The sequence below is a fragment of the Lacerta agilis genome, chromosome 6 (assembly GCF_009819535.1).
Source record: "Lacerta agilis isolate rLacAgi1 chromosome 6, rLacAgi1.pri, whole genome shotgun sequence".
Classification (NCBI taxonomy): Eukaryota; Metazoa; Chordata; class Lepidosauria; order Squamata; family Lacertidae; genus Lacerta; species Lacerta agilis.
This window is the reverse complement of record NC_046317.1, coordinates 53,221,177-53,293,265: the sequence shown is the minus strand read 5'-3', so window position 1 is coordinate 53,293,265 and position 72,089 is coordinate 53,221,177. Positions and strand designations below refer to the sequence as shown.

The 72,089-nt window shown below is 43.5% G+C and overlaps 2 protein-coding genes across 3 annotated transcripts in view; one reads left to right on the top strand and one right to left on the bottom strand.

Annotated features, from left to right (window-relative positions):
- BTG2 (BTG anti-proliferation factor 2) overlaps window positions 1–3,213 on the bottom strand; it is a 4,912-nt gene extending 1,699 nt beyond the window's left edge. The window contains exons 1-2 of the mRNA XM_033152719.1: window positions 2,826–3,213; window positions 1–1,187 (exon numbers count right to left, since the gene is read on the bottom strand). The exon at window positions 1–1,187 is cut by the window's left edge and continues 1,699 nt beyond it. Of these exons, the coding sequence (XP_033008610.1) occupies window positions 850–1,187; window positions 2,826–3,000 (513 nt within the window). The 5' untranslated portion in view covers window positions 3,001–3,213 and the 3' untranslated portion in view covers window positions 1–849. The remainder of the gene's footprint in view (window positions 1,188–2,825) is intronic.
- Window positions 3,214–55,921: 52,708 nt separating this feature from the next.
- Window positions 55,922–71,734, top strand: LOC117048648 (chitotriosidase-1-like). Of its 2 annotated transcripts, none has more exons than XM_033152717.1 (11): window positions 55,922–56,015; window positions 57,574–57,603; window positions 58,758–58,959; window positions 59,525–59,581; window positions 61,653–61,818; window positions 63,593–63,717; window positions 63,930–64,020; window positions 64,542–64,724; window positions 66,251–66,367; window positions 69,891–70,026; window positions 71,166–71,734. In XM_033152717.1, exons 1-11 carry the CDS (start codon window positions 55,991–55,993, stop codon window positions 71,429–71,431), a joined length of 1,398 nt encoding a protein of 465 aa, XP_033008608.1. In that variant the 5' UTR covers window positions 55,922–55,990; the 3' UTR covers window positions 71,432–71,734. The 2 variants fall into 2 exon arrangements, with proteins under 2 accessions (XP_033008608.1, XP_033008607.1); XM_033152716.1 differs by having other exon boundaries at window positions 71,163–71,734.
- The last annotated feature ends 355 nt before the right edge of the window (window positions 71,735–72,089 follow it).

Below are 72,089 nucleotides of genomic sequence, written 5' to 3'. Positions count from 1 at the left end.
TGGCCTGGCCATTGCACTTTTTTTGTTATGGGGGTTGACTGCTAGAGTAACCAGCCAGTGATGCAGCCCAGATCCAGGTTCTCCTCCCCAAGCAAATCTCCTTACGATTTTAGAAACCACACATTTGGGTGCCAACTGGAATTTTGCATGAGCATGAGGTACAGGATGCAGTGCAGAAAGAAATCAAGTTTTGTGCAAAAAGATGGGCTGGCACTTAAGAAACTCAACACCCAATAGACCAAAGAAAGTGGCTATCATTGAGACTGTGTGTTTTAGTAAAATGCTTTAAGCCATGAAAAAGCAGAAGGAATTGCTCAGATTGGGATAGTGGGTGAAGCTGGTGGTGAAGCAGAACTTGTATATCAGTTTAATAAAAATGAATGGACTTTTAAGGAAAACTGTCACAGCTAGAATGAGGCCATGACACCCCCATCTCAACATGTAGGGTTCATGACTTAAGTACTACCATCCTGGCCTTTAGATTCACAGTTGTTGTAGCACTTACCCCATAGTTAGTCACTGCTGAAAAGTGCTGTGCCCTGCCCCACCCCCCTTTTGTTTCCAACCCTGCATTTCCCAGGTAGGTAGGTCAACCCTCCAGAATTGTCATCCAACACCAATTAGGTAGATATTGGCTTTTTTTTTTAATAGACTCGCAAGCTTGCAACAGCTTTTAAAAAGGCACCTCAACACCACTCCACGGAAGAGTGGTGCCTACTATTTGATTTCATTTTGGATTTTCTCTTTAAAAAAAAAAATATAAATAGCTCTTCATTTTTAAAAAAATACATCCTCAGGTGAGGTATACAGTAGCCCATGTCTTGGCAGTGTAAGGACAACGGGGAGTGCTTAGCTGGAGACTGTCATCATGTAGCTTTTGGAAGGGCTGGTGCGCCCCAGCATCATCTGATTTTTGCAGGTGAGCATCCCATAGGAGCTCACAGGTGCTGCAGGTGCTTCATATAGAACACAGATGGATCCATCCTCACCAATCCGGTAGGATACCTCATAAGGGTCCACCCAGAGTGTGAGTTCACTGGGCAGGAGCTGATATAGCTGCTGGAGGTTGAGTCCAATCTGGCTAGCTGCCTTATTGATGATAGGGTCCATTTTATGGTTGATACGGATGCAGCGATAGCCAGAACCTTTGAAGGGTTTCTCAGGGAACCAGTGATGTTTATAATGCTCTGCAAGGGCACAAAAAGAAACACCAAGAATGGTAAGTGACCACAGTGAATGGCTGCTGAAACACACGAGACATTTTACACAAAGCAATGTACAGCTGCTAGCTTGGTGTATTTGGGCTCCCATCCTATGCCTTCGGTTTGATCCAGACTTTGACATCAATCATCCTGACTTCAACTTCCATATGCTCTCAATCTTTTCTAGTGCTCCAAGTTCAGAAATTCATTAAGGCAAACCTTTTACACAAACCAAGTCCTAGCACCATAAAAGGTTTGTTCTAATAAGCTCCTTTGAGTTCAGATGGGCTTTTTTTCCACTGACAACTCAACCATCATTTCCCATGAGGAATATAAAAAAGGAGTTACAGGAATAGTTGTGGACAAGTTCTGAGGCTTGGCAGTAAGGAAGCTTTTTTTTGTCAGGAGTACCAGGAACCTAGAAGCCAAGCACTGAAGATTCCAGGAGGTTTAACTGAATGCATTAGCCAGAGTACTTTACTAATCACTTAAAGCTCCTTGGCAGACAATGTCATTAGCATGTATCCCTGGCAATCCTCACCTCTGTACCCCAAGCTGATGTACAAAATTAATTTGTTAGAAAAACCCTTCCAATTGCATTATATAGTCAGTAACACAATGGAAGGGCAGTGATTAAGACAGCCTTCTCAATAGAGGCTACTCAGTTGCTAGCAGCTCCTGAGTGTTAGTCCCACTAAACTAGGTGGAGATACATTTCTGAGTAAATGTGTCTGGGATTGCACTTCAGGAGAGGTAAATTATCCAAAAAGCACAAACACCATGGCTATTAAGTTTGTGGCAGAAGAATTACGCCTCTACTTCAAGCAGCTGTAGAACAAACTTAACTATAAGCCAAGATTCGCTACAACTATTGACACTAGTTGCTTCAGACAAAGCCATGTAGTTCCCAGGAGCTCAGTAAAGGGTTTCAGATCTCCTCCACGGAACCCATTAACTAGCATGCCCTTCTGATCCTCCCAGTTCTTTGGGGCAAAGACTGCACAAAATGAACTTCCTAGTGGCTTCTGCTACTATCAAGCTTCCTCTTTGACAAGAACAAAGAGCTCTCCTCCCCCCACACCCTTGTAGCTCAAAAAAGTTTTTGTCTGATGTCATAACATTAACGTGGGGAGGGGGAGAGGAAGAGAGAAAGCACAGGCAACAGATTGTGTAGATGCTTTCCAGTTTGAATTTTTTAATTATTATTATTAGGCTACAGCAATGATATACCCAGTTAGAGAATGCTTTGCTACAAACAAAAAAGTCTCCCACCGAAGCGGAGGCAATTCTCGCCAACCACTGCATCTTTACGCAGCTATAGGTGAGGAATGTTAAAAAAAAAAAAAAAAGTTTTGCGTTTGGCTTTGGGAGGTGGGGTGGGGAGGAGAGACACACAACCTGAACTAAGTGACCCAAGACTTTTCCTAGAGATGCTGACATCTAGAAAACTGACGGGGGTGGGGAGGAAAGACAAGAGGAGATCGCAGCAGACCGGTGGGTGTCCCTCACTTGTTCAGCGACGGGGAAAAGTAACCTGGCCCAGGAAACTGACCCCACCATGAGACCAAGAAATACTGTAAATAAATCCCCGCTTATCCTTTGGAGGGTGCTCCATCCTCTCACCTGTGAGCGCCGCTTCCAGGGCCCCGCTGAAAACCTGAAGCTGCTGCTCGCTAACGCAGCCGCGGGTGCGGAGGAGGCTGGACACGAAGCCCACGGCGGCGGCGATCTCCGGCACCATGTCCGCCCGGCTGCAGTTGCTAACGCAGCTCCCATTCCAGCGCTGGATTTGGCTCATGGCTGGCTTAGTGGCGAGGTCGGGGCGGTCCCTTTAAGGCTCCGGGCTGTTTTTAAGAGAAGGTGCGGGTCGGCAAGAGGCAATGGCAGCGCAGCCTGGGCTCGGTCCGTTCCCTGCGCGGTTGTCCGCGGAAGCCGCCGCGGCTGCTGCTTAACGATGGTCTTTGGTGGAGGTTCCCTTCGCGTCCGCCACTCTTCCCAGCCCGCTGGTTGGCTTCGATGGGCTCGGGCTGCGCGCAGGGCTCTTAATACGCTTGGAAACCGAGGCGTCACCAGCCCGCACGTTCCCGATTGGCCGAGCTCTTCCCCCCCCTCTCCGGAATGCAAATGAAGCTGTGACCTCAGCAGGGTGGAAGTTTTGACGCGAGTGTACTGGGAAAGCCAAGCCCCGAGAACATGGCGGCGGCGGCGGCAGCTGGGCTCCGTTTGGTGGGGGAGGCTGTGCTCGGAGGCTATTTATAGGGCTTTGCCTAGTAGGGGAGCTGTAGGATTAAGGGAAAGAGATTGCAGCTTGCCAAGCAAATCGGAAGCACAAGGAAGAGGGGGCAGCTAGTCCCCCACCCCCAAGAAGCCCAGGGAAGTCTGGCTTTTAAAATCAGATCTGTGTCCCAGATACACATAAACGTACTTAACAGTACATCCTGTGCGTGTTTACTCAGAAGTCAGATTTAGGCTGCTGCTGTTTGTTTCCTCCAGGATACGGTTATCTGTGAGGGCATCTACTCGGGAGGAAACTATGGATGGAAGGATCTGCCCATTTCAGTTTTCTCACTTTCTCATTTTGCAAGCATAAATTCAGTTCACGTTTCTGCGATGTTTCTTTAAAACAACAAAAAACTCAATAAAAATGTGCAACATTTTTGTGTTAATTTCTCCTGATAAACACATTTTTGTATTGTTGCCATTTGTCTGTTTTGAGAGGCAATGAAGGAGTGTGCCTAGGAGTGAAGTCAAACCACTGGAGATAGTGCCTGCTGTGGCAAGGCATAGGAGAGACATGTTTTATTGCACTTGTGTCAGATGAAGGCATCTGCTTGTGCTGATGCAGGTGTACCATGGCTGACCCTCCAAGTGTCCAAATTTTCCAGGGACATCCCTGATTAAGAGCAGCCGCCCTGGTTTCTAAATTGATCCCAGAATGTCCCACTTTTCACTGGAGAAATGTTAGATGGAATGGTAAAGGTAAAGGGACCCTTGACCATTATGTCCAGTTGCGGACGACTCTGGAATTGCAGTGATCATCTCACTTTACTGGTCGAGGGAGCCAGCGTACAGCTTCCAGGTCATGTGGCCAGCATGACTAAGCTGCTTCTGGCGAACCAAAGCAGCACACGGAAACGCCGTTTACCTTCCTGCTGGAGTGGTACCTATTTATCTACTTGTACTTTGACGTGCTTTCAAACTGCTAGGTGGGCAGGAACTGGGACCGAGCAACGGGAGCTCACCCCATCGCAGGGATTCGAACCACCGACCTTCTGATCGGCAAGCCCTAGGCTCTGTGGTTTAACCCACAGTGCCACCCGCGTCCCTCAGATAGAATTGTAGGATGTCCCTATTTTCATCGGAGAAATGTTGGACGGTATTCCATGGTGTTTCATCTCTCTGCTCTTCTCCCAGCAGTCATTCTTCCTCTGTTTTTGCAAGTAATTCCACCCATTATAACGTGTTTGTGTGTGTAGTCTTCACTAATACTGTATATTCATGTTTAGGGACACTTTCCCCCAGTATATCCATTTTTGTACACATGGGTTGGTTGGAGAACAGCAAACTTTGAAGGATGGGTGTGTTTTGGTTCTCGTATAGTTTTGGAAATTGTGAATTGGATAAGTTCAGCTTTAAATGTGAACTGAATCAAATTTCCCTCCTGTTTCAAATGACAAGCTCACGGGACGCAGTGTTCCCGATGCCTGTTCTCTAGGAACATTGCCTTGAAACAGAGTCAAAGCTTTGAAAAAAAAGAATGCTACATGATATTGTCTTTCCAAGATTATACCTACTTAGTCTGGAAGAAGGGTGGCTGGACATAAGGCTTCCCCACATTATAACATCAACAACAACACCTCCCTGCACATGGATAGCTAGCCCCTCCAGTCTGTTCAAACCAAGGAATAACACAGTTTAGGGTAATAAAACCAGAGGCATTGTTAGGAGGAGGTGGCCCAGGGGCCCAAGCCCTGTGTCTTATGTTGCAGACTCAGATCTCCTGCCTCCCCCATTCCCCCAATTAAACTTTTAAAAAATAATTTGCTTATAAGGCAGCTGGACAGTCTGCAAAGCGCAGTGCTGATGAAACCCCACAGACACCCACCACCTTAATTTCCCAGAGGCATCCATAACATATAAATTAGGGTATGCAAATTGGTGTCTGGACCTGTGCCTTGAGTCCTTTAAGTACCTAGCAGCACTCCTGATTAAAGCCATTATTGGCATTAATGGGTTCTATTGATTTAGCTTTATTACATGTGTATTTCTGCTTTTTCTCCAAGGGGCTCTTGAGTACATGGTTCTCCCATTTTCCTAATGTTATCACCGCAACAACCTTGTATGGTAAATTAGGCTGCAAGGCCCAAAACCAGTCAGAGAGTTTCATGGCTGAGTGAGGATGTGAGCTTGATTCTCTCCAGACTCCAGTACAACAGCTCTCTTTAGCACAGCCGAGGGAATTCCAAATACCACCTCTATTTGTTAGCCACATCCCCATCTGTCTTTATATTTGCTCTTTGTGTGATTTTTCTGTTGTTGTTCTGCACAGATGATTATTTATTTATGTTTCACATTTGTATGCTGCCTTTTATCCAAATATTTCATCGGTGTCATGGGATACATTCCTGAACCCCTGTTCATGCAATTTTTGGCTTTTTAAAAAGGTTCGCCACCCCCACCCACCCACCCTGTTTCTTTTATCCCTCTTTGTACTTTTAATGCTTAAAAAAAAGTTCAGTCCAGTCAATATTTCTAAACTGTACCACTTAACAGGGGAACACAATGAAGGCCGCAGACCAACTCAACCCCCAGCCTTCCAGGCCTTTATTTGCGCTGCTCTGGTTCACCAGAAGTGGCTTTGTCATGCTGACCACATGACCCGGAAGCTGTACGCTGGCTCTCTCGGCCAGTAACACGAGATGAGCACCGCAACCCCAGAGTCGGACACGACTGGACCTAATGGTCAGGGGTCCCTTTACCTTTACTTTACTTCGGCTTGATGCGGGTGGTGCTGTGGTCTAAACCACTGAGCCTAGGGCTTGCTGATCAGAAGGTCGGCGGTTCGAATCCCTGCGGCGGGGTGAGCTCCCGTTGTTTGGTCCCAGCTCCTGCCAACCTAGCAGTTTGAAACAGGGCCGTCTCGTAATAGGGGCTGGGTGGCGCGGTGCACCAGGGCGTCATGACCCCCAGGGGTGCCCCCGCGAGCCCTCCGGCATACCGGGCGCCCCCTCCCCAACCCGCGCCCGCCCCCATGGGCGGGCACTCGTGCGCTGGCGGGCAAGTTGCAAGCCGGCTGCCTTCCGGAGCCCCAGCTGGAGCGCTGGGAAGGGTGCGCAAAGCCCTGCGCCGCTCCAGCGCCACGCCCCTCATCCCCCGCTCACCCACCTCCCTCCCGCGCTGGCCGCCCCTGGGGGATGAGGGGCGTGGCGCTGGAGCTGCGCGGGGCTTTGCGCGCCCTTCCCAGCGCTCCAGCTGGGGCTCCGGAGGGCGGCTGGCTTGCAGCGCCACGCCCCTCATCCCCCGCTCGCCCACCCCCCCTCCCGAGGGGTGGCCAGCGCGGGAGGGAGGTGGGCGGAGAGGCGGCCCACCGGGGGCGCCGAGGGATCGTTGCACCAGGGCGCCCGATCCCCTTAAGACGGCCCTGGTTTGAAAGCACGTCAAAGTGCAAGTAGATAAGTAGGTACAGCTCCAGTGGGAAGGTAAACGGCGTTTCCATGCGCTACTCTGGTTCACCAGAAGTGGCTTAGTCATGCTGGCCACATGACCCGGAAGCTGTACACCGGCTCCCTCAGCCAGTAAAGCGAGATGAGTGCCGCAACCTCAGAGTCGTTCGCGACTGGACCTAATGATCAGGGGTACCTTTACTTTGGCTTGATAGACTGCACTTGATATAAATAGGCATGATAAACAAAACCACCTTGCATTGTCAAACCTTGCATGGTTTCTTTCAGCTGAGAGAGAAGAAGAGAAGAGAGACACTTCTAACAGGCTATATACACATTTGCAGTTTAAAATGCAGCAATGTTGTTTCCCCTGCTTCATTTCAGAATTGCATTTGCACGTTGTGGTGCACACCAGAGAGGTGGCAGGACTGTCTTTACCCACTGCACATCACTCACTTGCTTTTCCGGTGCCTGCAACCCCTCCAAATCCTACTCATGTGCTGTCATATGAGCATGCACAATGGCTGTCTCAAAGGTGCACACCTCGGCTTAACTGTGAAGTGAACGTGGCTTACGTTTTCAAATCAGAAAGAAGCTGCCTTGAGGGGGAACACATCAAACGGCAGTATTTCTCAAGAAACTACAGGACAGATCTGGATTGTGTGCACATGTGGATAACAGCATGCACACACAACTTAAAACGCCAGTGGTGGGAGTGCACTGGAGCCAGAGTAAATGACAATGCACACATAGTCCAAGATTCTCCTGCCTTGACTTACTGCTGACACATTTGCTGCCACCACATCTAACTCTAATGAAAATAATATATAGCCATTTTGATCTTCAACAGGTATTCATAGAGACTTTCAGCATGCAATTTAACTGGATTTAGAAGCAAGAATTTCTGGTTTTAGCCATTAAATGACCACTTGATCTTCTCATATGAGTGATGGGACATCTAATGGGATGTCTAATGTTGATGTGCTAACAAACCTTATGTGATTTTAGTATGTTTCAGTGAAGTGGAGCAGCTGAAGGAAAGATCAAGGCTGTGTACACACCATACATTTAAAGCACGCTTAAGGGAGGGGTTGGTAATAATTTTTATTAAGGTTTTCAGTATTGCAGTGCAGTGCATATGAAAAAGAAAAACAGCACACTTAAGTTAAATGTATGGGATTGCTTGCATTTTCTCTAAACTAAAAAAATCCCCAAATTTTTGCAACCTTTCCTTATAGTGGAGTTGTTCCCGGCCCTTGGTCATTTTGGTTGCCAACCTTTTCCAACTCTACAATACCCTTTTTGAGTTGAGGTGACGAAAGCTAATGGTTTGTCTCACTCCAGACAAACCACTGAATTGTGTCAAAGACGTATGTTCACCATAGGTAGCTTGTCATGAAATTCCATCTTCTACACAACTATTAGAGGTGTGGTGATGGGGGAGGGCTAGCTCCTCTTTTGCATCTGGCTACTCTGGAGAATACCCCCTGCCTCATGATAAGGCTGGCCCAGTTTCCAATAGATCCTCAGTGAGATTCTTGTTTGTTTTCACAATGACATCATGAAAAACCCAGGAGGATCACTGTAAATATGCAATTGCTTAAATTCATCTGGAGTAGAACACAGCAGGCACACCTACAAGTCGTAGTTTTGGACAGGCAGTGGTTCAGGTTTTCAGAAGGTTTCGGAATGAGCTGGTCTTCTTTTCTAAAAGTCTCTACAAAGCTATACATTCTGGGTTGCTTCAGAAGGGTCAAAAATACCCATGTCAGTCAACTGTGGATCAAGTTCATGAAAAGACATGGCAATGTGGTAGCTGTATCTTCCCTTCCCCCACACATCTGCCATGGCAAAGTATCTGCATCATTGGACTGAAGGATCCAAGCAAATCTCTCACTATAGCCAGCTTTGTCTCTGTAGGCTTTGCAATAAACCACTGGATTAAAGTCATGCAAGGGCTTTTTTATTTTTAAAGCATTGGCACACATGGAGAGACATACAGAGACGCAGCTGAAATAAGAACATCAACCGTCACAGGTCGAGGATTGCTGCTATTTAGGTTACATCTCTGCCGGCGAAATCCTCACATTGGGCTTCGAGATCTTCATCGTGCCCTGATGAAGTTTCTCCAGGACGTGTGCAATAAACCCTACGCATGTTGGCTTGGAAGGAAGATCTATTGTATTAAATGTGGCTTACTGCAAGGTGCCCTTTCTTATCTATGGCAATTTCCTTTCTGGGGGGGGGGGGTCTAGTTACACATGGCACTAAATGGGTCTTTGCACAAAAAAGTCTAGTTTGTTGTTTGGTGTGGGCTTTTAAAAAATGCAGATTAACTTGGTTTGCAAGCAACATCAAGCCAAAGCATGGTTTAACATGAACATGCCAGTGTTGGGGTTCCCATAGCAGTGAGTGTATCGATTTTCTCTTCCTCCAGTTCTGCTTTCACTGGCCAAAGGTTGCCTTAGTATGTCATCCAAACCCAGGCTCATGGTTTGTCTCATTTGAGGCAGACCATAAGATATCACCAAGGTTTGTCCTATGGCAGGACTGGGAGAGGAAGAGCAAAGCAGATGCAGACTCCTCTTGCACTTGGGCTAAGCCATCGTTTTGACCAGGGGCTGGCAACCTAAGGCCCATGGACCACAAGTGGCCCATGGGGGTCATTTAACTGGCCCATGGAGCCCCGCTGCCCGCTCAGTCGGCTTCCGTGCGCCGCGCTAAAGCGGCGCGGAGCAGAGCAGGGACCGCCTTCCGCGATGCTGGCCGGCTTCCCATTGGCTGCAGGAAGCTCCTTCAGCCAATGGGAAGCTGCACATGCCTCCTCCGCACTGGAAGGAGCACCGGAAATAGCGTTTGCGCATGTGCACTCTGGCTCACTGCAGCATCTGCGGGACCGTGAACCGGCCCAAGCCACAAAAACTTTGCCGACCCCTGGTTTTGACTCTTACCTGAAAACTGGGCAGTTGCATTAGCAGTGAGGTGATGGTGGGGGTGATGTGTAATGTAACTCTCTACTTTCCTGCTGTAGTCATGAGGAAAATCTTTCTTCTGAGGTTAATATTTGCCTTAGGGGAAAAGTTGTGAAAGGGAAAATTGCAGTATTGTCACAGGGCCTAGAGGCCCTGAAAGTCAATAATAACAGAAGGGAAGAGAGAGGCAGACTTGCATTGTCGTGGGAAAACACACACAGTCTCTGCGCTTTGAAGTGGGCTGCAAGGAGTCAGTTCAGAGATGTGAGGCGGTGGAACAAGGCATTTTCCTAGGTCACTTATATCACAATCCTATGGATGTTTACCCAGAAGAAGTCCCACTGTGGAAATTACTCCCTGCTAAACATCTTTAGGATTTCAACCTGAAACAAGAATTTGAAATGCCTGTGGCTGCAACCCTAACCCTGAGGAAAAAAACCCCATGCAGATAAGTGGGATTTACTTATGAGCAAGTATGCATAAGCTTGTATTGTACATGTGGCCTTACCAGTAAGATAATTAGTAGCTTGCTTTTTTTTTGGTTCCTTCCTTCTGAGACTTACTTGCCGCTGGATACCAGTTGCTGGGAATCACAACTGTCCTCAATGAATATCTGTCTTCAACTGGGAATCTCCCAGAAATTCACTTTACTTGGCTTTTTAAACAAACCACCCCACCCTTGTATGCAGGAGGCAGTGCCTATTTATTTGAGGGTTTCCCCTCTCCTCCTAATTGAAACAATATTAAAACAGATTAAACTCAGTGGGACAGTAAGTATGCCTCTGACTGAATTGTAACGTTGTTTATGGGACAACCCTATGCATGTTTACTCAGAAGTATGTAACATAGAATTCAGTGTGGCTTACTCTCAGGTAAACAGCCTTAGGCTTTGTATACACTATACATTTATAGTATCTTCAAAGCTCATTTCCCTCCCCACCCTCAAGAATCCTGAAAACTAATGTTTACCCCTCGCAGAACTACAATTCCCAACACCCTTAAGAACATCTCCCATAATTGGGGGGTGGGGTTTGATTTGAATGTGCTTTAAAGATATGGTGTGTATGCAGCCTTAGGGTTACTTCTGAGTAGACATGCCTAGAACCATAGCTGTCCACTTTTCCCTTTTCTTGCGAGGAATCCTATTCAGAATAAGGGAATTTCCCTTTAAAAAAGAGAAAAGTTGACAGCTATGCCTAGATCAACAAAACTCTGCTTGCAGGGGATGTGTTGAAGTGTTTATTAAATTTCAAAGTAAAGGAAAGTTGTTGTTGTTTTAAAATATTATTTATTTATTTATTTATTTGTTTATTTGTTTATTTTCAAAAGCAGCTTCTGCTTGAAATTGCCTGGTCATTGGATTGGGTTGCTGTAGGGAGTTTTTTACCCTCAGAAAAATCTGTTAACTACTGTATCTGTTTGCACAGACAAAGCAAACTAACTCTGAAAGCTGGGGGGGGGGGAGGGGAGGGAATCTCATTGCAGTTGTGTTCAGACTTGGATTTCAAGGCTGTGTGATTTCAGTTGTGCTTACTGGCCAAACCAGGTATGAAGCTTGCTTTGCTGGAACTGTGTATAAATATCAAAGATAACATTTGGCTTTCAGACCAGGGTCAGAGCACAGTGGCAATAACAGGTCAGGTCATCAGGATGGTAACAAATAAGGTTGCAATCCTTTAACTTGGCAGTTAGCTCCGTTGAACTAAATAAGTCTTACTTTTGAGTAGTCATGCATAGGATTATAGTGTGAAGGTAAAAGACAGTGGCAGAAAAAAATGTTAAAGAGATTATACATCTTCTGTAGGATCCCTGCCTGGAAGCATTCATTTGAAATAGACCAAATGCTGTTAGTTTGAAACATTTATATGCTGCCTTTTATCAGTGATTTCAATATGATTTACAAATATTACAGCAAAATCCTATGAAGTCTACACAGATGCAGGTCCCATGGAGTTCAACAGGACTTTCTGGCATGTAATTGCATAAAGGACTGCAGCCTTAAACCAGTAAAATATACTCACAAACAAGGGGCTGGAACAAATTCCCCTACAAAGAAAGAGTACAACTTTGGGGTTTTTAAAGCCTACAATCTTATGCAGGCTCATGTGAAAGTTAAGCCACATTGAAGTCAGTGCAGATTACTTTTATGTAGGTCTACATAAGATTCCTCTGTTAGAGAAAGATGCAAGCAAAAGGAGGCATTATAGAGGAGAAAAAAAGCAGACAGTTTTCTCCCTCATAAGAATAAAAGCCAAGTCCTCTAATGAAACTGAACACTGAAAGACTCATGACAGACAAAAAGAAGTACTTCTTGCAGCTCATAGTTAAACTATGAAATTTGTTTCCACAAGATGTAGTAGTATTAGTAGTACTGTAGTGATTTTTATTATTTGTGCCCCATCTGACTGATCTCACAGCAACAGCAGTGGCAAATCGCCACACATATACATGTCATACACTCAATAGTCTGATAGGTGATTTTTGCACACACAGCCGAGTCTGCACCCCCAGCAGGGGCTGGTTCTGCCAACACCAAGGTACGCTTCTGTTCTGAATGTGACAAGTGAGAAGAGTGCTATTGCACTCAGGTCTGGCTTGCAGGCTTCTCACAGGCATTTGATTGGCCACTGTGAGAACAGGATGCTGGATTTGACAGGCTTTGGGGGCTGATCTGCCTAGCTCTTCTTGTATTTTTGCTCAAGACAACCAACAGATAAAAGCACACTTAAAATCTAGAGATAGTAAAAATGCTTTTTGATTTACAAAGGTAGTAAAAATACTTAAAAATGGATTTTTAAGATAGGATGTGACACCTAAAAGACAGCCAATTTAAACTACTCAGTGATCAGGACCTGTAGCCCTCCAGATGTTGCTGGACTACAACCAGGGGTGGAGGAGGGGGGCAGTCCAACCCGGGTGTCATCACTGAGGGGGGTGACATTTGGTACGTCGCTTGCCCGCGACTCCCAAGCCTACCCCACGCCGTCAGGGGAAGGGACGGAGCTGCGCTGCCTTGTCGGCGGCCTTCCCACCTTCCCCCTTCGTTTTGACAGTTTGGGGAAGGCTTGGGAGTCGCAGACGGGTGGCACGCTGTTTTCCCCACTCCTGGGCTGCTTCCTGGGGGGGGGAGCCTCCCCCGAGCTGTCAAAAGGAAGAGGGAAGGGAGGAAGGCTGCTGGCAAAGTGGCGTGGCTCCCCACTGCTGCCCAGGAAGCAGCCCGCCATGGGCAGCTCGCTCCGCCCCCATGGGCAGCTTGCCCCCTGGGACACTTGCTGTGGTGCCCCCCTGGGACGCTCACCCCGCCCCCATGTGCCGGAGCAGGCAGCTCTGCCTCTGACTACAACTCCTAGCCATAGCTGTCAACCCCCCCCCCTGCTGTTTCCCAATGCTATAATAAGGGAATTTCCCACAAAAAAGGGAAAAGGTTGATAGCTATGCTCCTAGTATCGCCCATGCTGGCTTGACTCATTGTGGGAATACGTTTTTAAGGTGCTACTGCACCTGTTTGTTTATGTTTACCTTAAGGTAACCTTCCGTGCTAGGAAGGAAGGACAAAGGATCCAGCAGAGAGTTTGCTGCATGGATCCCTCCGCGTTTGGCCGAAGCGCGCCAATTTAGCCAATGTAACGGCCAGTAGATAGTTTCCCGCCCAGAAACTAGCTTAGTGACAAGGTTGTGATTGGTTCTTGTAAATGTTGTGACGATGTTTGATTTCTTAATAAATAGCCTCCGCTCTCTGTAGCGTGTGTGAAGAACGTGCGAGACAAGCCAGAGAGAAACCGAAAGTAAAACCAGCCGCACAGAGCAGTTGAGAGCTTCTTCACCATTGACTGCAGTCTCTTAGTATTTATTTCTTTTATTTCAAAAACATTTATTTGGCCTTCTAAGTTTTGGCCGCTACCTAGCTTAGCCTATCTTTCTATCCGGAGACCTCCGGAATCTTCAGAACCTTCAGATACCTGCAGAAAACCTTCGGAAACCTTCAGAACTCACGACAACTGTCGTCCCATCTGCTGGCTATCCCCACAACTCATGGAAGTTAGGAGTACAGCAACATCTGGAGGGTCAGAAAGATTCTCCATCCCTGCTGCAGATCAAACCATTTCACTGCTCCTGTGCCTTTTTAAAACAGTCCAATATATAGAAATTAAACAAGCCATGCTTTCCCTATCACTTTCTTCTGCATGGCAAGAAAACATGCTTTATATCTTTGTCTCAGGCTACAGGCAGAGGCACAGTCAAAAAAGCAACCCTAGCAATGGTTTTGTATTTGTTGTTTCGTACATAAAAGGGATGGGGGTGAGTTTGGTTGCAGTGGTGTATTTTTAAAGAGGGAACTTTACTTGACCTTTGCTACCAGGAAAGGACTCTTCATTTTCCTCCCATAAAAATGGAGTGAATAAGGGCAACGTATAATAATGACAGCATTGTCCTAGATGAGTGTTCCAGCACTAATAGGAGCATGTCAACTATACTGGCCTTCATGATGTATATTTTCTGCTTTTGCAATGTGCCCATTTATTCAGCATTAAGGGCAACTAATGGTACAGACATTATAACATTCTTAATCTCAATAATCAAAGAAAACATCCATTCAATACATAGTGCAGCACAGCCATTCATGAGGTATTGATTGATTGTAGGCAGAAGGAATTGCAATAATCACACCCTGCTCCTGTTTGATGTTGACACTGATGTTTGTTATTAGGGATGAACATCCCACCATTTCGACACATATGGCAAAGGTCTGCCTCGAGAAGTGAGAAGTGCCATTTCTCCATGAAACTACTGAGAGAAAACTCTGACCCCTCATGAATTTCAGATCTCTCTGTCTCTCTGCCCTAGTTCACATATGCATATGTACATCACTTAACTACTACACATATTATTAGGTTGGTTCAGACAACCCAGCCCTAGGCACATAAATAACCCATGCAGGAAGATGCAATCAGCAGAGGAGTCAAGCCCTCCTGTCATCCACGTTCAGCCAGCATGTGAAGGAAGACAATGCCTGTAACCAGGAGATATCCTAGAAAGAAGCAAGGGTGAGAAACAGTGCTCTGGAGGGGCGTGTGTGTGTGCATGCGCGCATACACAGACACATTCAGGGCCCTAAAAACTGCAGGTTGATTTGATTCCTATAAGAGATCGTTCATGTGTTTGGCTTAGGGTGGCACACAAAGAACCTGGGTCCTGCCATTTTAATGGTTGCATGGAAAAGAGAATTTTAGCAGGTTTGTTTTTTTTTGCCTTGCAATGTGCTGCCACCCTCTCCTTGTTAGCATCTGCCCACCCTAGTTGAGTTTCGTTAAGCACCCCATAATATTTTGATGATTATGTGCTCCTCCACCCCCGCCTTCAATCTTGCCCTCGACATGACCTATCTTTTACAATATCCTTTCTTAACAGCTAGCCACCCTGGGGATGGAGGCTATTGGGGTTAAGCAGGCCCCAGACAATGCAGAGCCCTTGCAGATTCTCTGCTCAGCGAGTTGCAGGGCTCACATGTTTGTGCTTGCTGTAGGTGGTTTCCTTCTGCATCTGGTTATTTTGAGTTTTGTTTTGTTCTTTTCTCCCCACATCCGCCTTGTAGGTAGCATTTAGCTTTCAGCAGCTGTTGTCAGCAAATCAGGAGGCAAAGCAAAGCTGGTAGGACAGAGATAAGACGACTTGCCTCTAGTAGTAGCAGTAAGATGGGCCTGTTTAGCAATTAACAAACTTCCTTGAATACCCAATTCTTTGGCATATTCCTCTGACGTGTGAGGAAGTTGCTGCATGCTAGTTTTAATCTGGGTGGTGGGCAAAGCCAGAAGCAAAAGCGGGGGCAGCAGTGAACACAAGTTTTATCTATGTACAGTCATAATCACATAGCTCTCACTATCCTCCATTCAGACAAGAAAGGCATATTATTTCTAAATTTGCATAATTTTAGATATATTACCACATGCAAATATTATGCAAATTGGTATCCCCTTTTTGGTGACGCAAATCCTCATTTTAGGCAATTTTAAATGGCCACCTCAACTATAATTACAGGGAAAGTACAATAAAGATCAAGGAAAGAGGTAGATAAAAAGGTCAAAGAATCATTATTTGAATAACCTTCTGTGTACGCTAAACATTAACCCAGAGCCAAGAATGAAGAAATGTCTATGTTGCCTCACACTTGATCGCTGCAGTTCACAAAACTATTGTGTACTCTAGAATCCAGAACAGTGTGTGACAGAGAATTTAATTCCACCTTAAGTGATGCTATCTACTTAACTCAGGGGTGGAGACACAGAGAAGTCTGAATGGGTACTGAGAACACCTGACAGTTCCTAACACCACCCTGGGATTGCTTAGGCTGCACTGGAGGTACCACACCTGGGCGGGTGTTGCCAGGTGACTCTGAATACTTCTATTGTCTGCAGCAGACCTTGTAACCTTTCACAATTATTAATTGTTTACGAGAGCATGTGGCAGAGAAGGAGGTGGTGGCCATAACAAGTGGCCTCCACTTAGAAAGGCAGCCTTTGTGAGTTGCACTGAAGAAGTGGGCTGCTAAGCACATTTTGGATTGAATAAATAGTGGAGTACTAGAAAGAGGCAGTGCTTGAATCTAGGAAGACAGCTCTCATGGGACAAGAGATTGTGTCACGTAATGCCACACGTCATATCATGCCACTTACTTGCATTCTCTCCCACTCTATTTTTATCGTTGAGCTAAGGTTGCTTGCAGATGGTGGCTTCGTATTGCAAATGGGTTTCTGAGACATCACGGACGGGTCATTGGGAATTGTGTGTTGTTGTTTTTAAGGTATTATAAAAAATAAAATAAAAACTGGATTAAATGGGGATGGGGGACAAGCTGGCATTTAGATAACAATGACTTAGTGTGGATGGCAGTGGAAAATATAAAACAACAACAACAAAACCCTTGTGCTTCATACTGTCGGTCACCTGAAATCACAAATGACACGATTTGGGAATTAAAAGCATGTTGTAGGTAGCAAGGCACTGATAAAAGGAAGGCTTTCTTTTCCCCCCTTCATTTTAGCAGCTGGTTCAGTGCAAACCCTTTGGACACCATATTGAATAAGGAGTAAGACCCACCAACTCTAGAAGTTCAAATATATATTAAATCACAAAATGATAGCAGTGATGTGTATTCTAAGCCACTCCTCTGCCCTGATCTGTACCCAACACCTCTTTTAGCCCTTCTGACCACAATACTGCATATTTATTTATTTATTCATTTATTATGCTTAAATTGCACCCATCATAGCAGTTTATATGCGATTCCCAGGCCATCATTTTTCCAGGCACAGATTAGGCTAAAGTAAACTGTGCTTACCTTTAATAATATAAGAGAATCCATGTGCTCTAAGACCTCTGTCAGGGATACAGAGGTGGATTTAGCAGAGTGCAATGAATTCGGCTGTATTGGCCGCAGAGCCTCGGGGACACCACAACTATTATAAAGAACGGAAGGTGACAGGTGGGGGGACACACACACAAAATTTTGGCATCACACAGGGCACCGCTGAAATTTGACACCCCAAGGTCTGCCACTGCATGATGTATACCTGCTGTTATTGCAATTGTTGGACTTTTGTGGCAAGAGAAGAATCTGAGTTTTGATTGTAAGCACCTATGCTGTTCAAAAGGTTCCATGTTCAATTACAAAAAAGGAAAAGGAAATCCATAACAAGGTAGAAACTCTACATCAAGGTGAGAAAACTTTGGCCTGCCAGATGTTGTTGGACTGCCTTTCCTATCAGTCCCTGTAGGCATGGCAAATGGAATCAGGGATGATGGTAATTGTATTCCGACAACATCTAGCGGGCCACAAATTAACTACTTTGGTTCCGTATGAACAACAGGTCAGTAAAATATGTATGATTTTACCAAATGTGTATCTCACATTTTGGTAGCACTATGGCAACTTCCTAGACCAATATTTTGTACTGGCAGTACTATTAGCAAGATATACAATTTGTAAAAATGAGCTAGGCTTGTACAGTCGTACCTTGGATCTCAAACGCTTTGGCTCCTGAACAAATCGGCTCCTGAACTATCGAAACCCGGAAATGAGTGTTTTTGGAAGCCGAACATCTGACAGGGCTTCCGTGGCTTCCAATTGGCTGCAGGACCTTCCTGCAGCCAATCAGAAGCCGCACTTTGCTTTTTGAACGTTTTGGAAGTCGAACGGACTTCCGGAACGGATTCCGTTTGACTTCCAAGGTATGACTGTAATTGCAATTAAGCAAGAAAGATTTAGAGTAGGAGTTCCCAAACTGTGTTCCATCCAGTAGTCTGCAAGATGTACCAGCACATGAGGTGATACAGACAAAACAGCTTATAAGCTGTTTATGTTTTTGTGGCTGAGGTTGCCCATTTTTTCCTTGAAAAAGGGCGCATCTCTAATAGCTGAAGTTCAAAAGGGGCAGGTGTTATGTATTGAAGTTCTCACCCTAGGCCACTAGGGGTGTGTGTATAAAGTTCATTCTGCTGCAGTTCTCACTCAGGTCCACACATGCAAATGAGGGATTGAAAGTGACGTTCAGGGATTGGGTAACTACAGAAAGTTGTTACTGTTACTTGTAGCTGAGTTCTATATACCGTAAGCAGGCTGCTGAGCTCTTCAGTCCAGTTCTGTTCCAGCCTGAGAATAAATAGAGCTGCTTGGAGAATCACTGTGTCGTCTGCTATGTCCAACCACTGTTTAATAGCAGGTATCCCAAGCATGGAGCTGTAACTTTAAAGGGAGTTACAGTACATGTTTTTCTATTGTGTGCATGTGACTATACACACAGAGAGCTTCATTTCTCAAAGCTAAGCATTGCCTCCCAGTCCAAAGTTCAAATGAGTGCACTGTTTTTCCAGTATCTATATGTGGACACCTGTCAGCTTTTGCAGCATCATAGCACACAAATATATATTCCATCCAACAACTTGTCAACTTCCCCATCACCCAGCACTCCTGGGCTTGGTATCAGCTTCATGCCCATTGGATTGCCTTTCCTGTGTTGTTGTTCCTGATGCCCTTGAGGGGGTGTCTGGTTCTGTCTGCAAAGACATATATTTTGCTCCTGTAATCATTATTTCTCACATTTTTATGGGAAACAACGGGCAGCAGTTGGACCCTCCTTTCAAGGGATCAGCATCTCAGCCTTAGACAGGATAGGGAAAGAAAGAAAGAAAGAAAGAAAGAAAGAAAGAAAGAAAGAAAGAAAGAAAGAAAGAAAGAAAGAAAAGCTGGATCGCAATAATCTCAGACTGAAATAGAATACAATGGCAGTCAGCTGGAGACTTGATACTATGGGAAAATCTACTTACAGAACTAAATTGGAAGTGAGAGATGGCAGTACCATACGAAAATCAGGCTCCTTAGAAGATGAAGGAAAGGCAAGCATGATAAGGGTTGGGGGGGGGAGTGAAAATAGCCAGGCTGAATGTGAGACTAGAGTTCGGTGTAGAAATGTGGGGGTGGGAAGCAACCTTTCCAGGCCAAAGGATAAGAGGGGAACTGAAAGCAGCAATAGGCTGGACATCTGGGCTTTTTTATTGCACTTACAAGAGCTGGGTTGCACCAGAATACCTTTCTTCTCTACATTTGTGTGCAATGGCCTTAATGATCACCTCAGAGGGCTGTTTAGGGTTCTGTGCCTCATACTCCCCTTCTTGCTTTTGTTCTCTTTCCAGCCTCCCTATTATAACTCAGACAAACATGCCGTTCACTCAAGAATCCTGAAATAGGCCTCATTCTTCATGGCAACTACCTCCAAGCAACTTGACAGCAATTTCACTTCTTAAACACACACACACACACACACAATGAACCCAGGGCAACAAAGGATACTTTGGGATAGAGGGGAGCACACAAATTGCCTGTTGCAGATCTTGCTGGAGGCATTTCAAGTAAAGCTCAGCTCTTTATTCGTGGCAGCCAGCAAGACAGAGCCAAGACTGCCATTAGCTGAGGTAACAGCAGTGTCCTCTAAAGGGAAAATGAGATATGATGATAGATAATAGCCACAATACCTATGTTCTCCTTCCACTGGCAGAGAGTATGCTTCTCAAGGCTAGTTGTACTGAGATCTTGCTTGTGGACTTCCCATAGGTATCTGGTATATGGCATTTCCAAGTGTACTTCCAAGCATTATCTGGTTGTAAAGTAAGTTGCTATTCTCTCTCTTGTTGCAGATGATGGCAGGGGGTGGGTGGGTCCTGAGATGGAGAGAGAATGGCTTGCCTAAGCTTGTTGTTCAGTCGTGTCGGACTCTTTGTGACCCCATGGACCAGAGCATGCCAGGCATGCCTATCTTTCACTGCCTCCCGCAGTTTGGCCAAACTCATGCTAGTCACTTCAAGACCACTGTCCTACCATCTCATCCTCTGTCGTCCCCTTCTCCTTGTGCCCTCCATCTTTCCCAACATCAGGGTCTTTTCTAGGGAGTCTTCTCTTCTCATGAGGAGGTGGCCAAAGTACTGGAGCCTCAACTTCAGGATCTGTCCTTCCAGTGAGCACTCAGGGTAAGTTTGATCTTTTTGCAGTCCATGGGACTCTCAAGAGTCTCCTCCAGCACCATAATTCAAAAGCATCAATTCTTCAGCAATCAGTCTTCTTTATGGTCCAGCTCTCACTTCCACACTTGCCTAAGCTAACGTAAAGGTAAAGGGAACCCGGTTGACAACCCCTGGTGTAGACAATACTGAACTAGATGGGCCAATGGTCTGGCTCAGAAACATGAAGCTGCCTTATACTAAGTCCTTTTCCTATAATTTTTTTTTGCAATGGGTGAAGCAACTCTGGGGAGAGTTTAAGTTGCAGGTATGTAGATCCACACGAAATTTCAGGACAAGCAAGAAGGAAAGGGTTCCAAATGAAAAACAGTGGCCCAGGGAAGTAGCAGGATCACCCTACTTGGATGGTTGAGCAATAAAATAATAATAATATACCCATAATGTGGATGGGAATACCAAGTTACTGCTTAGTTTTGGCTTAAACTGGAGGCAGAGCTTTTAAAGTCAGTGAATAATATTTCTGACCCTTAACCATTTGTACAATCACAAAGAGCTTTCTACAAAGTTAAGGCCTAGCTCTTTGTGTCTGCTGTATTCAGGAACTACCTCCTGTCCCATCCTTCCCAGGACTTGCCTCTGATCATAGTCTCAGCTCTCAGGATCACCTGCAATGCCCTCTTCTTTTCATATGGATTTGTCTAATGGCCATCCAGCACAGTATAGTTTCCTACTCTGCAGAGCAACAACAGACCACCAGAAATCTGAGCAGCCCTTTTACTTGAGAGTCTTTAAATCTGAGATGCTGTGGACTAGACCTTGGATCCGCTACATGCTAAGTTCTGCCAGAGAACGACATCCCCATTATTTCAGTTTGTGCGTAAAAGATAGGAAAAATAGATTCCTGCCTTGTGTCAGAACATTCTGTGATGTCAACAAAGGCAGCAGGGTCAGAAATACTTTCCAGTGTCTTCTTGGCCCAAGCTGGATTACATCAGGGTCACCGAAAAAATCAACACACACACAAACACACTCACACTCCCAAATCATTGTACATTTGGGACTTCATAACTGCAGTATTTGAGACCAATGCTTACATCCAAAACAAATCATGCATGTCTTTCATTTTTGCTAAGTTATTACAGGGAGTTTAAAAGTATCACAGGGAAGGTCAATTACCAATGGTAACTGCCCAACTTTAATTCTAAAGTGTAACTTGCCCAGCTAGTTAGAAATGGGCAGGGCAGTTAAATCTCATCCATTCAGCTAATAGATAAGCCATTGTGGAGACGCCCACAAGACTCCTGACTGGCTGTAAGCAGGGTAACTCCATGAGCTGTTTCATGCCGTTTCCCCAAGTGGCAGGAAATTCCCAGGGCAGAATTACAGGGTCAGTCAATTTCTTTGAGAAGAGTTTCGGATACTTTGTTGGGGGTGTAAAGCTGCTTATTTACAAACATATCTAGGTTAACCAGGAGGTAAACAACAGGCATATAACACAGGCAGGCACTTCTAATCCTAAAATAGCACCAGTCCCCTAAAACAGGGGGTCCCAAATTGTGATCCACGGACTGAACTTCATTTCGGTGGTCCACAGCATGTCTGTTAATTTGTGACTGAAGAGAGGAGATCCATTGCACTAAATATGCATATTGATTTTTAATTGTATTTCCATTGCTTCTTTCGATTCTTATATTGTAGGGCTGCCATACACCTGGATTTTCCCAAACATTAACGGGATTGCAAAGGTAGAATTGACATCGGGGGGGGGGGGGGGTCCTGAAAGGCGGCGCTTTGTCCTGAACCTTAGGCAAGTCAATAAAAAAAAAATCATATTTTTGGCATTTTAGTGGGGGGGAAAGGCTCAACAACTTTTGTGTTTTCCTAAAAAAGCTCAACAATTTTGGGGTCTTGCACTGTATTTATTATTATTATTATTATCATTATTATTATTTTGTATTACAGTTTGAATTCTATGGAAATCATGTGCCCATTGCCTTCACTGTTGCTGCCTAGTACAACTCAAGCTCAACTTAAAAAATAAATGGCAGCATGCAATTCCCTCTACAGCAAGGGTATATTTGCCCTTTTCCATACCTGCCTGCATCCATATCTCTGCTGGGCTATTTACAGTGCTATTTAGGTGGTTTTTTAAGTATGTTTTGTACCTGGATGGCCCATTGGAGCTGTGCAGACCAGTTGTCCTGCACTGGCTTTTATCTGGAATGTCACTCTGCAGGAAGGGTTCTAATGGGCAGCGGAGTCAGGCAATATGCCAGCTTCTAGAGTTACAGCTCTTGCATGCCGGTAAGTACCAGCAGTGCAGAAGCAGTGCACTCCCATTAATGAAGGACTATTTTCCTTCACCATATTTAACACGTGGAAATAGGAGTCATTAGACAAATGGTACAAACTAATTACATGTCATTGGTGGTGTTTTGCCCAGTGTTAAATCGGACTTGGAATAACATGTATGCAGAATCATGAAGGGACACACCTCATGTTGATGGGTTCATAACAAAGCAGTTATGTACGATGTGCAGACATTTTGGGTATTACAGGCTACAAGGGCACTATTAAACCAGCTAACATTTACATGGCTCCCATTCCCATAGGATCTGATGCAATCCTTAATGTTAACAACTCTGGAAGCACAAGACCAACTGGAAAACACTCAGAAGCAGAGATCTGAGCCTATGCTCACATTTGTATATGAGTTGAGTACAGTGAACATTCAAAAGGTCACAGACAAGCATTACAAAACCTTGTTGTCCCCACCACTTATTCACTGTTGTTATTCAAGTGTTGTTATTCAACTACCTTCTCTTTCTTCTGAAGCCAACTGTGAGCAGGGTGGCTGTGGATCAAACACCTATATTATTTTTTTCAGGAGTATCAGCCAAAGTGGAGGATCAGCCCAAGGGTGGTTGTCTGGGTCACCAGATTTGATTCATGGACCATCTGTTGGTTGTTGTTGTTGTTTTAACATATATGTGATGCAGGGTGACCAGAAGGTAAGCCAAAAGAACAAGCAATTGCATGTATATGCATTAGAATTTGCTATTGCCTACCATGGTAAATGCTTAACAAATCTTTTCTAGCATGAATTAGATATTTGAAATATTTTGTCATCAGCAGTATCACATTTCTTAAATACCTGGAAGGAACAATGGATGTTCTAGCCCATATCAGAGTCTACTAACCTGGAATCTGCTCACATATATGCACATGGTGCTTCTGCAAGTGTGCACAAAAGCTGTTTAAAGCAACATGTAAGCAGACACACTGCAAAAGAACCATCCACTCTCATCTACACACAGGCCTGAGCAGCAATGTCTCCTAGGGCTCCCAACATAGGAAGAGCAATGGGGATAGGAAGCTACCTTATGCAGTGGTACCTCGGGTTACATACGCTTCAGGTTACAGGTGCTTCAGGTTACAGACTCCGCTAACCCAGAAATAGTACCTTGGGTTAAGAACTTTGCTTCAGGATGAGAACAGAAATCATGCAGCGGCAGCGGGAGGCCCCATTAGCTAAAGTGGTACCTCAGGTTAAGAACAGTTTCAGGTTAAGAACGGACCTCCAGAACGAATTAAGTTCTTAACCCGAGGTACCACTGTAGTGACTCAGACCACTGATCCGATACTAGCTCAGTATTGTCTACAGTACACTCTGACTGGCGGTGCAGGGTTCCCGGTCCTACCTGGAGATGTTGGGACTGAATGTAGGACTAATTGCGTGCAAAACATGTGCTCTACTACTGAGCTACTGCTTTAGCACAAAGTGATACAAGTGGTGCCCTATCTCGTGGTGAAGGATCCATTTCTCTCATTGGGGTAGCATTGTGTCTTGACAGTAGGTCCCCTGCCCCAGTGAGAGTGTGCCACTTATACCACTATCCCTAATCCACTTATTTCTTGATCATCCAGGCACCAGAACAACTGTGTGTGAGGTTAGATTAGGGATCACAGTGGATCTGGGGCTTGGCACAGTGGACCCTTCAAATCTTCTTTTTTAAAATATATTTTTTATTACATTTTCTGTTTTACACTTTTCCTCAAACTCAGCCCTCCAGATGCTTTTGGCCTACAACTCCCATGATCCCTAGCTAGCAGGACCAGTGGTCAAGGATGATTGGAATGGTAGTCTCAAAACATGTGGAGGGCCGAGTTTGAGGAAGCCTGCTTTAGAGTATTCATTTAAACAACCTTAAAATATCAATGACTTCCCTTCTTCTCTTTCCATGGTTCATTTTGCATAACATAAATCCCTGCATATTTTACATAAGCTAAACTATTCAGTATTCCATTATTACATCCATCAAAACATATTTACACTGTTGAATTTATCTTAATGCTGCCAACATTTTCAAATATAACTATAAGTTCAGGGCATCAGCCTGACCTTGCTGATGCTAATGATATAAAACAGTAATGATATAAAACAGTAGGGTGGTAACTAACCTACTTTATTTCCTTCTGTAGGAACATATACAATGCAATCTGGATACAAAAGATTTGTTGGAACAGAGCATTGTGATATTTTCCACTGAATGCATGGAAACACAGTGAGCTGTTCACATATTTCCCACCATTACCTTTGCATCCGTTCTTCACTGTCATTTAGATTTTCTGCATTGCCCTCTGAAATGTCAAGAGATGCTGCTGTCATTGATGAAGTAGTGATTCACATGAACTCGAATTCAGAATTGGTAAGTGGTTTCTGTGGTATCGTCCATGCAAACCCTTATCCCCACCCCAGCTTTTTCCATCTTCAGGAAAGGTAAGGCAAGTGGGAAACATGATTTCAGTTTCTGTGTGCAAAGCCTTCCGGAGTGCCATTCACAAGTAGGTGGTAAATTAGATCCATCAATTACTTGCCATTTAGCAGAGGGGTTTGTTGTTGTTTTTTGCCAGAGCCCACAAAGCAATGTACAATAGAATATCAAGTACTGTGCAAAAAGCAGTTGCTTAAAAAAAAGAAGACAAAGAACAGCAGCAGACCAAAGGAAAAAGAGCCAGATAAACACCCCTCACTGATTAATGGGTACAAATTGCTCCAAACCGAAGGCCTGTCAAAGGAAGCCTCTGGAAAAGTGAATGGGATGGGGAGAGGCAGGCCTCCCAAAGGAAGGATTCCAGAGTCTGGGTGTGAAGCAGCCTAGAAAGCCCTACCCCGTGTAACAAGGGCCACCAAAGCAGCAGTCTTATGCATATCCAGCGCTGTGGTATTAAGCTTCTTACGGCGGCGCCCCCCCCCCCCCGTTTCCCAGAGTTGTCCACCTTTTTTTAGAGAGGATGGCACTGCCAGCGGGGCTGGAGGAGGCGGGCAGCAGCTGAAAGGCGGCTCCTCCGGTGGGGAAGAGGCAGAGGCTGGATGCGCGCCTCCTGGCTCAGCTGCCCGCTTTGTGCCGTGGTGGCCATGGCAGAGGAGGCTCCAGGCGCGATGCTGCTTTGGTGCGGCATGGCAGAGGCAGGCAAGGGCGGCGAGCTGATGCCGGGAGGTACCGCGTCCAGCTTCCGCCTCTTCCCTGGTGCCCTCCAGAACTTGGCGCCCTGCGCCACTAGCCTCTATGGGTAGGACGCCCCTGGCCACTGGTGCCAGTATGTCCACAAGTACTTCCTATGACACCCACAAAAGTCTCAGTATGTATCCCCATAGAAATCAATGAGAGATTGTTTGCTCTTCCGGCTTGATTCCTGTTTGCACTGACTTGGCTTCACCTACATTTAACACACACCCTTAAATGTGGCCATATTTCAACTGGATGTCTGCATTGGACACCCAGTCTTACATCCATTCTAGAAAGAAGATTGGTGCAAAGAGCTTCTCTCTGTGACCAAGAGTGGCAGTGGCTGACGTAGGTCCCCTTTTCTGTGCATTGGGTAGCATCTGGGCAACATTGTGTTTCTTCCTCCTCCATTAGAAGTTATAAGTTTCTTAAATGAGGCCATTTTATGACTGGTGCCCATGACATTTCCTCAAAATTCCAAATGTGCCCACTGGCCCTCTAAAGGCTGGCAATTCCTACCATGCAGCTACTAACTTTTCTTTAGACTTCAGTGAAACAATATATTTCAGGTCTCGGTGAGCAAACAGGATCGTGGACCTCATTTCCCACCTTGTTCTATATTACCCCCCAACCACAGTCATTTTACAGGACATTCATTGCTACAGATCAATGATAATCAGCACCAAGCATGTATTTTTCTTAAATGAGGCCAGGTGCTTGGGTGGAGGAAATGAAGTCTGCCAAGCATTTAAGAAGAGGAGAGAAAGTGCAAGCCCAGAATAGTGCAACAGACAAGATGATCTATGAGATTAGATCAGGCTTGTTCTGCTCTGCACAAGAATTATATATGGGCCAACGGAGATTTTTGACTATGGCCAAGATCCAAGGAGTAATTTAAGTATGCCCAATAACTTGGCATGCCCAGTAGCATTTTTAGAAGCTCCACGACTCCTGCTTTTGAACAGCAGCCATCCACCCATATTGCAGTCTGCTTTTGAAACCCAAGTCCACAGCTCCCTTGACTGCAATGAACTGGTCATACAGTTCTTTGGACCCTGGCCCAAGTATTGTTGGCTCCTACCACCTAAATTCAGTGGCAGGAGGATATGTTCTTTTGCAGACAGAACATGTTTGGCAGATTTGTCTAGAAGCCTCTGGTCCATTATGCAAGTCTGGCAGAGACTCAAAAGAATGACCCAATCTTGAAAGGGGACAAACCACAAACAGCATGATATAAAATGTGTCCAGAGTGAATACTGAACAGGAGTCAAGAATTTATAAGGTGTGATATCATCATTCGGTAGGAGCCCTGTTTAGTCAATGATCAAAAATAAACGCAGGCAGGCTTTTTGCTCTTATCCAAGCAAGTGGAAAGAGTTTTTGCTTTCCTAACAGAATCCCCATCGCTGTCTTCATTCTGCTACTTTTTATCACTATCCCTTGACAATTAATGCATTGAAGAAGTTGGCCTGCTATTATCCTATCTGTTAAATCCTTTTCATTTGGCAAAGTAGCTTACATTCTTACTTCATTCCATTCTCCTAAGAATCCCGTGAGGTAATTGGAGACTTCAACACAAAGAAAGCTTCATACTCTGCAGCCACAGAGTGTAGAGTTGGAAAAAGAGAAACAGAATGGGAGAGAGGAGGCAGAGGTAGAATACCTCGTATGGAGAGAATGGCTGGCTGAAATTCTAAGCAGGACCATTTCTTTTAGGAGAGAGAACACACAGCAACATTTTGTTGCAGATCCCATTAGTCAGGAACTATACAGTTTATACTTAATCCTCAATGCACAAGTTGGTACTAGTATAATGAAAATAGCTAACTCTCTATTTAAACCACACACCTCTGAAGCGTTTGTGGTCATTCAATCATCTTCCTGAGGATTTATAACAGCGTTTAGAAATGTACTGATTTGGCCAGTGTTATACATCATAATGGCTACTCTCTGTAATTATGCAGAGCTTCATAATGACAATTGATGAGAAATAGTGCATAGGGCATAAAAGCATAATTCATGGCTGAATTTTTTTCACCAATGAGCATCCTCTGCAATAGCCTCATTGGCCTTTCCCACAGGTTGTGACTGGTAGCTCCCATGAGATTTGAATCCTGGGTGTGATGATGACATAATATTCATTACAAAGAAGTCAGATAAAATTACAGACTAGCCTCAAGGTTGTAATGGCGGAGAAGAAGGAGACGGGCATGGATATACTTCCTGTTCAGCCAGTAAGAAATCCCAGTGCTAGACCAGCCTGGCTGTCTCTTGGAACAGTTGCAACAGAGCTTTATCTATGTGCAACTGCTACTTCATGCACACACCTAAAGTCCTCCTAAATGGAATGCAGTAATTTAATTTGGATTTAAATTCATTTATACCAATTTAGTTTAACCCTGTTAATAATCCAAATTAAGGGTGCCCACTCAGAGACCTGGAGGTAAAACAAAAAGGGCGTTTGATTTTGGAAAGACTCGTTTTTAAATTCTCAGACACGTCTTTCCATTTGTGAATACCATCCTGCATATGTCTCCTTAATCCCTTTGGAGTAATTTGCGTTTAATTAATTTTCTATATTGCAGGTCTGTGCCTAGCTATACCTGCATAAGCACCCTTGTAGAAAATAGGATTTCCCCATTCATAATCTCAGTGCAAGATTGCATTCCTTGTAAACTGTGTACAGAAATTTGCATTTTCATCTATTTTGTTTATTGAAAACTCTTACATTTCCTTATACATCTCACAAAATTAGGGCTTTATCACAACATTGGGCCTACATGAATCAGATGTGTTTGGTGGGGATTAATTTTTGGGAAATATGCACTCCTGCCGCAATCCAAATGAATAAATCCCATTTGAATCCATGTGTGTAGCTAAACCTAAATGGTTCATAAAACAGTAACCAAAATAAGATACAGCCTTTCCCCCTTGGGTCTAAAGAAGATTGAAGCCTTTGATGTTACTAAAGCTATTATATACTTATGCTGTAAATAATAATATTGATCAGGGAAAACAATTACTTTCTACAGGATTCATTCTACAGACAATATATGCAGTTTTGTAATGTCGGTTACTGAGGATGGAAGTATCTTGATACTAGATTAATTCTCGTATAACATATTGTAGATGAGGAACATGGAGTCATTTCCTTCTATTTAGCTAGTTGAAAATATTTCATCAAAAAGAATTAGCTTACCCACACAGATTTCTTAAAGATACAGGTAGTACTGTGAAATGGAACCATTCAGGGATCTACCATAGTTTATGAATAATCCATGAACAATCGATGTGACTAACCTAAGAAAAACAAAAGTTTTCACATTTATGCATCTACAGAAATCAGCAAGAAGGCAACCACAAAGATGAAAAACATTACTGAGCCAGAATTGCTGTAGAGACAGTGGCAGCAAATTATTGCTTTTTAGGGAATGATTAAAGACCTTATGGATAGATAGTGCAGAGCACATCAATAGGAAACCAGTTGCTGAGTCCTCAAAGGTTAAAAAAGATGAAGACAACCTTTAAACATTGCACTATGTCATTGCAATATTTGGACACTCAATTTTATTTTTATGTTGCTTTACACTGCTTTTACTAGTAGATATGTAGTTGATTCCCATCATCATCACAGTGATTCTTCCAAGCTTGAAAAATATTTCTTTTTCATTCCACCAATTTAAAGCAGAAAAGCACTATGAAATTTGGTATACTAAAGAAACTGAATTTCTGCAAGAAGGCCACATAAAGTATGGTATACAGCCTGATACTATGATGTCTACTCATAAGTAAGGCCTACTTTGTTCATGTTCCCAAGTACCTGAGCATGAGATTGAAGATTAAAGCAGAAAATGTCATCTCCCTGTACGGTACCAGCATTCCCCCCCCCCCCCTGAGCAAATAATAGCTTCAAGGAGGGAAAAATTTAATTAAGAAAATGAAACGGAGGAAATGATTAAACATCCCTTCTCCAGTGCAGAGGTGCTCCTGTAAATTCCCGCCCCCTCACAGCCACAGTCAACACTTTTAAATATATGCAAGAACCAGTTCACGGGTCTCACAAGTCACTTCTAGTTTGTCCTTCCAAGTCTTTCTATCTGGCCCTCAAGATACTCCACATGCCACACCCTCATTGAAAGTTTTTATCTGCCTGGAATGTGCCTCCTGTTTGCCAGGATGAAAGATAGGGAGGGATGTGAGGAAGCATGTGCGGAAACTAGCCTACTGGACAAAGGGGAAATTTACAATCATTGCCCACATGTGCCTCTGGCCCCCATTCACTGCTGGCACGTGACCCTCAAAAGGTTGCCTAGAGGCAATGCAGCCCTTCGGCTGAAAAAGATTCCTAATCCCTGCTATACAGGCAGGACTAACCATGCTCTGCCTCCACAATTGGTCTACTATAGTTTCAGAAATGCAAAAGTGGAACTTGTGGAAACCTGCTTTTTACCACTTACCATACATACAGCAGGTAAACATTCAACAGTATAAAAAATAAGGTACGTTAACCAATTCAATTACTTATGCTTCTAGATGCATGTCCAGTTTTAAAATAGGTTTGGGGAACGAAACAAAAAATCTAAATTTTGCATGAATCATGCAATAATGTGTTCCAAGTGTCTTAAAAAAACAACAACCAAAAAACCTCCAAGGTCTTCTCCCATCATTCAATCACATTTTAAAGACAATGTGTATCCCCAAACTGCGAGGAGCATTTGTTACTTAGCTTCTTAAGAAATGTTCTATGTTTGTACTGCTTTTAAATGTTGAAATACTAAAATAGAGAAGCCTGTCCAAGCAGGGTTCTACTCAGTGCTTTCCCCCCTAGACAAATAGGTGCCAGTACCCACCATGAAGGGATGCAGGTGGCGCTGTGGGTTAAACCACAGAGCCTAGGGCTTGCCGATCAGAATGTGTTTCCGTGCACTGCTCTGGTTTGCCAGAAGCGGCTTAGTCATGCTGGCCACATGACCCGGAAGCTGTATGCCGGCTCCCTTGGCCAGTAAAGCGAGATGAGCACCATAACCCCATAGTCGTCCGCAACTGGACCTAATGGTCAGGGGTCCCTTTACCTTTACCTTACCCACCATGAAGTTGTACCAGAAAGTGCCACAAACCTGGGGTGGGGGGGGAGAGAAGGTGCCGGTACTGCAAACCCTGAGCCCCCCCCCCCAAAAAAGGGCATTGGTTCGACTTAAGCTCTTAATTTGCCAAGGGAAAAGGGAATGTGAGAGACTGTGTATTTTTAAAAATACTAATTATCCCTTCATGTTGAGTCATACTATGGGATATATTTATATATTTAGATAGATAGAGCAAAGCCGGAGTGGGAATCAGATCTGAACTTGTATAGATCTGTAAGGAAACAATAGCTGCTATGTTTCTTTCTTGTGTTGTGCCTCAGCACTTTTAGTACTTTCAGTGAGGTTTTTTCAGTTCTTCTCTCAGTTGACCACTTGTGAACACGTTGCATGGGGGAAGGGGGAGGCAAATACCCAGATATATATATATATATATATATATATATATATATATAGGACGCCGGGAAACGCTCCGAGATCAAATGGTTTATCGGCAGCGATCGCCAAAGGCTCAAATTGTGCTGAGCTCAGGCAAAGGGATTTTTCCAGTCCTGGGAAATGTTTACGCAGCCCATTGTCTCAGGGATTAGCATTCAGTAACTGACAGTAAGCAGCTGTTCCCCTCGCTTGCCCCTCCCCTCCCTGCTAGCCAATCCGCTCCGCCGCTCTATGCGCCCAAATAAGGAATGCGTTTCCCTTCCTGCTTAGGCGGCTTCTGACGTGGCAGACTCTCGAGCGTCAGCAACAGCAGCTTCGCTGTAGGTGGTTGGTAAGCGCTTCTGAAAAACATGTGACGTAGGACGCAAACAGCGAGGTTATCGGGTACTTAACCCTTTCGGTCCGTGGGAAACAGCTGGATGGGGGCGGGGGAGTTGGGACAGCGGCTTCCCTTCGGGGCACATCAGATGTGGGTGTGGGAGGGGAATCTTTTGAGGGAGAGGGGAGCTGGCCTCTAAAACCTTTAGAAATAGAGATTTTCTTGGGCATAAAATTTTAAAAAATGTTAGACCAAGTAGGCTACAGTGGTACCTCGGGTTACATAGGCTTCAGGTTACATACTCCACTAACCCAGAAATAAAGCTTCAGTTTAAGAACTTTGCTTCAGGATAAGAACAGAAATCGTTCTCTTGGCGCAGCGGGAGGTCCCATTAGCTAAAGTGGTGCTTCAGGTTAAGAACAGTTTCAGGTTAAGAACTGACGTCTGGAACGAATTAAGTACATAACCAGAGCTACCACTGTATACAGTAAAGAATTTAGGATATGAGGCATGTGGACTCAGAACTCAACCATTGGATGGTTCTGAACACCAGTTGCTGGAAACTGCAGGAAGAGAAAGGGCTTCTGTGAGCTAAACAAAGCTATAGCTTGGGGGGGGGGGCAAAAAAAATTTCAAGGGAAAAAAACACTGAATGTACATTTCCAAAATATACGATAAAAATACAAATAAAATAAAACCTACATACAGCAACAGTGTTTTGTGTTGTGTATGGACCTATTAGGTCCATAAATTACCATATAGCATATATTCAACACAAAAAGTGACAATTTGTTGACAAAGGACAGCTGAACATAAAGGGTCCCATTATCTTCAGTAGCTAAGGGCCTCATCAAACCTAAATCTGGCCCTGGCTCGGATCCTGTGCTTGCTGGTTTCCCACAGGTATCTGGTGGTTCACTATGAGAGCAGGATGTTGGACCAGATAGGCCTGATCCAACTGGCTCTTCTTACGGCCATGTTCTTAACTGAGGACACTTTTGGACAATTGTTCTCTTCCAATGCCACATACGAAACAGATTCAGGTTCTGCAGTTGGAGTTGATTTGGATCTGTTGTGCAACAAACCTATTTACCAAAAAACCTCCCCCAAAAAACCTCAAACCCTGGACTTTCTGTGATAAGGAAAGGGCTGGGAAAATGCCCAGGAAAGTGTGTGATAACATTTAATTGGAGCAGTGTTGTCTTACCTCCCAGCAAACAAATCTGGATAAATGCTGAATAAACTGGTAGTCTGGAAGTTCCCTGAGTCACAGACACACCTGGGGACTGAGGGACAATGCTATTATTACTCATAATAAGCTTGGCTGTAGAAGTGTTGGATGATGGTTTGTGCGTACTCAAATTAAGCCCCTGTAGGCATTTTTCCTGGTGGGAGGGGGTGCCATTTTGTGGTTCGCCTCAGATGCCAAAATGTCTCAGTCCCCCACCCCCACCCAATACCTAATAACATTATATTCGGACATGAATGTGTATAGTGCTGTCTCAAGAGATGTGCTGTAGTTGTTGAACTGTGACGTAACACTGCCATGTTTTGTTTAATAAACAACAAATTAACCACAAGTTGTCCCACACTCAAAGAAACCATGGCTTTTTCCTCCAGAGTTTTTGATTTGTTTTCCAGCTGCTCTTGCCTTTGTAGTCTGATGATCTACATGTTCAGTATTATTTATTTATTTATTTTGGCACTTTATATGTTGCTTAATTACAAACATCTCTCAGTGGCATACAAGCAACTCAATACAACAAAAATAAAAATCAGTTTTAAAACAATAAATCTGTAAAACCACAGAACATACTTATCCAGCCTCAGCTCCTGTTTTAAGTCTCATATTTGTATAACCGCTATCAACTTGCATATTGAAAGATACCAGGGCTTGCAACCCTAAGTGTAAAGCTGTGCTTATAACATCTCTGAGACAGAACTGCCATTCTGCACGTGTTCTTAAGACTGTGGTATCTCCTTTGTCACTACTACATGTGTTGAAAGGCTGAGCCTGTAATTATAAGTTTTGGGGCTGAACCCTGCAAACCACTTGCTCCAAATAATCTCTATGCATCCCTGATTAAGGGGTTAAAAAAGAGAGAGAATTAACACCCAAGGCCACTTGTTACATTCCTTGATTTATTCGTAAGATAACTATGTGAACAATAACATAGTTAAATTCCACACCAAGGAGGAGGTGGTTTATCCAACTGTCATCCCGCCTCCTTGATGTTTAATTGCTAAAATGGGAGTTGCAGTTCTCAAGCCTGCATTCATGATAGTTGCCAACTTACAAGGAATAAACAGCCTGACCCTCGTCTCTGCCTTTAACAGCAGTTGGATTTGCAGAAATCATCAGGTGTTGCCTTCAGAGGACAGAAATAAGCATTTCTTCCTACCTATGTTTGTAAATCATGCTGCTGTTCAAGGCACAGGAGCAGGGATTGACGTAGACCTCAAATTTATTCTAAGAGTGGTCAGGTGCAGAAGAGGACAGGGGGTTCTTCTTGCACTTGTAATAATTGGGTAGAAGAGGGGATTTCAGCAAGGGCAACTTGTCATGCAAACTATACCTGCGGATGCTCCCTCTTCAGCTACTGAAGGTGCAGGAACCTGCCTTTTCTCTTTTGCATTCAGCCAACCTAGTTCCAAACTTATTCCATAGGGATCTGATTCCTCATTGATTTGGGGGCAGGGGGAGAGAACAACTCTGCACAAGCTCAGAAAAACCCTCAATTCTTGTTTATTCACCTGAACCCAAGATGAAACCTGGATCACATTAAAGCCTGCCTCTTCACTTGCAAGCACACACTCACGCATACACACCCACAATTTAACTGGGAGGAGAGGAATGAATGAATAGTAAAGTGCTGTAACCTTTAATCTTGTAAACAAAACAGCACCAGCACAGCAACAGTCTCCCACTCCTTATCAGTAACAGGTAGTATCTTTTCCCAGGACTGAAAGGAGAAAAATATGAATAAGCTAATGTGGAAGACAGCACATGTTTGATTAGGAAATACTTATTTATATATATATAAATTGTATAGAACCTGATCAGCATGCTATCGATAGAGACTTTCTATTAAGGCTACTGAAATGCATCCCTGCTCCTTTCCCAAAAAAGATTCTCTCTCTGTGAAAATGAGGGCTCTTTTCTGCTGTTTTATTGAGGGGGGGAAGGGAATTTATTCAAAATTTCTCCACTGGTTGGGTCTGATAGGAATTGGGAGTCCATCAATGTCTGGAGGGTCACAGGTTCCTCACTCTTAATGGGTCTCAACAAGGAGTACAGCCAGGAAGGAACGGTAGAGAAAACCTCACACCACTTCTCTCCAGCCACTCTTCCCAGAATGCCTTGGGAGAAATACAATGTGATATGAACTGACATCATTCCCAGGGCATGCTGGGAAGGGTGGTTGGTTGGTTGCTTTGGAGAAGGCATTGTATTACTATGAGCAGTGTGGGGCTTTGTGGGGGGGGGGGAGTTTGTTAAAACAAGAAAAAATGGAAAACCCTTGGTCACCTGATAAAGATATGTAAGAAAAGTGGCAACACCCTCCTGAAAATGCTTGGGAAAATGCCCCCCCCCAATATTTGAGAAGGGGGTGTTTCATTTTGCCCCAAACTCACCCCACAGATGATCAAAACTGAAATGCTTGAAATTTTCGGCACAGCTCTAATTTCAATATACCATTCCACTTCCAAGCATCTAAAAAGCAAGGAAGTAGTTTAACAATGTAATATTGTAAATCTGCACATGATTGGCTCTGGCGCTTATGTGGGTGTTTTTTCTCAAAGGCTACGGAGTTTATTATGGGAAAAGCAAGCAGAATAACCTTGGGTTGGGCAACAAAGGGAGAGGTAAAAAAGTAAATCCAATTAATAGGTTTCAGGAAGTCACATGCACTCGACACCCACAATTCCTTGTGATGGCCCTGTTGCAAATGGTTTGTGTGCATCCCTTCAGGCTATATTTGTCTGGAGTCTCTGAACCATTTGCTTTTGCACTATAGCAGCTAAAACAATATTTTTAAATTGGCCAGTGATGGGGAGATGTCCTGCTCTGCCCTGCCTGTCATCAACACCCTTAGGCTGTGTACACATTACCGTTTACTCTGGCCCCAGTGCGCGCCCCTCACTGGTGTTTGAAGCTGTGTACTCAGGATGTTAGCCACAATCCATATCTATCCTGCAGTTTCTTGAGAAATACTGCTCTTTGGTGCATTTTCCCTTAAACCAGCTTCCATCAGATTTGAAAACGCACTTCGTAGTTGAGCTGAGGTGTGTGCATTTGACACAGCTGCTGCACATGCACAGATGATGACTTCATTGAACAGGAGTTTGAGTGGTGATATCCCTGGGCCTTCTGGTGTGTACAGCAACATGCAAACACAGCTCAAAATGCAGCTGGATGGCGGGGGAACAACCTCACTGCAGTTATAGCCACTAATGTGCACATAGGCTGCAGTGCTAACCATGTCTACTTGGAAGTAAGTCTCACTTAATTCAGTGGGGCTTACAGTAAGGTAACTGGGGTTAGGACCACAGCCTTATTTACTGCACAGGAGCAGGAGTGCCATTCCTTGCTTCTGGGCCAATAAGAAGCACATGGAATGAATATTGCTGCTGCTGCCGCCTTGAAATGGCTACTCTCAATTTAGTTCTTTGTGTGGCTCTACTGTTTTCCAATTTCACATACACACAAAAATGACAGGAACCAGACAGTGCATTGCACCTGTGTGAATTTTGAGAACAAGGACTGTGATCCAGAAGACCACACTATGAGATCCATGCAGCCGGTATGGCTGTTTCTACCCCACCTCTCCCCTTCTATCAGTCCCTTACATCTGCACAAGGCATAAATGCCATGTGGAAAGCTGCTTTCGAAAAAGGACAGCTTGAAAGGGAATTTCTGGAGTTGGGTAGAGGGGCAGGGTTGATTACAGGTTTTGATGGGGCCCCCGGACAAAGGACTGTTCCCTTTGTCAGAGGGTTGCTTCCTCCTTCAATAGGTCCCAGAAGACTTTCTTGGTGGTAATCACATCAACAATCATCATCAACAATGCACTGAGGAGCTCTGGGTGCCTCCTTCTTCTCTGGTTTTAATGGCAATGCAAGGCCAAGAGGCTCTGGGTGGCTGCATGTAGGAGCCATTTTTAAATCCCCACAATGCCTCACATGCCCTCCACCATTTCTCTGATGTAAATAGGGACATATATATATATATACACACACACACACACACACACACACACACAGTGGTACCTTGGTTTACGAACTTAATCCATTCCGGAAGTCCGTTCTTAAACCAAAGCATACTTAAACCTTGGCGTGCATTCCCATAGCAGTGGGGGACTCAATTTACAAATGGAGCACACTTAACAGGATGCAAAACATATTCTTATTGCAAGGCAAAGTTCAGAAACCAAAATACCTACTTTGGGGTTTGCAGCGTTCTTAATCCAAGTTGTTCATAAACTAAGCTGTTCTTAAACCAAGGTACCATTTTGTGTGTGTGTGTGTGTGTGTGTGTGTGTGTGTGATGTTAATGTTATATATATATATAACATTAAAAAGCTTCCCTATACAGGGCTGCCTTCGGATGTCTGCCAAAGGTTGTATAGTTACTTATCTCCTTGGCTCGAGGGTCACATAACTCCATACCCTCCCACATTTCTCCAATGAAAATAGGGACGTCCTAAGGAAAAGCAGGACATTCCAGGATCAAATCAGAAACTGGGATGGCTTCTGTAAATCTAGGACTATCCCTGGAAAATAGGGACACTTGTTGGGTCTGGCCCCAGAGCGATGTTGCATTGGAGGCATAGTGGGGAATTAATATGGTGACTAGATCCATCTTCCTAGTGTTGCCTGAAAAACTGAGCTGGTGGAAATAATTTTTAAGGGGGATAGGGCAGGTGTCAGAGTGGTCCCAAGCAGGGCGCTGAAGCCCTGCCAGCTGCCCAAGGATGGTTAGTGTTAAATACTGAACCAGGGAAGGGGAGAAGGTGGCACCACTGCAGGTGTCTAAAAGTGGACCTGCTGCAATTTGTCATTTGTTTTTTGCAATTTGCAATTTGTTTTATGCCATCATCTTAATCTTTTCTTTTTAAGAATGATGCTGTACTCCATAACTTGCATTTCCCTCTTGCAGTGTTTGCCACTGTGAACTACCCGCAGGGAATTCAGCCATCTCCTGTTCTACAGAGAAATGCACCACTGAGCGAAGTTATCAGATGTGCTAAAATTAAATCTGCTTCACAAGTGAATCAGTTCATAGCTATTTTCCCAGCACATCAGCAGTTTGTGCATTGGCTAATTCCAGAAAGTTTATCTTATCATATCCCAGATTTGTTTTGCTCTCCTATTGGTTTCAGGTGTGTACATGCGCACACACACACACACACACACACACACACACACACACACACACCAAAGTCCCATTCCAGGATCTCCTGTTGATGCCCAACACACCCCTCCTTCAGTAATTCAATTTAATAGCATTTGGGGGAAAATATGGGCTAGTAAAAATGTTCCTCTTAATTGCAGTGGAACGAAAGCAGTCTTGTGATATTTATAGATATTTAAAAGTAAAAGCCGTTTTTGTCTGGAAGCATGGGAAGGCCAGCGTTCTTTGGGAGCAGGGCCCAAAGAACGGTTAATCCGTCCCTGCCCACACACGAAACCTTTCATTCCTATGTCAGTTTTCTAAACTGCTAGAATATTTTGTTTTGAAAAGGTGATAAAAATGAGATTCTTTGTATGGTAAGAGCAGGCAGGTAAACAAGTTGTGTCGTTCCAATGCCACCAGTTCACATCTTAAATGGGGTGTGTGACACTGACAACCTCTGTTGTGTTGACTGTATTTTCATTTGGAGGAATCTTTGGTCCAGAATCTCATGGGTAGGTACTTCAGTTTCTCTTTATCATTTTGTTGTGTTTCCAGAATGGACAGAGGTTCTCTAGAACATAAGAAACGCTCAAATTTTAGGATATTTCTTCATAAACAAAGGCACGAGCTCCTCCAGATGACCTTATTGAGCATCATCCTGAGTTACTTGCACAATGCTTTCACAGAAGTTAAACAGTGTCCTGTCTTTACTAAGCATTTCTTCTGTCCTGTTGATGAGGGGGTTATGCTACCTTGAGCATTCATCCAGGGGCCAGAGCTTTATCCAGCCTCACCTTGTGGATCAACTTTGACAGGTGGGTGGGTGGGTGAGACATTATTGCCAGATATCACAGAAGGGGGTGGAGAACCATGCAGGCCAGTTTTTGCCGTGCCTTTGGAGAGCGAGGTTTCCACAGTAGCCAAAGAGGCAGGTGGCCAATTGGCTGAACCAGAGGCAGAAGGGGACTTGGAGAGACTGACAGGTCTGTTTGCCAAGGATGCCACAGGAGCACACACTTGCAAGCTCAGTCTTCTCGCTTGGAATGAGAACCATGCTAATGACTGGACCCAGCCAGTGCTTTAAAAGTAGAATGGGAGGGATGTGTCAAGTGTTGTGACAACATTTTAGCTATCACCTTGTTGTAAATCCTAGAGTTCTGTTGTAGATGTATGTATCCTGTATCCCATACTTTGATCCAACTCCGAGGTCATGTACTGATTTTTTGAATAAAGCTTTTGGGTTTCCGCAAAAGAACTGCATCTGAGGTGGGGAGCCAGGATACTGACTAACTCAGCCAAATTGTAGGGCTAGTCCTACATACTGTAAATGCTCTTGATTCTCACTACACAGTAACCACAAAGGTCTTCACTTTGTCTGATGATGTCGCTTAAAACTATCTCAACCTCAGACTGATACATTGCTTGCACCTTACCCCTGTGAAATTACACTATGTCAACAATACCTTCCCACCTAAATGCTGGAGGGTCATACCGCTATCTAGCAAACTTCTGGGATATAATTCTGGAAGATCTCTGAAGTAACGCAGCAAAATATCTTGAAGGTGCTTTATCAGCCTTACTATCCATATTCACAGCTACAAACATTCCAAACAAAGACCTGGTGATGTTTATATTGGTGGCAGCCAGGATATAGCTTGTTGAGGGCTGGAAGACTTCATTGGGGTTTTCACTGCAGGGCTGATAGACAAGAATCTGGAACACCACCTTAGCTGAAGAATTCAGACATAATAATAGATTAGAGGAATGGCACAGTACTTCACTGGATTGCAGTTTCCATTTATAGCTTACGTAAACACATAAGTGTCTGACATCTGACTTCAATGTTCCTTTTGTTTTTCTGGAAAGGTGAGCTTATCTAAGAGCTTTTGAATGCCTTCTTCTATCTAGATAATGTGTACTGCTCTCCTATATTTTGTAATCCCTCATGGGAAATAGCAAGTTTCCTATTGTGCAAAATATGTATTGCTTGATGTTTATCGTTTTAAAAAAGGACTCTCTGGATTCAAATTGGGATGGGGTGTTCATGACTATGTTAACGGCGTAGGAACCTATTTTCTAGGGTTCCCGTCTTCACAAAGTGGAATATTACCAGTACTTCCCTCTAGAAAGGAAAACAGAACTCTAGGATATTCTGATAACATGACTTCATAAAACAGTCTTTCCGGGGCAGAAGAATCATAAAGAACACACACTTGAGCTTAAAACATATGAGCAATATGCAAGATCCCTAATAACTCCTACAGACTCACCCAGCATTGAATGTATTGTATCCACGTGTTGTTTTAATCCAATAGTTCTTAATAGAAAGAAAAGGCCCTTCTGTCCTTCTACCTCAGGATAGTATTGTTCAGAATAGTTTTTTAACCATTCACAACAACTCAACACAAATTGTGGTAGTTTCTTCACTGACAACAACTATAGAGTATATTAGTAATCAAAAGCTCACAAATTTCTGTTCTGTAAAAAGGGATTATAGACTGAACAATAGTTCTTAAACTAGATTGAAGTGCATGAGCGTTAGTCACCAGCGGCTCCTTGTGGCTGATCAGTGAAGCAACCTGAAGCCTGTTATCTATTCTATCAACGGAATAAGCCTTGGTTTCACTGCTGCTATATGTCTGCTGAGTTGCTGCTTAAAAAGAAAAGAAGTGTAGCCTCCTTACAGCCGAGACTTTCAATTCAAGTCATGAATACCCACTGTGGTGAAGTGGTTCGTGTGTTGGCTTGGACTTGGTCCTGAAACTCACTGGCGGACGGTGGCCCAGTCTCCAGTTCTCAGTGTAACCTACCTCACGAGGTGCTTTTAGGATAAAATGGGTGGGGGGAGAGACATCATCTACATTAGCTCCTGCTACTTGGAGGAGAAGCAGGATAAAGCCATAATAAAACAAAAGATAAATACCATGAAACATACCAATTGAAAATGTGGAAACCAACCATTTTATAAAAACCACCCAGAACATTGTTCAAAGCTAAAGCCTATTTAAGAATCAAAGTCGTAAGAATCCTCTTAAAGCAAAATAAAGACAGAGCTTGCCTGCAAAGGCTTTTTTCTGGTTTCCAAATCATCTCTTGAAATAACACATTCTGCTATTGGGAGTAGAGGGTGGTGGTGTTGGGAGCGGGTGGAGCCAAGAGTGTGGAGCTCAGTGGTTTTGGGGAGGGCTGTAGCTCAGTAGTAAAGCATCTGCTTTGCATGCAGAAGGTCTCAGTTTCAATCCCTGGCATTCCCCTGAAGATCTGCTGCTGCCAGTCTGTGAAGACAGTACTGGGCTAGATTGCCCAATGGTCTCACTTGGTATGAGGCAGCTTCCTATTTCCAAAAGGCCTGGGGACAGAGCAAATTTAGAGAGGTCCAGGAATTGAGAGCAGCACAATTAGGCTGTTGGCCTAAGACAAGAGTAGCTAACTCTGGGCAAGAGTTGTACCTCCCACCCACCCACCCACTCAGATGCTGTTGGACTACAAATTCTATCAGCCCCAGCTAGCATGGCCATTGGTCTGGGATGCCTTTGACACTCAAGGATGTGATGTGGGGAGTGTGGCCAAGGGGTAGTCCAGAGGAGATGGGTGGGTTGCATCCAGTCCACAGGCCTCAGGTTCCCCACCCCTGATATACACTGCTTTTAAAATGTGGACATGGGAGAGGAAAAACAAGCTTGCCTTTTTGGTAACTGGCCTCAAAGCAAAATTTTTGTTTTCCTGCATGGTTGCCAACCCTAAACTTCTCTAGGAAGCAGATTCCACAACTCATTGTTTGGATATGTAAGATACCCAGACATTCCAATAGGCCCTCCAGATGCTGATCTCCAATCCCCATCGACATGGCCAATAAGGGATGATAGGAATTGTAGCCTAGAAACTTCTAGAGGGCTACAGATTCCCATCCCTCCTATAGGAAGACAGGTTGCAGTTCACTAAACTAGTGCAACATATTGGTTAAGAGAGTGAGCAGGGAGCTAAAAATTTAAGTCCATGGTACAATCCTCACTACAGGCACAAGCTCTTCTAGGTAGCTTTAAGGCCAGGGATCAGAAACCTTTTTCAGCCATGGGCTGGTCCACCGTCCCTCAGACCATGTGGTGGGCCAGACTATATTTTGGGAAAAAAAATGAACAAATTCCTATGACCCACAAATAACCCTGAGATGCATTTTAAATAAAAGGGCACATTCTACTCATGTAAAAACACGCTGATTCCCGGACCACCCGTGGGCTGGATTGAGAAGGCGATTGGCCTGCATCCGGCGCCCGGGCCTTAGGTTGCCTACCCCTGCTTTAAGCAATCCATTGTCTCCCTCAGGTCTCTTTCCCCTCCCATCTATATGATAATATGAATGACAGTAGCCTACTGTAAGGGGAGGAGAAATTCCATTTGGTTTACATTTTAATGAGAAACTAATTCATACTTCTCAAACCAATGTGGGAACCAAAACACTGCTATCCTTCAAAATTCTGAATTTTGTGATGCAGTTCCCCAACCAAACAATATGTACAAATTGTATATATTAGGGGAAACATGCATAAAACACATATTAGTGAAAATGATATATAAATATGCATTATATTAGGGAAGCTGCTTGCATTATATTGTCAAAATTGCACGCACAAAATGTTATCAAGAGAAATTCACACTATGATGCTGACAAATTTTCATAAGGATTTTTTATTTTTTAAAAATGCAAATTGCTGCAGAAATGTGGAGAACTGAATTTCAGATTTAAAAAGAGAAAATGAGAGGTCTGAAATTGATAGATTTGCCCATCCCTGCTCTTGAACTGGAAGGATATTGGTTCAAATCCCTGTTCAATGATGAAGATCAATCACCCTCGACTCAACTTGAGGATAAAGTTAGATAATCTCCTCCCATATGACACTTTTTGATCCTTGAAGAGGTGTACAATACAGATGTGATCAATAAACTGTAAGGTTTAGAAAATGTCTCCAGTTGACCAACATGTCCCAAGTATCCTAAATGCTGCCCAGGTCAGTGTCTCACACAGAAGGAGAATCTCAGCTCCCTTTGAGTTCTATTTCTTCCCCACATTTCACTCTTTTAGTTACTCATAAATGTATTTAGCCCTTATGGCTGAAGAAATAAGATCTCATTTATTATGTCAGTGTAAAGTGATATTTACTAGAAGCAATCTGTCCCTCCCTTTCCACCTCAAGGTTGACATATAATATGACTGTGGAATCTGGCGTTTCCCTTCATGACACAAAATGGGGCTGCCGGTTGCATGTCATGGTGATCATAGAGAGGCCATGCCAGATGCCAGAGAGGTTAAAACAAGCACATCATGTTATAATAATAAGAGTGGGATTTCAAAGTATGTGATCTGTGTCATGTTGTATTTCTTGATTCTCTGAGAGTTCTTTGCTTGGGGGGGGGGGGGGGTGTTGCATCCAGAAATAATAGACTGCTAAAATGGACAGCTGTTTCTTTTTAGGGACTCCTGGGGCTTTGCCGCAGTCAGGAATACTGAAGGACAAGACTGCAAAAAATGAAATTTTTACCACAGCCCACGCAAGAATTGCCCTCACTACATTAAGTGACACCTTACCTTTGACAACTTTCTTAACTACTGTATGTATGTAAACACACACACACACACACACACGTGTGATAGAAAATAAAATAATTTCTAATATTGTATGCTCCAGTGCTGGGGAAATTTCCTGCTTGAATACCTTTAACTGATCCCTGGGTAAATCCACCCCCTTGAGTTATACTTGGCCAGAGAGGCGTTTTCTGCCTCTGCCCGGTCAGCCTGGTGTCTTCAGCCACTGTGGCTGCAACCCATTTCTTTTTTACGGGTCATAAATGTTTGATGGGAGGCAGCTGTTATGTGTTATCTCAAGAGGCGGTTAAGGTTTCCAAGCTTGTCTGCAAGAATTAATTAGAAGCTGGCAGATGTTGGCCGGCTGCACCGTGGTGCCATGTGGGATAAGAGCTTAATAAGTAAGTAATTAGATATGGTGCGATAATGGAAGGATCAGAAGAGTGTTATTTCAGTTCAGAAAGGGAGGGCCACTAGTGACTAATATGAAGATTTGGAAGAGTTCTATCTCTGGATACTTTATTCAGAACTGGAATTTTTCCCCAAGCCAAAAATTTATTCGCATCCCTCTTCCTTTGGCTTATGAGGTCCAAACACAACATATAAGTCTGTTGTTTATCACCCTCTCTCCTCATTCCCTCTTGCTGACGTGCTTAGAATTCAGCGCAAGGGGCAAAGTCGACAGAGCTGCTCTTTCAGAGGCCCAGGTTGTGTGGGTGACTGGATTTCTTAGCAGCAAAATCTAAGCCCAGGGTTCAAATTTACACAAGCAACCCCCCCCCCCCAATACTTCTCCCTAACACGTCAGTTTTCCATCCACAGAAGGAATTAACTCATGGGCACTATGAAAAAACAATTTGCCATGTACTTTTTGAAGGAGTACAGTCCTGGGGAAAAAGTACTGGTATATATTCTCTCTCTCTCTCTCTCTCTCTCACACACACACACACACAGAGAGAGAGAGAGAGAGAGAGAGAGAGAGAGAGAGAGAGAGAGAGAGAGAGAGATTTGAAATGATTTTTGGTTATTCAGAGACTTGAGTGGGTGGGGTGGAGAGAATATAACACAGCTGTCTCAATGCCCATCATACAAATCTCCATTAAAACCACATTCACACCATACATTTAAAGCACTATGATACTACTTTAAAAAGTAATGGCTTCCCCCAAAGGACCATGGCAAGTGTAGTTGTTAAGGGTGTTGAGGAAATCCCCTATTCCCTTCAATGAGCTACGGGTCTCAAAGTAAACTTCAGCAATCAACCCCTCTTCTCAGGGAACTCTGGAGACTTTAGCTTGGGGGTGATGAGGTCTCCTAAAAACTCTCATTATCCTTAACAAACTACAGACCCAAAATCATTTGAGGAAGCCATGTCTATTTAGAGTGGTATCATAGAGTAATTCATAATGGTCCAAGCTCACTCCTAGAGAGAGCCAATGTGGTGTAGTGTCAGACTAGGACTTGAAAGACCAAGATTCTAGTCCCACTGGGCCATGAGGTTCACTGGGTGACCATGGGCCATTCATGGTCTTTCAGCTTAACCCACCTCACAGGATTGCTGTAATGGTGAAATGGAGGCAGGAGAACTATGCATGTCACCTTGAGCTCTTTGGAAGAAAGGTGAGATATAAAAGTAATGAACGAACACATCATAGATACCTATGTTTTGGTGTTTGGATGTGTTTAAAAAGAAATAGTAGTTAGTTATTCAGAACTGGAATTTTTCCCCAAGCCAAAAATTTCTCCGCATCCCTCTTCCTTTGGCTTATGAGGTCCAAACACAACATATAAGTGAGCCCTGAGTGCTCACTGGAAGGGCAGATCCTGAAGTTGAGTCTCCAATACTTTGGACACCTCATGAGAAGACTCCATGGAAAAGACCCTGATGTTGGGGAAGATGGAGGGCACAAGGAGAAGGGGACGACAGAGGATGAGATGGTTGGACAGTGTTCTCGAAGCGACTGGCATGAGTTTGGCCAAACTGCAGGAGGCAGTGAAAGATAGGGGTGCCTGGAGTGCTCTGGTCCATGGGGTCACGAAGAGTCGGACACGACTGAACAACAAGTAGTTAGTACTTTAATAAAGAGAGCAAATTAGTGCAGAGTTTCCACTCAAGTAATGTTAGGTGGCAGGGGTGAGACCAGATGCTGCTTGACCTCTAGCAGGGTCCATCAGGTTACTGATTTGTATTAAGTTAGTGGAGATGGCAGGAGTTAAGTTTTCCTAATGGGAAGCTGCTGCTTCTGCAATGGCCACTGCCTCTCCCTGCTTCCTACTCTGTCTTCTATAGTGATCCAGCTGCTAATGGATCTAGACCAAGGCTAGTAAAGCAGAAATTATTTCCTGTGCACCTTAGAAATTATTGTCCATATGCAACCTAAAAAAATAAAATAAATAAGGAGGAACCCAGGCAATGAAATCATGGCTTTAAGTCCTGCAAAGAGAGAAAAAGTCAGAGGCAGACAAGAGGAGAGGGCACAGAGTTCACAAAAACCCATGACATTGGGGTCACTGTGGTCACAGGCACAGCAGAGACCACATGGCAGTTGTGATCTCCCAGGAATGCCCATTGCGTTGCCTGTCACAGAGAAGTCAGATTTATATGGAGAATTGTACCCTGGCAAAAGAGGCCAGATCGTTTTGCAATAGGGGGAGGAAACTGCCATCTGCATTTACCAGGCCCTAATTATAGCTGCTCACTGTAGGGAGGGGAGAAGATCAACGCCCCACCGAGCATAGAAATAAGGATGTGATTATATACCTCATTGAGCTTTGCATCAAGTTACCTTCCCCATTGAGTTTGTTACAGTGCATGTGGTTCTGCACATGGGAAGCTTTCCCGTGTGTCACCTCATAAAGCTCACCACATTTGTACCTTCCGAAGGCACCCAAGCAGAAGAAACTGAAAGGAATTACATGGCACGTTTATGAGAAGGCGAGCGGGGAGGGTTTAAGGCAAGGATTCCATGGGGGCATGTGATGGAAACATCTGGTAGAAACATTGTTAGTTAGCTCTAGTCTGTTATAAAATACCAGATTCCAAGAAGAGAAATGAGCTTTCTCTTGTCCCTGCAGATTGGTGTTGCGGAAATGAACTTTAACTGCAGAATCCCTCTTAAGTCAGGGATGGGGAATCTGTGGCCCTCCTTTTCCTTTCCTTCCCTTTCCTTGCACAACTCCTCCTAGGCTGGCCAACTAGAACTGGTGGGAGTTGAATCCAACAACATTTGGAGGGTCACATCCCCCCCCCCACCGCCTGCTCCAAAGCAATTCCCTACCACTGCATGCTATTAAGCATTATGAAAGAAAACAAATGGCTTTGCCAGACTATTCCATGAATTTTGCTGCACAACATCTGGAATTTGTTGAGGAATTTGGCTTCCTGTTCCTGAGCCGCCGCCACCTTTTCTAATTCCAAAAGCAGGTTTCTGCCCTGCACACAATCACAGGCGAACTCTTGAAAATGTATCCATTGAAGGCCCAGGAACCAATGAAAGCTTTCTGCAGCGCTTCTATTTATCAAAATGCTGGGCAGCCTCCTAATCATTCCTTCTACTTCTGATGTTCAGGCTGTGAGTGCTGTTGCCTATATACCAAACACCAGCACACTACCCAGGCACAAGAGGGAGATTTTAGCAGATTTCAAGGAACCCCGAGGTTTGAAGAAATTTGTTTGTTTATTTAAAAGAACGGGGTGGCTCCAAAATAGTCCCAAGTGAACTGGGTGTGCTTAGTAGCCACATAATACTGACTGATTGAGAGGGGATGGAAAAAGGATTCAAATGCAATATGAGTGGTTGGTATTCAAGGGCGCACTCCACACGGCAACATTTTGTTGTAGGCCCCGCTTCTACTACTGATGCTTCCCTTTCCCTTACTCTTCTTTGCCTCTTCCTTGAATTCTACCACCCCTATTCCAAGCCTAAATATTACATTCCGCAAAAACCAAATGCCTTGCTGAAAAGAAACCATGTACACCAAAACATTACTGGCAAAAGGATGGATAGACTACAAAATGTTGCCTTCACCTACCCAAACAAGCACACTCTCCAAAACCAAGCCCAGTGGTGGAGAGATCTCATAGGAGAAAGAGGTTGGGACCCCAGGAAGCATTTTGCTGCCACTGAAGACATGGATAAACCTGTCAAAAGATAGCCTGAAGTGCCCCATATTAGAGACATCTTGCCTTATTCTCCCAGTGACCTCACTGTAAACCCCATATTGACCCCCAGTTCTTCCCCATCACTCTCTGAGACTCAAGAGCAAAGGTGGTGGCACACCAGAATGGAAGCCCAAAGTCACAAGAAGAGCACCTGTTTGGCAAGAATCTACTCAGGAAAAATGGTCTGCTTGGGGAAAGGATCTCCTGACTCAGCAGAGGATCAGGTCAAGGCAGTGATGATGCAAGTTCCTGTAGGATGGGTTTTAATGAGTAGGAGAGGCTATATGAATTGCAATTTATCACTCTGGGTACCCACATTTGTGGGTTGAACCACTTGAGATCTATGGATGAATGGTGGTATACAGCTTTAATAAATAATAATAAATAACAGAGTTTCTAAATTCCATCCTTGGCAACAAAAGCATAGGAATTAGACTGTAAATCATTGTTTTGAGCAAATCCAGCTGTGAACCAAGCTGGTTCTCCTTTTCAGAATCAGGCAGAAGCTTGAGAAGTTAAAAAATATCATTAACTTACTTATAATCTTGCATTGGTTCACAGCAATGGCAGCACTAAAAGCTAAGTAGGCAAAATATTTACATTTACAGTATAAGCAGCTTCAAGCATGTACCTAAAGCTGAAGCAAGCGGAGGCTTGTCATGGCTAGTCAAAGGAAGAGGGAGGGGAACAGGAAGTATTACATGCTCCTTCCTCTCCAGGGGAGGAGGGGAAATGATATCACACAGAGCCCTCTCTACCGATTGTATATCTATGATCTGAGTATCTGCCTAGCAGCAACATAGCTCTGTGGACTTAGTTCCTTCTCGTGCTAACAGGCAAGAATATGCATTTGTTATGTTTGGCTGCTAATCTCCCCCAGCTCCCCTGTCTCCTTTATACCTTCACTGAATTAATAGCTCTCTTCAGAGCTCATTAATCTGCAAGTGCCATAGTAGGTGCTGGTGATGCACACATTCTCAAGTTTGTGCATTGTTCACTATGGTGATCCTGTTTTAAGAGTAAATATGAGTGAACTGAACTAGTGCCTCTGTCATGCAGTTGTTGGGCAGCTGGATGGGAGTTTCAGCTGTCACCTTCCCACGCAGTGTATACTATTACAGTGTCAGAAATTGCTGTTATTCTGGAGAGGAGACGGGATATGATCTTGGCAGGATTTGGTGTTTTGCTCTACTGGCTGCCTCATCTGCTTATCCACCTGCAAGCACAGCAAAGCCCTCTTTCTGCTCCAGGGTAGAGAGGGCCAAAACATCCAGGCATGAACCCTGCAAGGGAGAACTTCCAGTTTCTCCTTTTGCTAAGACCAGGCAGCAGGCGGGACAAAATGTGGAGAGAAGAAAGACGATAACCTTGGTGGGAAGCAATGTCCTTTTCTGTCATTGGAGCAACTGGTAGCATTGAGGTCAGTGAAGTAGGACAAGGTGACACTGAGGCCAGGGCTGCATAGGCACATTAGTGGGGGCACTAAACAGGTTCTACCATTGAGTTTGCAAAGCCCTGACTTTGCCACGGCAGCAACAAAGCTGTTGGGTGGGCAGCTCTGTGCTGCTCACTGGCTGCTTATTGTCACCTGCCTCCTCCACTGACCCACCAGCAGGCATGGCACACACCAAAGTATCCAAGGTTGAATATTGCAAGGGGGAAATCCAGTTTAGCTGTGATGAACACCATGCAACAACGGAGACTGCACCTCTGTGCCAATCTTCACAAGCCTGGTACCTCCAATATACTGTGGGCTACATCTCCCAAAAGTCCCAATCAGCATGGTAAGGGATGATGGGAGTTGTAGTCCACAATATCTGGAGGACACCAGATTGCAGAAAGGTATCATTGAAGTGTAATCACTTCCAAGAGTAGGCAGCAGGGGCACGTCTTTGGTCTCTTGAGCACTAGAGCAAAGCACTCAGTTTGAAGGTCATGAGTCAAGTGGGGTTGAGATTGCTTTCATAAAATGCCGAGAATCATTCTTTTTTCCTTGCTTGGAGCAGAATGGGACCAGAGACCATCCAGAGATTTCCTCAACAAATTAGGGATGGCTGAACACCATCACACAAAACTCACAAGCCCACATAGGATTTGTAAGCATTCCTTCAGAGTACTTGCTTGCAAGGAATGCCTGAAAAATGTAAATGGTTTTGCCAACTTTCTGTCCCTTGCAAGCAAGGGAGGAGAGTAACCAGCAGCAGGAGGGAGACTCCTTACCCAGCAAGCCTGCTGATATAGCTGCTCCATTTATCTCCCTCAAATGGGTGTCTTTGAAGCACCAACGCCCTGCTCCTAGCAGTTCCAAGGTCGCTTACTCTCACATTGGAGGTTGAACAAATAAGTTTATGTTTGCAGTGAGTAACTATAGCAACATCGTTCGAATGGATGAACAGCAGCGGAAAGGGGTATCAGGGCTGCTCCCTTCCTGGTTAACTTTTCACCTGGGATCTGTTATATTCAAAATTAATGAAAGCACAGAGACTGTCTCTTTCACATATGTGGATCTTGGTGCCCCAGTAACAACACACCCACTCATGGCCATCTCCCAGGCGGATTTAAAATGAATAACTTGACAATTCATGGTGATGGAATATGCATTCATGGCATCTTGTTCTGCATTTTTTTGGTCCATGTCCAGAACAAGAGTGTTGAAGAGTTCAGTTCCCATGATGCACTAAGCTCAAGTGTTCTCAAGCACCCCTTCATTTGTTTCAATAGCAAACACACCCTCTACTCATGAAAACTAAAGTTTCTCCTCAAAATAATGAAAGCAGCTAAGCCATCCATGGTGTACTGTTGTTAACCTTCTGTGACCCTCCTGTCTTTGCTGGAGAAAGATAATAATTTTAAAGGCAGTTGAAAAGGGTATGACGAGAGGCTTCCAGGCTCTGGGTACATACATACATACTTTTTTCTTTTGTCCCAGTGTCACTTCTGGTCAAATAGGTTTTGTAGGGTTTTAGAGAATTACAAAACCAGTTTATGGGGGTGGGGACTGGACCTGTAATACCACAAGCAAACACAACACTTTCAAAGAAAATAACAAAGAATGTTCAGGCTTTCTCATTGCCAAACTAAATGAAATAGTTCTTTATCTTAATATGTGGACACTGGTGGTGCTACAGGAGTGATTTATACCTTTGCCCTTAGAACCATAGAATTGTAGAGTTGGAAGGGACCCCCAAGGGCCATCTAGTCCAACCCCCTGCAATGCTGATTAACATGTTAAGGGGGGGGAACAACACACAAACATCTTTCTAGCAAAGGGATCCATTTGCTGCCCATGCTTTTGAAGCTTGGAAACTGCACCTGTCATAGTGGAGGGAGAAGGTTTGTATCCTTCCTTTGATATTGTCCTAGAAAAAGACTGGTGGGTGCTGCTGACTCATTGAGGTTCCCCATGGCCATGACTGGACGTTCTGTCAAAGCCCTGAATGATCTCTTAAAAACAGGGAAGTGTGTCATTGACACAATTACTCCAAGACCTCTCCCCTGCCAGTAGCAGCCCAATCAACAACTTGGTTTTCTACAGACCCAAGGGTTGTGAAATGGCAGCAGGAGTGCCAACTTGGCCCCGTGACCATGAGTGCCTGCGGCCGTGGGTGCCATGCAACATGCATGGTCCTGGCACTGAAATTTGTGGGTGCCAAGCCCCTTCATGGGAAATTTTGTGGGTGCTCGAGCACCCAGGGTATTGACATCTATGAATGGCAGGAACACAGCACCTTGAGCAATGGTGGAGAAAAACATGGTGGATCCAACTGAGTTCATTTTTAGAACCTACTCTATACCAGTAGTGGTAGAAAAAAAGAAAAGAAAAAACCTATAATAAAATAAAATCACACTTCTCTGCCACTGCTACATATGCATAGATGAGTGGTGTGAGTAGAGATGTTGGAGAATTCATCAAAACTTGAAACAGGAGTGGAAATTGCTGCAACTTGCATGTTCAACAGAGGTCAGGAATGGAGATCACACAAGCAAGTGCGAGCAGTATTCACTATCATGGTTTTCTTCTAGGTCCACAAATGTTATGTAAACCCACCACTAATACACTATTATTGCATCAGTGACTTGTTACAGAACTCACCCATGAATAGACACCAGCCAGAAGAGACCTGTGACCAGGATGAATGCTCAATAAGTCACCTGGAAGAGCCCCATCTCAAAACATGCAAAACCCTCAAAGAAACCCCATGGAAAGCCTAAGCTGCTGCACACTCTCCAAGCCTCTAGATGGCACCTCCCTCACATTGCTCCTTATTTACTTCTTAATATTGACCATCTTGTAAACAACTTCTGTACTTCACTCTGTCACAGTTACAGATGGTTTTTTTAAAAAAATTCTCTTATTGTTCTGTATATCCTATGGACTTTTTACCGCTGCATTTTCAAAAATCAATAAACATATTTTTTAAAAGCACAGTACTTCTGTTGTTAAGACCAATAGATAGCACCATTGCATCATGAGAAAGCAAGCAAGAAAAGAATATTATCTGTTTTTCTTTCTCCCGTCAGTCATTTTCTTTTCTTGGCCATTTTCCCTTAACTACAGATTTGGGACTCATCTACACTGGTAGCTCTCTTTGTCTTCATCTATTGTGCTGGAGGAGACTCTTGAGAGTCCCATGGACTGCAAGAAGATCAAACCTATCCATTCTCAAAGAAATCAGCCCTGAGTACTCACTAGAAGGACAGATCCTGAAGTTGAGGCTCCAGTACTTTGGCCACCTCATGAGAAGAGAAGAATCCCTAGAAAAGACCCTGATGTTGGGAAAGATGGAGGGCACAAGCAGAAGGGGACGACAGAGGATGAGATGGTTGGACAGTGTTCTTGAAGCTACTAACATGAGTTTGGCCAAACTGCGGGAGGCAGTGAAGGATAGGCGTGCCTGGCGTGCTCTGGTCCATGGGGTCACGAAGAGTCGGACACGACTGAACGACTGAACAACAACAACATTGTGGCATAGTATCATGGGATTTGCATCACACTTATTCCAGAATGCTAATTCACACAAGTGTGTGTGTGTTTACATTACCACCTTAGAGCAAAGTGAAGTTGTTTCCTCTCCTCCCTGAGCTCTTCACAGCTCTTTCATCCCTAGCCACCCTTATGGTTTCAATTGGTTTCTGTTTGTGTACATACCAGGGGGAATTAATGGGGGTTGGGATATACAGGATGCATATGCATCTTGGACAAGGTCATATGAACACAGATTAAAAACCCAGCACTATATATGCAGTGAGTGCAGAGTAAATGGGGTGTGAACACAGCTTAAGAACATTGGAAGCACCTTCCATGGAGTCATGCCATTGGTCCATCTAGCTCAGTATTGCCTACCCCAGGAGCAGGTTTACATTATCTACTTTATTTCTTACTGTAATCCTAAAACCAACTAATTATTGCCTGGTGTAACATAGCACCTCTTGCACATGCAGCACACACATGCACTTCCCAGACACATACAGACCATAGGCACACATGCATATTTCTCTCACACACGACATACACACATTCTTAATGTTTGTAAACTTAATTGAATACCAAATGCCAAGGACTATAAGCCCAAAGGTGCCAGTGGGAGCTTTCCCTCCATATCACTGGCTGCCATTTTGGAAGTGGTGGTTGTCCAGATTGCAGCTAGGGAGCCAAGAACCAAACCTCCCCTTCCTGATGTGTTGTGATCTCAATGAAAACCAGGACTCTGGTACCTGTTGGTGATACATTTTTAAAGGGAAAAAACAACAACCCAGAAATGGTTGCTAATTTGCAACTAAAGTAACAACTTGTTTGGCTTTAATATAGGGTGATACAAAGTTTAAAATTGCTGCTAATTCTTCAAAAGCTGTCATTGAGACAATTTCTTTATTATTCGTTGTTAAAGGTAACAATATTGGCTCATTGTCTTAATTTCTCTTTAGATTAAGGTGGTAGTTTTTGCGTAAGAAGTATTTAAACTTCCTGAGGACAAGAACATCCATTCATTAATCACCAAACAAAAAGTTGTCTTTGGCAACAAATCCAGGATATTACACTGAGTAGCAGAAATTGCAACAAGCAAGCTCCACTCTTTTCTATGAGTGAAGCTACTGTCACATTTTGTATCACATACATATCCTTGGCACCAGGGTTTTTCACCCGCAATCACTGGAACTCAGTTCTGGCACTTCTCAGGTGGGCGCCATTGGCATCTAAGAGAACAAGGGAAGCATTCATGGTGAGTTCCAGCACCTCTTTTTTCTAGAAAAATAGCACTGCTTGGCACAGAGTAGTCTCAGGACAGGTGTCTGAAAGCAACAAGAGCAACCTTCTAACTGAAGCCCCACATGCTTCTTTAAAAACCATTTACAGCTTTGCTGGAAATAGATTCATCTTCCCCTGGCTTCAACTGGCATTTTGTTTTCACGCTCTCTGACAATGCATCTCTTTGTTTTTGCTGGTACACAAGTACATATAGTCTTGGGACATTCACATGAGGATAAAGCTCCGCTTTTTCTGCGTCACCAGCCTAATAATACCAAAGATAGTCTTCAAATCTATCTGCCTCCCATATATCTTGTGAACCAATCATTGACACTTAAGCTCACAGTCTCAAAACTGGAAGGAAGCGACACAACTTGTGGCTGTTATTTAATGCACTGAAGTGAAATCACCATGAATCAACATATTTGAATGATTTGGGCATGACAAAGGAGCCTCACCGTGGGGGTTTCCTTGTTTTCTCACAGTTGGGTAATGCAAATTCTGGTGTTTATGTTGCACCAGTTCCAATCCTTATATCTGACTTTTGCTATTAATTAACACAGGAGTGAAGTCTTTGGGTTAGGGTTACATTTTAGTGATACATTTTAACCACTACTTTCTTGCATTGTGGCAAGTTCTGAATTTAAGCTTTCTTTATTTCTTTTAGTGGCCCATCTGCTGTACTGAGCCCCCGGGCCTACCTGGCGGCAAGTCAGTATGTCAAGTCCTTAGTCCAAGGTCAAGCCACGTGTCCAAAGTCCAAATCGAAGCACCATCTGGCAGAGATCCTGGAGCATCCAAGCTGAGGTCCATCAACATGGGCAGTTGAGAAGACACAGCATCTTGACTCTGCTTCCCTTTTGTACTTTGCATGCTGACTGCAGCATCTGGGCTTGATGAGGCATGTGACCCTCACCTGTTCCAATCCTACTGCAGCTGAGGAATCACAACCCTCCTCCCAGAGCTAGCAAGTCCCACCTGGCCAGCTAGAGAGCTGGGCTGTGGACTCTTGCCCGCCTCAGCCTCCTGGAGCTCCCCACCCGCTGCTCCCTATGCCTCAGAGCCCACCATGTGAGGGTCATTATGACTCTGGTGATGGGTCCTGCTGCTTTGGTTCCTGTGCACTTGACCCGTATCCCCTCATCATCCTCCATCACCCCATGAGTACTTCCTACATCAACCTCTCCTTTCCCATCCCCAGCTTGCCCCAGTGTGTCCCAGTCCCAGCCACACCCCTCACTGGGGTCTTCTTCCTCTTCCCCATTGTCCCACCAGTTCATGATATCTGCTCTCTGAGGCTTTTGATGCCAGATTGAGGTGGTCATGATTAATTTTATGTTTCCCCTGTCTTGTTATGCATCTAAACATGTTTTAGTCGTATTTTAATGTGTGTGTTTTGTAGTGAACTGCCTTGTGATATTGAATGAAAATGGAACTATATATATTTTAAATAAAAATAAAGAAAAAACTACCCCGGGGCTTTTTCAGTTCAGTAAATGTGGACAAGTTGGGGAGGCTGCAGAGACAGCACTGCAGAAATGCTACAGTGGAAAGAGAGAGAAAAGCACATACCACCCTCAGTTGTCTGCTCCCAACAATAAGGAATTATCAACTTTTAAAGGAATTCTGATGTGACCTCAGAATGAGGAAGAAAAATAGAAGCCTATTTCCAAGAGGAAGAGAATTTCTGAGACAGAATAGTTGTTGGCACAGCCCTTGTGTTCATCACCACCTGATTGTAGCATGTCTTGACCACACACACATAGGGGAAATGCTCTTTTGATTTCGCAATCACTCTTTTTGGGTGCAAGTAGGTATAAAGGCCACAGGCAAAGTGAGCTGAGACATTCTGAGGAGCAACTACCAGCTTTCTTAAGAACAGAAGGGCTGTGCTGAATCTGTACTCAGCATGGGCCGAGCATTCATTTTGGCGTGTAAGTTTGGCTTCAATAGCATGTGTATGTTGGATGTTGTTGTTTTGCTAGATTTCACTCATTAAGGTATGCTACTGTGCAATGTCCTCTTATTAGGAATGGAGGAGAACTTTGATCTTTTTCATACTGAAAAAGTGAGCATATGTAATTTGCACTCCAGATGTTTTGGGACTACAACTCCCATCATCCCTAGCTAACAGGACCAGTGGTCAGGGATTATGGGAGTTGTAGTCCCAAAACATCTGGAGGGCCGAGTTTGCCTATGCCTGCAATAGGTGTACCAAAACACAGGCACCCTTCAAAATGTGCACCTATCTGAATTTTGCAATGCGGTTCTCCAGTAAAGTAGATTGTACAAAGCATGCAAATTCTCAGGTAAAGTGCACATAAATGCATATATTTGTGAAAATAATATAAAAATTGCATGATCCTGGGGGAAATTGCTTTGCAAGAATGTGTATATTTGGAGAAATTTGTACTAAAATGCTGTTGAGTTTTCATAAGGACTTAAAATCACAAACTGATTTGGACTGAATCTAAAAAGATTCAATTACAGGTGCTAAGTTTGCTTGTGCTGAATGATTTGGGCTTCAAGATTAGACCCCATTATTTGAATTATATTCTAAGGTACTATTCCAGAGCTGTAGACAACTTTCTCATGGTGGGACAGAAGGTTTGTATTAAGTGAATTCTGAAAGAAAAGCAGATGGGGGAATGAGAAAGAGAGAGGGAGGATCTGCATTTCTTAGCTTTTTAAGTGAAATTTAATTGTAAATTCAAATGTTATAATATACACAAAAGTCTCAAGGAAAATTGGGCAACTCCGCAAGGTCCATGAATTACTTTAAGAATAAACCGCCAGTAGATTGTGTCAAAAAGGGGACTAATGCTGCAAAGGGTTAAGAGACACAATGGTTGAAATTTCTCCTTCATCACAACTATTAAAGCTTGAGACCAGAAGCATTGCCTTCTTTTGCTTCTAGTCATATGAGAAAAGGCAAAGACATCCTAACACTTCATTTTTTGTTTGGGAAACTATGCCATCCATCACACTCTAACCTTTATCTGAATGACCTCAAAAACCTTCATAACGTTCACAATCATTTTAGCTGTTGATTATTGGGTTAGCAGGATGGATGAGAGACTATTCCTCAAGCTCTTTCAATCGCACAGGAAATTAAATGTTATTGAAGGGGGGCAAGCTTGAGATTTAGGGGTTACAGGACATGTAGCAAAAGTGATATCATTTGTCTTGCATTTTGTATGTTCTACTGAGGGATTAAGTACCATTGATACAGTATTTTATAATACATGGCTGGACCTATTGTAAAGGAACACATGATGTTCAGGCATGTGGTTATTTGATATTGGTGTTTTAATCATTAGGACAATTCAACTTGTTGTTTTAGTCTATAAACCATTTTGAATTCATGTACAGAAAATGCTATTAGTGCTAATAATAATGCTATTAACAATTATCATAACAGAATCAACTTACTGGAAGGTTCCAAAGAATCCAGCTACCTATCTAATGTCTTCCATTTTCATTTTTCTCTAGGTTTTGCCATCTTGCTGAATTGTCACTGCAGTAAGTAACCCTTCCAAGAGTTGTTACTTGCTTAGAAAAAGCCAAGTGAAAACCAGGCAGAGTAAAGCTTGGGTTTGCTGGGCTTCGTTATGACATTTCCTGCTCTAGAATAATCTACTGAATGCCACGCATGATGGAGCCAGTTAGACTGAGCCAGGTGTCAGCACCTAGTAAGAACACCTGGCATTGCTCACCTGGGCGTGATAGTCTGGACATACATATAATGCCAATCCTGGCCCAACAGCATTGGCTACCAATTAGTATCCAGGCCTAATTCAAAGTGCTGGTTTTGACCTATAAAGCCTTAAACAGCTCAGTACAGCAATGCCTTAAAGACTCCCTCTCCCCACAATCATCAACTGAGGCCCTTCTTTGTGCGTCCTTTCCGTCAAAAGACTGGAGGGTGGCAACATTGAGAATGGGCCTTTTCTGTAGTGGCTCCCTCTGCAGTGACTCACCTGGTGTCTTTGTCACATATCTTTAGGCACCAGGCAAAATCATTCCTCTTCTCCCAGGCCTTTGGCTAATTAAGCAATCTATGGCTTTTTAAAGGGGGGTATTGTTTGCTACTATGGTGTGGATTTTTGTGTTTTTATATTGTAAACTGCCTTGTGATCCTTGGCAGTAAAGAAATTTATTTATTTAATAATAGGATCAGTTTCAAACTTTGTCTCTCCCATATATGAAAGGCATATCTAAATCCTAAAACTATAAACAACTTGTTTATCTATTTCCTCTCCACTTCTCTACTAATATGGGTGGGCAAATATAGTAATGGAACAAATACAGCCATATTATTGATTGAGAAAGGTCGATGAGACCAAGGCCAGGTGTTATGTCCGCACATTGGACCTCCATCATCAGTAAGGCCAGGATGGGTGGATGTTTCTGTGGAAGCAGGGAGGGCAGATCTGACCTTGGAACTCCCTCAACAAGAGTGGGGTTCATTCTCAAACGAGAGAGAGAGAGAGAGAGAGAGAGAGAGAGAGAGAGAGAGAGAGAGGGAGAGAGAGAGTTTGGGGTGGGGGAGATAATACGCATCAGTACAATCTCCCAGGAGCTGTAGGAATGCAGAGTTAACAGAATATTACCTCCAGGTAAGTTATTTTGTCAATAATTCCAGATAATTTTTACATGCACTTTCATCTTTGCAGGCTCTGCTTTCAAACTGGTTTGCTATTTCACCAACTGGGCTCAGTACAGACAAGGTGAAGGGAAATTCCTCCCTCAGAACATTGATCCTAATCTGTGCACTCACCTTATTTATGCATTTGCGGGAATGTCAGAGAACCAGATCAAAACACTGGAATGGAATGATGAAACACTCTACAGGGATTTCCAAAATCTCAAACAAATGTAAGGAAAGGGCTGGGGAAGAAGGATGACTTTTTTGAATTTCCTAGAACTAGGATCTAAACTTGTATGAGTGCTCCCATTTTCTGATAATAGGGAATTCTGGGCTTAAGATTGTATAGAGTTTGGTTAATGAGATTTGAAGGTGGAAAATTGGTCAAGTCAGCATCTTTATATAATGCTGTGTCATTCACTGTTTCTTAGGAAGAAGCTTCACTTCCCCATGGAGGTAAAAGGGGGTGAGGCCTAACTGAGTCTAAGAATCTAACTCTGTAATCTTAACCCCTTCATGTACTAACTAACCCTATGCTTGCTAGTAAGGGTTAAAAGCAATTTCCTATGCTCCATACCCTCAAACCCAGGTTGGGACTTCGAAAGAAAACTACATATGCACGATCTGTTTGTGCACACTGTTTTCCATGCAGTTGGGAAATATATGCAGGAAAGCTAGCTTCCATGAGCAGCACAAATGAACTTCACTGGGAATGATCAGAGATATTTGTAAGCTCAGCTGTGCAAGACAAAAAAAACCCCCTGAACTCTGTTCCTTTCTTCCCCTCCTATCTAGGAATCCAAGACTGAAGACACTTTTAGCTATTGGTGGTTGGACATTTGGAAGTCAAAAGTAAGATTTGGGCATGGGGTTTCTAAAAGAGGAACTTCATCATGAGTAGGCAATACTGTATGTAATAAAGATGGGTGTTTGCTTCAGTCAAATCCTGAATGCAGAACTGAAATACTGTAGCTGCTTCAGAGAGATTTGGGAGAAGTCCACAGTGAAGTGAGGTCCCTATGAAGCGATTCAAATTGTACTAGGCATTTCCAAATCAAGGTCCAGATCAAATCTTGTGTTCTGTGCCACTCTGTAGCATATCCCATTCCCTCTCCCTTCTCAATAATAATATGCATCATGAAAGTTTCCTGTTGGAATCTTAGAACCCCATCTTTCTATTTCATTCATTCATTCATTCATTCATTCATTCATTCATTCATTTTTGCATTGCATTGCATTTACTAGATGCCCAATAATGTGTATGCTCTGGCTAGTGTGTAAGGAATTTCAAAATAAATAAAAATCACAGATAACTAAAATGCAAATGATAACAGCACCAAATGGAAGCTAAAAAATCAAATTTGGTAGCAACGATGCATGTTTTCAGCTTCATTTGTTTTCATAAAGCAAATGAAGGTTAAAATATCAGATTTAAAAGGAAGCATAAGAAAGGGTTTGTCTGACACCAAAAGGTGTGAAGTTCATTAGGCGAAAGTTAATAAGTTAATAAGAAGGTTGTTTCTTTAGTAGCCACCCATCATATTCTGGTGGAAGCACTTAGAGAAGTGTCTTCATAAATGATCTCCGAGCATTTGCAGGTACATACAGGGAATGGTAGTCATACCAATACTGTAGCATCAAACTGTGATGGGGTTTTAAAGGTCAAAATTAACACTTTGTGATTTGGGCTGGAAGATGATGTGTTACCATAATACGCTCAGAGGCAGAGTCCCAGCCAGTACTTGCAGCCATTTTCCATCCTACTCTCGGTTTATAGACTGTATTTAAAATGATCCCCATTTCCAATGCATTACACAGATAGCCAACATGGTGCCCTCTGACTATTATTGAACTGCAACTTCCATTAGTCCCAGCCAGTGTTGTCAGTTATCAAAGATGATGGGAGTTGTATTCCAGCAACATCTGAAAGAAGCACATTGGCTACCTCTGAATTATAGTAATTTGAATAAGGCCCGAATAACAAAAACCCAAATTCTACTCCATCCATGTAGGTTCATAGTTGGCACACCAGCCTAAGCTGCTATTTAAAGTTAAGTTGCCAATTTTCATGAAGGTAAATATTATTATTTTTAATTGCGTGGCTAGGCGGAGTCCCCCAAACCCCGGGTGGCCCCTGAGGGAAATAACGACATGTGACAACGTTCTATGGGATTAAATTGGCCACAACTTTATTAATATTCAGATGTAGGGAGACCTTGGCTCAGGCATTGGGCGTTTATCCTTCCCAGCCCCCCAGCCGGGGTTCTGGGTAATTTCAGGGTTATCCAGCATGAGTGGGGAGTGGGCTAGCTCTGGAGAACATATGTTCAAGCAGATAGCCCGCCCCCCCATTTGCCACCGCTGGAGGGGGAGGGCAGTAAAATTAGACATATATATATATATATATGTCTAATATATATATATTGCATTGTCAGGGGACTGTTAGGGGTGGAATCGAGACCTCCAGCACCTACTGCTGATCATTTAACCCTATACAAGCATCTTTGTGACTTTGGGAGTGATGAGAGGTGCTACAAGAGCCAGCCATGAGCCCAGGTGATGGGGGATGTCCAGATCTGATGGCTCCTCGGGGTCACTGGTAGTACAGAGATCTGCTGTGGGCCCTGCTCTTCCTAATTTTCTTCTGAGGAGACTCCAGGTTTGAGCTCTGAGCAGGACTGAACCAGGACATAGTGACCTTGCAGTGAAGCAAACAGCAGCATGTTGGAAGACTAAAATCAAACAGTAAAAGCTTGTGGGTGGGGAAAGTCTTCTTCAGCAATCATCTGAAAACTAAAAGACAAGGGTCCAGTGGATAAAGACAGGGAGGATATTTTGTATTTTTAGCACCATCACTGTCTCTTGGGTGCCAAACAAAACAGCCATGATGTGTATATTTTGTCTTGAATTGCTTCCATTCTAGGTTCTCTGCTATGGTAGCTACTCCTGAAACACGTAAGACATTTATTAATTCTGTGATAGAATTCCTGCGGAAGTATGATTTCAATGGCCTGGACCTAGATTGGGAATATCCTGGAGCGAGAGGCAGTCCTGCAGATGATAAAATGCGTTTCACTTCCTTGGTTCAGGTACAGTAAAACTCAGCAAATCACCATCAACCAGCAGATCACCACCAACCGATTCTAATGTCTGGCTGCAGATTCCAGGGGCAACTTCTGTGCACAACAGGCAATGAATTTAATAGGAGTATCCGTGAGTGCTGCAAAGAGACAATATGAATTATTGATTTCTCAGTGAAAGGATGGAATCAAGTCACAAGATTCAGACTCGTGTCAAATCCCATGCTGGGCCAAGGTGTTGTCCAGAGACCAACCCCTAGATTTGCCTTTGTCTCGGTTATGAAAGGGAAGTTGACCAATCAGTCAAGATATCAGAACTGTGTATACAAATAGAGCCCTAGACCAGCAAAACTAAATTATGTGAAATGTGAAAGCTTGTGTAAATCACCAGACACATCTGGAACGGGTTTTGAGACAATATGGAACCAGGGGCTTAAAGACAGGTTCTTGTGGCTCAAGTAGTGAGCTAATAGATTGAACCTATAACATATAGGTAAGACAACGTATTAATATTCTATAAGCTAGCCCTACAGTATGGTCTGAAGGTACATGAAGCCACCACCTTGCTGCAACTAAACAGGTTTGGATCTGGTCATCTGCCTGAATGGGTAGCCATCTGGGAACTACATGTACTCTGCCTTGGGTTCCAGAACAGAAGAAAGGTGTGGGATGTAAATGTAATCAAAGCATAAGGAGTTTTCAAGTAGTTCTGAGGAAAAGTGATTGAATCAGTAGGTCCCTACCTAACACTTCCGCTCTTTACTGGGAAACCTCTTCTGCTTTGATTCAATTTAGACTTCTCTTTTTATTGATTGATTTTAATTTGATTTATTGTATTTCTATACTGCTTTTCATTCAAATGAATCCCAAAGCAGCTTACAAACAATAAATGACAACATGATAAACCATAATAGAACATCACAAATATAGCATAAATCGTATAAAATAATTAACAAATCATCAATGAAACAATTACAATCTATAAAACAGCAACTGAAAAATAAACCGAACATCACAATTACAACAAAAGTCATATTATATGATTAACAAATCAATATGGCATTTATAATCTATAAAACAATATTAACAACTTAACAAAATAGCAGCTTAAAAAAGCTAAGCACTGTTAAGTTCATGCACACTCTCATAACTCACAATATTTCACTCTATTTGGTTCATTAAAATAAGTATAAAATACACGTAATACACGTCAGCTCAACCAGATGCTGTACTAGCTGGGGTCCTCATGTAGTGGGTGATGGAGGAGACAGTGGGGCTCTCAGGTCTACTGACAGTGGTAAGGTGGATATTGACTCCAGGTAGCCTGCCCAGGTACCGTTGATGAGGAACTCACCCACATCGGTCTCAATAATAAGGAAATCTGAGACGAGCCTGTCCCTGCTCCAGTTTCTTCAGCTGCATCTTGGCCAACCTGGTGGCAGAGAAGGAGGAGGCTGCTGAGGGGAATGAGGGGGGTGGCTAGTTGAGTCCACCAGGCAGGAGGGAGAGGCCATGATAAACATGCTGAGAGAGCCTCAGCAGGATCCTGGAGGCCTGGATGAGCTTGCACCCAATGACTCAGAGCTGTGTATCAGTCTTGGTGTCCATGGAAGGCATGAAGTAGAGGGCATTGGCCAGCAGGGGTGAAGCAGGAGATGTGGGAGTGGGCCAAGAAGCTAAAGAGTGTGGAAATGGGGATGCTTCCATCTCCTCCACATCCTTCAGCTTTGAGAGAAGGACAAAAGCAAATGTAATTATTGTTCTACTCAACTATTTGCCTTAGGAAATGGTGAAAGAATTCCAGGCAGAAGCACAACGGACAGGAAAGGAAAGGCTGCTGCTGTCTGCTGCTGTGGCAGCTGGGAGGGAAACCACTGACAATGGCTATGAAGTGGACAAGATTTCCCAGTGAGTATGACGAGGCACTTACGAACCATGAAGGGAAATTAATGGTGGCAACTCACAAGCACCTTGCATTTGATATTTGATATCCAGTTTAGTCCAATAATTTCAAACCATGGTTGACAAATCATCCCAGTGGGCACATAATTGCCCACAATGCATCCACTCAGGATTCTTATGTTAGAGATGGAATAAACATATTGGACTTCCCCTTGCAGGTCTCTGGACTTCATTAACCTGATGACATATGACTTTCATGGATCTTGGGAACGCGTTACAGGACATGTCAGCCCTTTGTACCCTGACACTGTAAGTGTTAAATATTTCCTGGCAAATTGTAGCCTCTCGTTTTAATTGAAAGTAAAGAAAATGTCCTAAGATACAAAGCAAACCTACTATTTCTTGGTCCTCTAGATCAGCCTTTGCCAAGCTCTTCATCTTGTGAAAAGTTTCCAATACGGAACTCGGATAAAGTTCTTGGCTGAAAAAATGTACAAAAACAGATTAAATACATGTTGAGATACAATATATGAAATACATTGAGATACAATATGTATTGTGATATAATGCATGCTTAAATGCCTTTGTGATGGTTTCGTATATTTTTAAAAATATTCACAATTGAATAATGTGGAAATGGGGTAGAATAAACTAATGAATGGATATATGAGAATTTGATACAGACTGGGTAAAGACTCATGTCTCCAACCATAGTCCATTGAGTCATGGCTGCTGGGAAACTACAGGTCTGTGGAGCAACCAGAGATCTGAATAGTAAAACTGGGCAATGTGCATTGATATCATGCTTTCTATCTCATTGCCTCATCAAGGACAATGCTGTGAAGTACTGGAAGGGCAAAGGAGCACCAGCTGAAAAGCTTGTCCTGGGAGTTCCTCTCTATGGACGAACCTTTACCCTTTCTTCCACACAAAATGGGGTTAATGCGCCAGCCTCAGGACCAGGGACAGCTGGCACTTTCACCAAAGAGGCTGGATTCTTGTCTTATTATGAGGTAGGAAAGATGCTTAAATATATATATTGTTAGGCTTGCCCCACTTCTCTAAGTGGTAAAATGTTCCAGGAGTAGAGTGCTTACAAAAGTTTGTGTTTTGCAATACTGGGTTGCAGGGGCGTAGCAAGGTAAATTGGTACCTGGAGGCAAAAAAAAAATTTGTCACCCCCACCGAAGTCGTGGGAAGGTCAGGTGGTACCCTGTGCGGAAAATTTATTGGCAACCCCCCCATTGATTCCCCCCCCCCCGCAAAAATGGTTTTACATTATTTCATATTTTCTTACAAAGGAATAATAACAAGTAATAATAATAAAAAACTTTTATTTATATCCCACCCTCCCCGGCCAAAGTTGGGCTCAGGGTGGCTAACAGGGATACATAACATTGGTATAAAATCAAACTATAATTAAATTACCTCCTAAAGACATCTCAAAATCAAATTAAAGTCTAATTAGATGGCTTTCCACAGGGTTAGGGTTGGGAACAGTAAGTGCTCCACTGAACTGAAATTTCAGCCTTCACGACATAGGAAAACAGCCAAGTAAACAGCTATTTGGGTGGAGCAGGGTCAAGATATTAACTGATATGCATGAAATTTCATATATAGCTATATAATCCCTAGTATAGTAAGATAAGACCTTCGCAGCAGGCATTAAAAAATAATAATTCCTTGATCATTTGTCACCCGCTCCATTACGGAACATGGGGCAGCCCACCCCACTCCCACCCCTTGCTACGCCCCTGCTGGGTTGTTGCCGGAGGTTTGTTTTTAGTTTAAGTGCTGGAGGCACTTAAATACTGCAAAAGAAAGCTGCCACATCAGATCTCCAGAGAGAGGGCACCCTTGATACTGCTAACTTACAGAGCCCCCCAAACTCACCTGTATTTCGCTCTCCAAAAATGGCAACCCCTTTCTTCTTGCAAACCTACATTACATCATCCTCGGCTGAAGGAGCAACACGTGCCCCTTCCCCAGTGTGGTCCTATATTAAACAAACTAGCTGTCCCACATTTTGTTCTCATGGGGACACATCTAATGCTGTACTGAAAAAATCCCATTCCTAATACTTTTGCAGGGCTATTTGTAGTTTTTTTTATTTCCAGTTACCTTCTTGCAGGTGAAATCAGTTAATTGCCATGTCTCCCTCTGCACTGTTGGGCTGGGCACTGGGATGGCAGAATCCAGAGGAAAGTGAGGAGAAATAGAGGGGGGGGAAGGCTGGAACAGATGGAAGCCCTTCCTTTCCCACCACATGTTCCCCTCTGGCTCCAGTGTGGAGATAGGACTTCCAGCTGCCTCCCCTCCTGAGCGGGTCTTAATAAAAATTGATTTTCTTATCTAGAATTAAGAGCATCTGCTACTGTGTTTTGATCATGGTAAACCCGCTGCCTTTACTTCCCCCCACCCCAATTAACTAATTTCCTCAAACTTATGGACACATACTTCCCTTTTCTGTTGTCTAACCTCAAGTGTCTCAATTTGACCATGTGGTAACACAGCCATGCTCCAATCTATTTTGTTTCAGATCTGCAACTTTAATAAAGGTGCCACCACAGCAGTGATTCCAGGGGGGAATGCTCCCTATTCCTTCAAGGGAAACCAGTGGGTAGGATATGACAATGTGGAGAGCATTAAAACTAAGGTAACAAACAAAATGGTTATCCCCTGTAGAAGCAAAGGCACTCAAAAGAAGAAATATGAGAACTAATTGGCCTACGTACAATATGTTATTAATAGAGGATGAAGGAGAACTTAAATTGAGAAAGTACGATGAGATAAAAGATCAGTTGGGAGGATGGTTGGATTACCATCAATTACATGGAGTGTTCCAGAAAGATAAAAAAACAGGGTTTGTTAAAGAGACAACAAGGTTGGAGACAGATTTAATAAAGAATAATCATAAAGTAATTGCAAAAATGTACCAACTATTATTGGAATGGGAAGTAATGGAAGAAACTGTGAAGTCCTCTATGGTGAAATGGGCGCAAGACATTGGAAGACCGATAATGATGAGGGAGTGGGAGCACCTCTGGAGGGTCAGTATGAACTTTACGACTTCTTCAAATATAAAAGAGAACATGATGAAAATCCAACACAGGTGGTACCTCACACCCTCAAAATTGTCAAAAATTTATAAAGGAACAACTAATGTGTGCTGGAGATGTGGGGGGACTAACGGAGATCTGTTCCATATGTGGTGGGCTTGCCAGAAGATAAAAACATTCTGGAATCAGATTTATGAGGAAATTAAGAAAATGTTAGGGATCACATTCCCTAAGAAGCCTGATTCTCTCCTATTGAGCATTTTAGATAAGGAAATCCCAGTCAAATTAAGGGAGGTCTTCCTGTATGCTACAGCGGCTGCCCGAATTATAATCGCAAAGAGGTGGAAAGAACAAGAGCCACCTACATTAATAGAGTGGCATAACAAACTGCAAGAGTTCGCCGAGATGGCCCAGATAACTAACAGTTTAAGAGGGGGATCAAAGCAAAAATTTTTAGATAATTGGATGAGATATAAAATATATGTTGAAAAGTACACTAAGGGAAGGATGGCTATGCCAGCTTTTCAATAGCCTTGGTGAAAGAAAATAAGAGATTGAAGGGAAATGGGGGCACTGGTCGAGATGGTAGTGAAGTAAAGTGTTTTAGAAAGATAAGGAGATATGTTGGTACACACTCATGAGTAAGAGAGAATTTTACGTTTGGGACTGACAGGAAGTCGAGAGGGTTGAGTTTTGTGGTTGACATGGTTTTTTTTTTCAGGTCTAATATGCTTGTTGTTTTATTTTTTTAGGTTGTATTTGGGGGAGGGAGGGGGATGAGGGTGTTTGATTTGTTTCTCTCTTTATTTTTTCTTTGGTTTTTGTGTTCTTTCTCCCTTTGGGTGTTATGTATATATGGATTGATGAAAGGATATGTATGGCTAACATCACTTAAATTAGTGCAATTTTGTTTTTTGTAACCAGAAACGAAAGGAACAGTAACTTAACAAACTGACAACAATAAGTGACAATGTTTCTTCTTTTTTGGAAACATTTTTATTATGATTTGAAGTTGGATTGCTTGTTGTATATCTTTGTTGAACAGCCTATAAATAAAATATTTTTGGAAAAAAAAAAAAAAAAAAAAAAAAAATAAGGTAACAATTATACACATATTTGCTTTTATCCTTACAAAACGTTTAGTGGAGCTCAGTCAATGTTATGTTTCAAAATCGTCACCTAGTAAACATGCTAGCAAGCTACATAATTACTAAATAGAAAAGATACTAGGTTGTTTAAGGACCACTTTGCTATGTTGAATGCGATTTCCAATAGGAATTAAGGTGTCAGAGGCTGGACTGAGGAGGAATGGTGGGAGCTGCCCCACCCCCTTTTCCTGAACCTTCCTAAGGGCAGGAGGACAGTATTGATTTAGAACAGTGGCATAGTCCAGAGTGGGAAAGCTAGGAAATACTGGGTGAGGAACAACTAGAAGAGGAAACACAAAGAGAGAGACAGCTGGCAGATTCAGTGTCCATGGACAGCATTCCTGACCCCCCCCCCTTCGCCTAAGACTAGACAAGCTTTGAGAGTGATAGAACAGAAAGCGTAGCGGCAACAAGCTCAGATTACCCAACGTAGGAGTGACGTAGATTAATGGGGACGGAGGGGGTCAACCTTTACTGGGAGCATCGCCATTTCTAGAGAGATATGCATTCCTTTGTCTTTTGCTGTGATTATTAAAGAAACTAACTGGGAAGAACGCTTCTTTAATTTGATCTGTTTATTACTGCCACCAGGAGAGAGATCTGATTCCCCAAAGCCTGACATAAGCTGAGGTTTTCACTGCACATAGTGATTAGGGTGTTGGACCTGGGAGACCATGGTTCTAATTCCCACTCAGTGATAAGCCTCACTGGGTGACCCTGGGCCAGTCACCATCTCTCAGCCCAACCTTCCCCACAGTGCTGTTGTGATTATAATAATAATAATAATAAAATCTTTATTACGGTCCAGAGACCCAACAATTCATTATAAAACAGTACACAGTTTTGACAGCCCGCCTTCAGGTTATATAAGCATTATGTACAGACTTAGGAAGAGAGATCATTAGTTCTTGCCACCACCGATAGAAACTTCGCCACTGCTAATGTTCTATCATTTATCCGGTCTTCCAGTAGGAACCTGACATAGTAAGCCTCTGATTTTCCCGGGAAAAGTCTTAACAGGGGTAATATCAGTTCAGCCCTGGCTTGCTTGAATTTCACACAGTGCAGCAAAATATGCTTTACAGAGTCAATGTCTTGGGCACACGAACACAGTCTATCCTGGTAAGGAACTCCTCTCAATCTGCCATCCAACACTGCAGAAGGGAAGGCGTTAAGTCTGGCTTTTGTAAATAGCCTTCGGTAATTAGGGACTGTCAGATTTTTAATATAAGCTGTCATCCTAAAGGCATGCCCATACTGCATTCCCACTGCCAGCGTACTACAGACTGTGTGTGAGCGACACTGCAGATCACCGTGTGCAATATAACAGAGTCTTTGCTTTAGAGTCTTTAGGGCACCTTCATAACCCAGGCAATAGAGTTGGGGGGGGGGGGTGCCAGGCCAATGGAGGTGGCATTGTGATAATAAAATATGGGAGAGGTAGAACCATGTACATCACTTTGAGTTCTTTGGACCAAAGATGGGATATAAATGTAATTAATCAATAAAAACACATGCAGTGGGTAGCTATGGTTCACCACACTTTCCCAAGGACAAAATGCTTAATGTTGAACAACAGCAGCCAGTGATGGGGTGGTGTTGCAGAGCTGCACTCCCAACACTGACATCACTGCAACTTACCTGGGTAGGGTGGGGCAAGGCAGTGGTGAGGTCTGGGCTGCATGCATGCACTAATGGGAGTGCTGGATTGGCTCCAGCCATAAGCTGCAGTGATACTAGTGTCTGGAGGTCAGCTTTATCCCACCACACCAGCCGCTGCTCACATTGAAATTGTCGGTTGCCATGATGATTTACATTTGTCTTGGACTTGGCAGCATACTGTGAGATAATGGGGACCTACAGACCACTGGATATTCTAATTTCCTTCTTAAACAGGAGCCATATTCATTGCCCTATAATGGTTCTCACTGTTATCATAAGCCTTTGAATTCATGTTTTCTGTTTCACTCAGGTCAACTATGTGAAGCAAAACAAGCTGGGAGGTGCCATGGTTTGGGCCCTAGATCTGGATGACTTCAGTGGTTCTTTCTGTGGCCAAGGAGCATACCCACTCCTCCAGACTCTGAAGAGAGAACTTGGCTCCACAGGTTAATCCTTTGTTATTATATTTGTTTTTCTTGAAATCCTCGGTCACAGGGCCTAAAGGGAACTAAATATTTACCCAACACTCTTACTTCACTCTGGCTTCCTGTTATACAGCAATAGGTAGTTGCACCCATGATATAAGAAGAAGAAGAAAGATCTCTATGAAAAGGGGAGTTTCCTGTCTACCTTTAGGCCTTTGGCTGTGCTTAAATAAACTTGTTTAACGTAAAACAGCTCTCTTAGGCTGTACATTTCTCCTCCTCTTCATGCAACACACCAGGGAATGAATGGTGAAGGCTGTGTAAGCACATAAGAGCCCTGCTGGGTCAGCCCAAAAGCCTACCTATTCCACTATCCTCTTTCCCACAGTGGCCAACCACATGCTTCTGAGAAGCACACAAGCAGGACGTGAGGCACTAGGTCTCCACTACTGTCCCCCTCCCCCAGCAACTGTGGGGTGCCGCCTCTGATCTTGGAGGCAGCATATTCTCCCCATGACTAGTGGCCTTAGTCTCCATAATTTCATCTAATCCCTACCTTGAAATCCATCTAATATGGTCATCGCCATTTCTTGTGGAAGCAATAAATCCCATCATTTAACCAGTTAACTGTTTCTGAATCTCTCACCCTTCATTAGGTGACTCCAGGTTCTAGTATTATGAAGGAAGGAGAAAAAACATTTTCTCCACACCATGCCTTCTGCTTTATGAACATTTCCCACACACCACTTCTCTGCACCAAACAGCACTTTCCCTGATTCCTTTTCTACTGATATTGAAAGGTTATCTTTGTGTGTGTGACTAATTTCACCCCATCCCCATTAAATTTCAAGTTAGATTTCAGCACCATTTAATTTCTTTCATTAATCTGGAACATCAGAAGGCCACCTTTCCTCGATTGAGCAATCAAAGGCATACCTCACACTACAAGCTTAAATTTGCCACAGCATCCTAAAAGTCAATGCGCACAGAACCCTTGCATGCGGTACCAGAAACTAAAAGTCAGTGGAAGAGGCGGAAGAGGCAACTGCATTGCTGGAGCCTTTCATGAGTGCCAGCTCCAGATATATACAGTATTTTTTTAAAAATACACATATAGCTTTAAAAAAATGCCTAAACTATCTATATTATTCTTCTAGCAGCCCTGGCACCAAACCCCAGACCTCCAGTTCCTGCTGAACCTTCAAGACCTGATGTGCCACAACCTGATGTGCCACAACCTGATGCGCCACAACATGATCCACCTACAGCAGACACCTTTTGCATTGACAAGGAGGATGGGATCCATGCTGATTTGCAAGATGCCACAAAGTATTATATGTGCACCCACAAAAGGACTTTCAGCATGCCTTGCCCAACAGGGCTAATTTTTGTCAATCAGTGCAAATGTTGCAATCATCCTCAATAAAGGGCTTGTAATATAGGCAAATCCCAAAGATGACATTCCGTTGTCTTCAGAGCTAAGTACTTCAGAGCTGAGTGCTTTGCTGTCCCTGTAAAACTGCCTATATTTCCAATATGTTCATCCGCATATTTCTCCAAGTCTTTAACAAATAGGGTTATATTATCTGCTTCTTCTTTGCACCAAAGAACAACGCACCAGCCAGCAAGATATGAGCACTTCATAATAGCTTGCTTATACAATATGTAGCCACTTGCTCCCTATTTCTGATAATTTTAGCAAAAGAAAATAAACTTATTTCAACTAAAAGTAGTTAGAGGCTTGTTTTGTTGCATACCTAGCAGGCAACCAGCTCTGTGAATTCATTTTAATAATAACTGGTACTAAAACATGTATTTCAAAACATGATCTCTGTTTGGTTCATTTTAAAAAAAAACAACAACCCCACAAGGAACAAATTTAGGATCCGAAAGAGTGACATTTCTGCTTTTGCTTTAGTATCTAATAACTTTGCAATTCTTGGCTCTATGTATGACGTGTGCATGCACAAGAAAGCTTATACCAGAACAAACTTAGTTGGTCTATAAGGTGCTACTGGACCTTTTATTTTGTTTATTTTTATTTCGATTGCATCAGACAAACACGGCTACCTACCTGAATCTAG

Bases quoted from the DNA above. Each gene is read 5' to 3' on its own strand.
- LOC117048648 (XM_033152716.1), top strand. From the start codon at position 55,991: ATGGGCCGAGCATTCATTTTGGCGT. The intron at 58,960-59,524 runs GTAAGGAAAGGG...CCTCCTATCTAG, and splicing joins TTCCAAAATCTCAAACAAAT to GAATCCAAGACTGAAGACAC. The intron at 70,027-71,162 runs GTTAATCCTTTG...TTATTCTTCTAG, and splicing joins GAGAGAACTTGGCTCCACAG to CAGCCCTGGCACCAAACCCC.